The sequence below is a fragment of the Quercus lobata genome, chromosome 2 (genome assembly GCF_001633185.2).
Source record: "Quercus lobata isolate SW786 chromosome 2, ValleyOak3.0 Primary Assembly, whole genome shotgun sequence".
Classification (NCBI taxonomy): domain Eukaryota; kingdom Viridiplantae; phylum Streptophyta; class Magnoliopsida; order Fagales; family Fagaceae; genus Quercus; species Quercus lobata.
In genome coordinates this window covers 9,418,857-9,490,288 of record NC_044905.1, presented here as the reverse complement: position 1 = coordinate 9,490,288, position 71,432 = coordinate 9,418,857, and the positions used below count along the sequence as shown (strand labels likewise).

Here is a 71,432-nt window from a genome sequence, read left to right as displayed (position 1 = left end):
TTTGATAAAACATTAATGAATGTTACTGCCTATGTTGTATCTTTCTAGATCACATACGTAGTGTATATATGTCACAAACTCACAATGTTTGGCTATTGCTGCTTGTTTATGCATGATTATGTGACTTATAATTACACCTTTGTTATCCTTTTTGACTTGTTCAAAATCTTCTTTGGTTCCAATCACAATCGAGTCCCTTAGCCTTTGAATTGATTAGATGGTATCTCTTATTAAGCTACTACTTCTGAAGTCATCTTCATCATAGTCTTTTGCTCTGGGGAATCAGTTATTGGTCTTTAAAATGAGCGGTTTATTTAGCATTCTTCTCCATATACCTCTAGAATGGCCTTACTATCTTAGTATTGTTGCATCTGGTGCTATTTACTGTGATCGTTGCAATTGGGTACAAAATATCTCTCTTTCCCTCTTACTTTACTGCACCTCACGTTAATTACTTGTCGATGATTTATAGCATATATAATATTTATTCACTATAAGGCTTCATGATATATATTTGCATGTGCATTTCAATGCAATGGTGCTATTTCACATACATTTGCAATTGTGAGCATGTTTGTTGCTTGCAAAATAGAGTTAACACCATGCTTGCTGAAGGATGATGTTGTTGTGGCTTGTGAGAAGATGTGCATATGGGAATCCTTTAGATCCAGTATCCACAGAGAATAATAAGAAAGAGTATGCAGGCTTTGTCATGATTGCTTCTGTCACTCAATGCTTGTAGGAGTTTAACTATAAATCTTGGTTGGGGAGACACTTTTATTGTTAAAAAGTGCTTTTGATCTTGATATTCAACTTCTCCACAAGCATCTTGATTTCAATGTCTGCTGAAGTAGCATTGATTTTGTTAGGGATTGGTGAGACTAGTTGTTCTCAATTTTCTGGTAAATGGCATATTATTAATGTAATTTTGGACATTTTAAACTTCTTTTGAATAATTAATTTTCCTTGTTGATGGATCTTGTGGGATTTGTACAACCTTGTGCTTGCAGTTGAAACCCCAATATGTTGTGCCTGGTTGAGAAAGGAAAGGATTGGTGGCTGGAGTTTGATATTACACTGAAATAGTTAAAAGTTTATTAAAAATATATATATGCATACTTTTTTTTTTTTTTTCTTGTGTGGTGATTATGAATTGTGGATTTAAGTTAGCTGCATGTTAGTAAAAAATGACATGTTGATTATGGAGGTGGCAAACAGGTAAAACCTCCTAAGAAACTGTACCTAATGTTGTTTGTATTAAAGAGTATCACTTCAAAAGCTATTTGGAAGTTTTTCCCTTAGTAGAGAGTATGATTTTGGATAGGGTAGAATGATACAAAAGAATTCATGTGGTTGATCTCGATTGGTTTGTTGAGGATTTATACTCGATCCCATAAGTTTTGAGATTAAGACTTTATTGTTGTTGTAAATCAAAAGGAAGGTTGATATGGTTTAGTTTAGATTGGTTTGTATGTTTTTGTTTTTTAATCTTGTATACATGTTGCTTTGATTGAGTTGGATCCTTGTGTTAGTGAATGTTTGTGTTCACCCTTCCTTGTTCCCATATGTCACATAATGATTTCTCATTACAATCAGATCAAGATACCAATGGGTCTCTTTTAGGTGGAATTATATCCCAAAATTCTTTATTTGATGACAAGACTTTATTAGTTTAGTTAATTGGAACTTACAATTTTGTTGTCTTGTTGGTAGTTGGGTTGTTTCAATTCCTTACTAACTTTATTAGTTTAGTTAATTGGAACCTACCATTTCGTTGTCTTGTTGGTAGTTGGGTTGTTTGGATTCCTTATTAACTATTCTAGCTTCCTTTATGAAATCTTTCAGAGGTCATCCAGCAGATATTAGGCTGTTACTGAAAAGAAGCTTTTCCATGTTGTTGAGATTGGTGATGATGACATCAAACCAAAAACAGGGGAATTTGATAGGAACTCAAGCTATAAGATTTTTTCTATTCATACCAACTGTAGCAAGATTGAAACTAACCAGATTCGAGAGATATTGCAATGAGATGTGATAAGGCTGCAATAAGGAGTTTGTGGAAGCCATAAATGCTGACTTAGATAGTGAAGCCAAGGTAGAGATAGAGACGGAAATGGAATAGAGCTTCAATATTCTCCTCCAAAACCCAATGTGTTGTTAGCTTTATAACTTGAACGGGAGTTACACCACTACTGCACTACAGGCATGTTGCTCAGCAATTCTACAAACTTTGTGAGTACTAAATAGACTTAATATTATTCGAGTTATTTTTTATATGATCCTATTGCTGCGTTATATATAGTCCAAAATTTCTATATTACCATTATTAACATCTTACATTCTTAGGTTTATTTTTGGGCCATTGTTGAATAATTTATGACACCCCGTAAATTGTTTGTGTGTGTGTGAGAGAGAGGCATTTTAGAATTGGACCCAACAAAACCCTTCTTGTCCGCTCTCCACGTAATTCTTGGCACCTTAATAAAATAAAATTAGCCCGAACAAAAAAAAAAAAAAAAGGAAAAAGAAAAAAGAAAAAGGAAACAAACAAACAAAATCCCCTTATATCAAAGGAAAAAGTTTACCTTCAATTCACTTGGATAAAACCATTCATTTGTAAGTACACATTACATATTTATTGGGTCATGCGACTTATTTAAATAATACACATTGATGGTTTTTCTCAAATCAGTTAAGAAAACTGTCCTATATCAAATATCTATTGATTTATTAAAAAAAAAAGAAAAAAAAAAGACTATAGTAGTTGAATAGATGAGTTGTTAGAGGATTTGATCCACTAGCCTATTACTTGATGATCTCCTCGGCTTCGCTTTTTCATCCGGTTGTCTACCATTGGAGTTCCAACGGTCCAAGCTCTCAACTCAACCATGAGCCGCCATGGTTTTCCAATGTCAGGCACTAGTGATGACCAACGGTCTAAGGTTCATTCCATGTTGACATTGCCTCACCGTCCAATCCACTCCACTCCACTCCATGACAGCATGCTTCAACGTCGTTCTGGTATGTCTTAGACTCTCAGCATCTCTCCTTTTCTTAGACCTGACTTGATTTTCTTTGACTCCTCTCTCTTAGATTGCATCTCTTTATCTCTTTATGTTAATATATATATATATATATATATATATATATGTTTTGATGACGGGAACCTCTTCAAGGCAAACCCTTTGGACTCACCCTTGTCGAGTAAACCTCGAATGCACAATGCCACCTGCAAAAACTGTTCCTAAGGTATCTCAAGACTCAATTTCGGGACTTTGAGGGAGCACACCCAAGGCCTACCAATCGAGCTAACCTTGTGTGGGCAACCCACTTTTATATATTCATCTCTCTTTAGTATTTATTTTGTATCAAATCTAATTATTTTTTCTTTTTTAACTCTATAATTTACTCCTGTTAATATGAATAATGAATTATTTACTCTTTTCCAACATATTCATACCAACATATTCATAAACATACATAGTAACATGAATATAATCCTTATAACTTAAGACGTGTACTTTGATTTATGGGAAAATGGGTCACCTATGTTTCCTACAATAGTTTATAGGATTGAGAGGAAATACAACTTCTAAAATTTATCTGTAAATGGTAAATATTTAAAGTTTAGTATACTACGTACATATAACTAAAAACTAACTCACCTAACCCATCAATCCATCGAATCAAGAAAGATCAAAATTTCGACCAACTTGTTGGTTTTGGAGGTTGGTGAGTCAACAACGATTTGAAACTTTTCCAACTGCCAATGGTGGTTTGATTGAAATTTTTTCCCTTAATTTGCCTGCTTCGAACTATGCATATAGTTCTAATTGAATTTGATTCTAAAAGATTTTTGTGCCTCTCAAAAATCTAGAGTTGGGCTCAATAGATAACTCTATTGCATGCTCCCTAAGTTGATGATTTAATTCCTTTAATTATGAATCTAGACTATTGTAGCATAAAAAAAAATATTTACTCGATAATGATGCTTGTAAAGTCATATTGTTAATGATGATCTTGAGTTTGTCTCTCACATAATGAGCATTCATATTTGAAATATTTATGTTACGTGCCCCACAAAATGATTGTAAGTCATCTTGTCCATCATCTTAGAATTTTTGTTTAAGCATTTTAGTAGATGAATCAAGATGCATGACATTAAAAATTTCTTGAGACTGAAAATTGTACAAATTGATAAAGTAAATCAATGATCCCTATATTGTCTTTCATGAAATGCAAAACGAAACAAATTCAAACAAAGTCAATGACTCATAAGTTGAGTATACTTCTCGCTGTTATCAAGGAGTAGTTTCTTCATCAATGATTTTGCATAAAATTACACATTTTGCACTAAACATCTTTATTAGGCTAAAAAGTAAAAACCGATCTAAAATGTGAACTCATGAGTATCTCTAGCTTGTTGTAAAGGGCCAACTTAATTAAGTCTCAATTCTAGTCTTGAGCTCATCAAAGTAAATTATATGTACAACTTCTATTGTTTTGAAAGCTTTCAATTGCAAGTCATGCTTACATGAAGCAACAATATTGATAAATTGAAATTAATTTAGTAAAGCAAAATAATGAATGAAGATAACTTATTTTGACGTTGCTACTAATTTTAATTTCTAATGATGTGCAAAATAATGTATGTAGTAAGCATATGAAAAATCATTTGAAATAAAAGCTTGTAATCTAATTCTTTTACCTTGCATATTAGTTGCACTATCATATCCTTATTCTCAAATATTTTGAATATCTAAACTACGATGATAGAGTTTAGATATACTAAAGAATATATATACACACACCATTTTTTAGGGTTGTGCCACTGTGCCAATGAAATGAATAAGCCGCCCCCCCCCCCCACCCCAAAAAAAAAAAAAAAAAAAAACGTTTTCACGCAACCATTTTTATTAATAAATCTTAAAATTATAGCCATTTTCTCTTTCATTTACTTATCACAAGATTCATCGTTAAGAAATTAGTGATGCAAAGTTTTGCATAGTTTTTGATGAAACTTGTGATGACTTGATCAATGGCGACTATGGTTTTAAGATTTGTAGACAAAGGCTTTGTGTGAGGATGCTTTTTGGGATTTTTCATGTTGCTAATATTATGTCTCATAGTTTATATGTTCAAAAGTATAAGGATACAGCGGTACAAGCAATATGCAAGATAAATGGAATGGATTAAAAACTTTAATTTTGAAAAATAGCATAATATTATTATCCCCATTATCAATTTTTTTTACTAGACTGACTTTAATTGTCATATTCTTGATGCTTTATGCAAGCCTAATGATCAATTGAAAGTTTTCAAAGCTGCTGAAATTGCACATATTATTGACATTGATGATCTCAAGACTGATAGGGGGATTTAATCATATTGGCCTTTACAAAGACATGGAAATACTCATTGGAGTTCCCATTATATATAGGTTTCTAGATTGATAAAGATGTGTAGTGCAATATGTGTAGTTTTACTCAAAATCATTGATAAAAGAATTAGCCCTTCATAGCGAGGAGAAATAAACATAGCTTAAAAGGCATTGAAAAAAAAAATGATCTTTGGGATTCAAAAGAATGTTGTATTCCATTTTGGCATATAATTGTATAATAGTGTGCAAGAAAAAGCAATTATTTTGTATACTTTCTTTTGCGGATGTTAGTTGGAATTTTCATGTTTTGGCCCCCTAACTTGAAATCGTAGTCCCGTTCACTATAGTGATTGATGATTTGACAAAAGGAAATGACTTTTTATTCTTGTTTTTGGTTCATTTGAAATAATTTGAAATTTTAGGTATTACCAACGCGGCAAATGTTTCAGTGGTTAGGTCTTAAGCCAACAAGACTTTGATTTTGGGTTCGAGTCCTCTTGATCCCCACTATAATGAGCAGCACGTTAGTGCCCATTCTTTCACCTAAAACAAAATTCCAGTCTTATCACCGGGTTTAATAAGAGAACAGTTGAGGCTATAAACTTTTACAAGGCCGTCAAGGGTAAACATTTGTCATTTACAAGGCCGCCATTGTTATCAATATCTCTTTACTAATTTTTATATTGTACCAATGTATAATAAAAAAAGTTACGCACGTGTAAAAGAATCCTTATAATCTTTTTTTTTTTTTTGAGAAGGAAATCCTTATAATCTGATTAAACATTACTTTAGAAACATATAAAGATAACCAAAAAAAAAAAAAAAAAAACCATCTCTGCTGGTAGCTCTTGGTTTAACATTTAATACCGTCTACAATCGTGTCTAGCAAGAGTAAACCTTAGCGATGAACTATTTGTGTTTAACTTATTTCAATCTTCACTTGATTTATACCACTTCATCTGGATATATGTGGTATTGCCTCTCATTGGCTTTGGGAGTGTTACGGTGCTGTACTCCATTGCTCTTTAGAAACAAGTATCATGAATATTATTCAATGTTACTTGTGTTTAGTATAGGAATTGATCGCTATGAAGCCACAATTTCCAGATATCTAATAAAAACACCACAGTTTGAAGTGCCATTTCTCTTTAACCGATCTTGCCAGACAATTGAGAAGAAATCAACGCTTTGGGAATGCTCAATTAAGACGCGAAAATTTTGACAAAACTACAGTTACGTTGCGAACAATTTGAGAGATGGATTCTATGGAGCTTCCGCAAATAGAACAACTTAGAGAGGGAGTGATGAAACCACTTGAACCTATAACTTACTTCATGGATTTGCTTCCATTAAGGCGCGGTCACAGAAAAATTTGCACTAATTAGGGAAGGCATGAGCCTTCCAAATCCACTTGAATAGGTTAGTTTCCATGTTCAAAGGTTTAATCCTTTAGCAGAAATATAAGTTTTTTTAGAGAGAACTCTCCATTAGATATCTAGGCCCAAGCTATTATATCCTCATTCAAAGAGAATAGATTTATTAGATGGATAGCTTTTAGAGTTTGATAGACATGAGAAGTCAGGAACATTGAAAGACAGTCGAAAATTTCAACTCCTTTCGGAAGTGAGAACTTGGCTAATTAGTCTAACCATAAGCTTGTTTTCATTTCTATTCAAAGGACTATGCATAAGGAATTTGAGAGCCCCAAGCATTGACTATTTATCTCCCCAGAAGTGCACTGAATTCACACTATTGACAATCCATCTTAACCCTTTAATAGAAAATTGCACCCCCAGTTTTATTGACTGTCCAAGTCTTTGAACATTGGTTTACTCTAGCACACTTGATATTCTTATTCTGGTTACTCAAATGGTTAGATTTGATCACACAAGCCCACATAGAGCTTTCAACTGTAACCAGTCTCCAGTTTAGCTTTGACAGTCCATTTAAATTTCTTGGATGAGCTAAAGAGAGATAACTGGATATTATGTACATACCATTAATTTAGGCCTCATGCTTAGCGTGCGCATAATCCAGACTGGTTGCAATGGACTGGTTGAAATGGACTGGGCAATCCCTGTTGCTTGAGTTGATAACTGGATAGCCGCAAACCCACATGATGTATAAGAAAATGTAATATAATTATTTTATAAGAATATAATGTAAAATTTGTAAGTTTAATTTAGTAGTGCATGTGTTATTTAAAAGTATTTTATATTTTTATAAGTTTTATGTAATCAAACATATAATGTATTTTACATTTAATACCAATACATAGTGATATATGTATATATATATATGTGTGTGTGAGAGAGAAATGTAATTAAATAAAAATATTTAAATTCTCAAAAAAAAAAATATTTAAATTAAATAATTAAAAAAATATACACCTCATTCCTTGGAACAAAAGTAACATGTTACATTAAGTTTAAATTATTATATAAGTTTATAATGGTAGCATTTTTCTTTCTTTCTAAATATAACTATATTGTCTATATCAGGGACGGACCCAGGTGGGGGCCTAAGGGGGCCCAAGCCCCCCGGGTCCAAATTTTCTTTTTTTAAATTTTTATATATATATATATATATAGTTATAATATATTTCATTTATGTAATTGGGCCCCCTTTCAAAACCTTAGACGCTCTTTCTCCTCAAAAAGTCTAACTAGTCTCACCCAACTAGCAATTATTCAACTCAAAAACTTAACAAAAACAATAAAAATATTCACAATAGTGATTGTATTTTAGCAAAAAGAAACTATTTTACTACAAAAGAACCAAAAGATTATAGAGGTAATTACATATAACCCACTTATGGTTTGGGCAAAAATCACTTTATTTGCCAGTGGTTTGAAAAGTGTCACTTAATCCACCTATGGTATGTTTCCGTCAATCTCCGTAACCCACCTCAAGCCCAACCGTTACAAAAACACCTCTTAACCCCAAAATACAACATAACGCAAATTAAAACACCCAAAACTCAGAAATTTTTCGAGAGAGAGACATGTGGTGAGATCAACGTGTTCTTCGTGGTTTGGAGTGTCTGGAGGGGGAGAAAACACAAGTTTTGCAACATCGAAGCTAGGGAAGGTATGTGTGACTGCTGTTGATCTACATTTGGGTTCTTGATGGCATTTTTTTTATTGCGACCCACCCACGTAGTTAAGGTTTGTAAAATTTTCTCAAAATTGGTGTATGTTAAATGTGCATTTTGTTATTTATATGTAGAATCGCTTAGGCTGTAGCTAATGTATTGCTATGGTTGTTTATATAATGTGTATACCTGAAAGAATCAAGTTTATTTGTCAATAATTACATTTGTTTGTGAACTGTGGGTAGTGTGGTCCCTATGAATTTGTTGGGAATCTAGTTTTGCATGTGCTATATGTAGTCCTTTGTCTATGTGTTTTCTCTCAACAACAAAACAAATTTTATATGAAAACAAAACATCACTATGTTTGGCTTGTTGTCTCTTTTGGCTTGTTGTCGTTTTCTGCATGTCAGTATGTAAACAAACTACTTATTTTAATTGCAGATGGTTGACTTCATATTTAATATTGAAATTCATGTTGGGGGATGTTTTGTGGAGGACCTAACCCTACGATATGTGGGTGGGTTTGTACATACATTGACAGAGATTGACCCTGATAAGTTGAGTTTCTTTGAAATTCGAGATTTATGCCATCTAGTTGGTGTACCTAAAGAACACAGTAGATATAGGTATTTACTTCTTGAAGGTGATCTAGAGCATGATTTAAGGGTCATAGAAACAGATTCAGATGTGGTGAACATGACTACCTTTCATAGGGTATGGCCAGCGGACAAAATCATAATCTATACTAACATAGATGTGGAGCCAATAGCAGTTGAGCATCCTGATAGATGGGGAGTGGCAGATGATGGTGTAGGTGGTGATGGAGGGGGAGTGGCAGAAATAGGTAGTGATATAGGTGGTGTAGGTGGTGATGGAGGGGTGGATGAAATAGATTTGGAGAGCGATTATGATGAAGTTGTATTGGAGGAAGAAGAAGATGTTGAGAATATTGAGGATGTTGAGGTTGGTGCAAGAGTTGAAGAACAAGATGTTGAGGTTGGTGCAAGGGTTGAAGAACAGAATGTTGAAAGAGATGATAATGATGATTGGCTATATGAAGGCTTAGAGGGGGAGGACTTTGGTGATGACATATTTGCTACTCCAAATTCAGTTCCACAAGGTTTTGCTCTAGAATCAAGTGATGCTCCCGATATAGCCCCAGAATTAAGCAATGCACCCCACGCAGCCCTTGAATCAAGTAATGTACCTCATGCAGCCCCTGAGTGGGCTGAGCCAGCTCTTGAGGATGACCTAGTAAGCATGGATGAGTCTGATGATGAGTAGGTACATGAGCAGCCAGAGTTTAATGTTAAGAGTGACATGAGAAATGTTGTATTGAAGAAGGAGATAAAGTTTCCTAATGCAAAGGTGTTCAAAGTTGTTTTGAGGGAGTATGCAATTAAAAAACCCGTTGACATAAAATTCAAGCCAAATGAGAGGATCAAGATATCAGTTCACTACAAGAATGAGTGTGGGTAGAGATATTATGCATCTCAGATAAGTGGAGAGCTAACATTTCAGATTAAGACCTTGGCTGATAAGTGTACTTGCCCCAAGTCTTTTAAAAATAACCAAGCAAAATTAGCTTATGTTGCTAAGAGGTTCATTGAGGATTTTAGCAAAAATTCAAATTCGGAGGTGAGTGGTATACACAACCATGTGATGCAAAATTTATCTGTTGATCTAAGTGTAAACTAAGGGCACGTTTGGTAGACTGTAATAGATACTGTAATGTAATAGTTATTCTTATAGCATAACTATTCGGTTGTTTGGTTATGTTTTTATTATAATGAATAGTTATTCCTTATGAATAGCTATTCTTCAAAATAAGGAATAACTATTTCTTATTAAAAGTACTGAATATCTATTTCTCCACCTTATGTAATAACTTTTTAAAAAAATTTCCTAAAAAGTCATTAGTTGTCACATCTTCAAAAGGAAAGAAAAGAAATTTTCCTTATTGTTAATTATTAACTCTATTTTGAACACTCTAAAATAAGTGTATTTTAGAAAATTTGACTTAAAAATGATTTAATTACACATTCTTTTTATACTCTACTAAATTGTAGCATATTTAAAATTCTATTCCTAAATGGTCACCAAACTAATAAATAGTAATACTTATTACATTCCAACTTAATATATTCATTGTAATACTTATTCCTATTCCCATGTAATAATCACTACAGTATACCAAACATGCCCTAAGTGTATAGGTCAAAGAGAAAGACAAAGGATTTGATCAATGGAGATGAGCAATTGTAATATGATGTCCTTAGGGACTATGCACAAATGATAAACACTGTAGATAAGGGGAGTAGGGTTATACTGCAAACAGAAATGACTGATGAGACTTCCCAGCCAAAATTTAAGAGGATGTATGTTAGGTTCAATGCCCAGAATGTAAGATTTTTAAGTGGATGCAAGTCATTTATAGGTTTAGATGGTTGTCACATAAAGCACAGATTTGGTAGGTAAATCTTATCTGTCACTACCAAGGATGCAAATGACAACATTTTTCCAGTAACTATGGTTGTTGTGGAATAAGAAAACAAGGAGTCTTGAATATGGTTTTTGGAAATATTTGTTGATGATATAGGGAGGCCAGAGGAGCTTCGGTTGGTCTTCATTTCTGATAGACAGAAGGTATGAAAGTTTTGTTTAGTTATACTTGAATGGTTTACTTTGTTTGCTGAACTAACATGTTTTATTTGTTTGTTTGGTTATTTACAGGAGCTTATACCTGCAATAGAGATACTATTCCCTGTTGTGGAACAAGAAAACAAGGGGTCTTGGATATGGTTTTTGGAAATATTTGTTGATGATATAGGGAGGCCAGATGAGCTTCGGTTGGTCTTCATTTCTAATAAGCAGAAGGTATGAAAGTTTTGTTCCGTTATACTTGAATGGTTTACTTTGTTTGTTGAACTAACATGTTTTGTTTGTTTGTTTGGTTATTTGCAGGGGCTTATACCTGTAATAGAGATATTGTTCCCTACTGTGGAGTATAGATACTGTGTGAAACACATTTATAACAATTTCAAAGTTGATCACAAGGGATTGGAGCTAAAGGATGCACTGTGGAGGTATGCTGCTGCCACAACAGTAAGGGAGTTTGAGAGAGGCATGCAGTACATAAAGGATTTGGATGAAAAGACATATCAGTATCTTGCAAACATTGCACCTGTACAGTGGACAAGATCACACTTCACTCCTAGGGCCTTAATAAATTGTTTGGTAAATAACTTGAGAGAGTCTTTTAACTCAATGATATTGAAGTCTAGGGACAAGCCTATCTTGGTAATGTTGGAGTGGATTAGGGTTAGACTTATGACTAGGCTTTACACAAAAAGGAAAGGGATAAAGAAGTGTGCTGCAAAGTTGTGTCCAAGCATACAAGATGAGTTGGAGAAATTGAAGCTTGAAAGTAAGCCATTTAGTGCTACCCCAATTGACAGTTTCCTTTATGAGGTAGCTAGTCAGTATGAGAGGCATGTAGTTGATTTTATCAAGAAGACATGTAACTGTAGATCTTGGGATTTAAATGACATTCCATGCAAACATGCCATAACAGCCATTTATACAAACATTGAGACACCAAAAGACTACACCCACCCATGCTACCACAAAGAAACTTACATAGAGATATACAAGGAGGTACTTCCTCCCATGCTTGGCCAGTCAGAATGGGCTGAGATTGGACAATTTGCTCCCCTAGCATCTCACATATACAAACCACCAGGCAGGCCACCCAAGCAAAGAAAGAGGGCTCTTGATGAGCCTCGGAACCCTTACAAAGCAAGTAGGCTGAACAGACTTGTAAGGTGTGGGAAATGCAAAAAGGAAGGGCATAACTCAAGAGGGTGCAAGGCTGGGATCACTGGGGAGACACCATAGCAAAGGAGATAGAGGCTTCAAAGAGAAAAAGCTGTAAGTAATTGGGATTTAAATGGCAAAAAAAAAAAAAAACTTGTTTTTAAACTTACAAAGGTATTCATGTATTGAAACTGGGTTTTGTTGTAGGCAAGGGAAGGGGTGCCTGCACCTGGTACCAGATCTGGATCTGCACCTTAGTCTGCACCCTAGCCACCATCCCACCAGCCTACCGAGACATACAACATGAGGTTTGCCACTCAGCTTTCATCCTCACAGCAAGGAAATCAAGCTTCACAGCAAGGAAATCAATTTAGGCCATCTCACAAGAGAGTAAGATGGTTCTCTTCCTCACAGCCAGAGTTTCACACACCTAGGGAGACCTGGGATACCTTACCAAGTTCTTCACAAGCAACTTAGTTGAGTTGCTTCTTTCTTGAATGGTTGTGTAGACTGAGATATTTTTTAACAAGTGGATCTATTTTTTATTTTGTAGCCTTCATATGCAAATAGGAGCACTGGTGGTGCAAGGACTAGAGGACAACTTGCTATACAAAGGCCACCAAAAATGAATTCAGTGAGTGGAAAGAGTAAGGGCAAGAAATGTAGCTAGTGGGTATGCATGCCAACATTGGGAGTAAAGGCAAGGGCAAGAGAACATGTGGGCCTGCAGCTAGTGTTTTTTGTGAATACCACTGTTGGCTTTTTGTAATTATCAATTAGTGTAAAAAACAATCACCTTGTTTTGAGCAATTATATGTATGTGTATATATATATATATATATATATATATATATGTAGCTGACCTTGGAATGTGCTTTTTTGTAATTTGCTAGAAGTTAAGGTACAATACACTCCAAGTTGTTATTATGGATTGAAATTGTGTGGTATTATATGGAAGTTGTGGTTTTATGGTATGGAACTTGTGGTATTTATTCAATTCCGTTTGTATGGAACATTATTTGTCCAAACCAGATTATATGGAAGTTTATATATTGCTGCTACAAATTGTGTCCAAGTAGATTTTTCCAATATAGAGTGTATGGAAGTTGTTACTGTGGAATGGTTGTTATGGTATGCGCAGGTCATTGATAATTGACCAATACTTCTTTCATTATATGCCCAAAGACTAATGGCATAACCAATACTTCTTTCATTGAATGGTTGTTATGGTATGCACAAAATACTCAGTAATTGACCAATTCTTCGTTCATTGACACATCAGAACATTACATTAGTAGGCTAGTGCTATTACAATGCAAATTCATTAACATCATTGCCATAACTATCTCTACTAACCAATTAACTACTTCAGGGCAACAACCTCGGTCTCTTCACTCCAGAGAACTCAATTGATCCAAAACACAATAACATAACAATAACAAAAAAGATCCATGACAAAATGTATGCAAACTTCCACATTCTCTATTTCTCTTTAGCAAACATGGTCTTTTCCTTAGCTTTTGCACAAACAGCTTGAGCCTTTCTCTCCCTCTCCTTGGCTTTAGCTTCCTCTTCAAGAGCCTTTTCTACCATTTTCCTAGCTTCTTCTGCTATCTGCCTTGCTGCATTCGTCATTTCCAGAGCTGTCCTTTCCCTCTCATTAGCAAGTTGGAGAGTACTCTGAAGCCTAAACATCCTCTCTAGAGCCAAAGATGCAGTTTCATTCCCACAAGGACAGGTTGGGTTATCAAGCCAAACAAAGAAATGACACTTAGGATCAACCTTATAACAGCTACAACCTAAGAACCTCCTCCCAAAATTATACAAACTCAAACTTGTTCTCAAAACACAAGTTTGCTCATTGCACATATGCCCACATGAACTCGAGAAATTACCACTTGATGAAAACATATCAACAAAACAAGATTCCTAGGAAGTACAAATTTAGAGTTTCATACAGTAGGTTGGCACTTGAACAAAATCTGAAACCGTAAATCGAGAACAAACACAAATACCTTGATTTTCTTTACCGAAACTACCTTCTCTAGCATCGATGTTGTGAAACTTGTGTTTTCTCCCCCTCCAGACACTCCAAACCACGAAGAACACGTTGATCTCACCACAAGTCTCTCTCTCAAAAAGTTTCTGAGTTTTGGATGTTTTGATTCGCGTTATTTTGTGTTTTGGGGTTAAGAGGTGTTTTTGTAACGGTTGGGCTTGAGGTGGGTTACGGAGATTGATGGGAATATACCACGGGTGGGTTAAGTAACACTTTTCAAACCACAGGTAGGCAAAGTGATTTTTAGCCCAACCACAGGTGGGTTATGTATAATTACCCCAAAATTATATGTTATTAGAGAAGTTAAAGCTAAATTTTTTGCAATTAAAGTAAATTGATATAAATACCAGTTGATTGTAGAAAGTTGTTAAAAATAAAATAAAACATTTTATTAAGATTATATCTCTTCCTTTAATTAAAAAACTCAAATTCTCTTGCTTCCTTTATTATTTTAATGAGTTGTTTATATTATTTTAAATGAAGTAATAAAAAAAAAACATTTGATATTGGGTGTATTGTAAAATGATGTGATAAAAACTAAAATTTTTAGTACCACCACTGTGAATGCTCTAATTTTTTTATTAAAAAAAAAAAATCCTAGCCAGCCTAGTATTAAAAAAAAAAACATTATTTTGTTTTTGTTTTTGTCTTTGTTGGTAAATGATTGTATCTTAATGTATTTAGAAACAACGAATTTGAGTATTTATAATTTTTTAATATTATATGGATGTTTATTTGGAGTTTTTTCTTTTCTTTATTCTCCGACCCCGCTAGCCTAAAATCCTAAGTCCATCCTTAGTCTATATTATTAAAACTTGAATTTAAGGTAATTTTTTGAATATTTATAATTTTTATTGCTCTTTTTGGGTTCATATCTCTAATTTTTAACATCTATTTTGTTTGTATTTTTTAGTCCAAATGGAATAAAATTTCATACTTTTCAACCCAAAAATTAAGAGGGGGAAAATGAATAGAAAGGCAACCTACAAAAATAATTAATTTATGACCTAATTAGTCTAAACAGACCGAATGCACCAAAGTGGACTGAAATGGACTGAATAGACCGAAGTGGACCGAATGAGATTGAATGGATCGAATCAACTAAAATGGAGTAAAATGTTGTACTAATAATGTGGTTCAAAAGAAGCGTAGTAATAATAAATATTACACTTCAAGTTTTAGATATTATATATAGATAGTCGTACATACAATATGAAACATTTGAATATTAATTCATCTCGAACATTCAAAGATTTTATTGGTTCTTACTCTTTCATTTCAATTAGTGAAATACAAAATAAAAACAAAAGAATAATAGCGCACATATGGTTTAAATTATTTTGACCAAGTTGATAACAAGATTGATTTAATCAGTTTCATTACACAATTAAAGATTGGTAACCACATGGAAATAAAATTGTAAAGCCAAAAACTAAAAGTGACTTTGATTATATTTCAAACAGATAATACTTTTTAAAAAATTGAGAAAATTTTTGTTGTAATTTTTAAAGTGTCGTTTAATCAATTATTCAATAATCCATTTCCAAATTGTCATAAACAATGAAAATATGTAAACCACACATAACTTAAGAATGCGAGATAATATTATAACTGGATTTACAAACACAATTTGAATTCACCATTTTTTTCTTACATATATATATGTACATAAGGTAATATATAGGAGTGAACTTAATTAAATTGTACTTCAAGCACAGCAAAGAAAGAACTAGAGACCACAGAACAAGGAAGCAACTTGACACCATTAAAGAACTTGACCATGCAGAAGAGCAACTGAAACTCAATTTACACTTTTTTAATGGACATTCCAATTATAATGGTTCTGAAATGATTCTTCTCACCAGCCCCACTTCAACCAACAATCTTTATGGTCCAACTTCAACACAGTGACTCAGTGGTTGACTCGGACACAATTTCCCTAATCTCAATGGCCTGGTCACCTGAATGATTTGACTTGCTGTCGAGGTTTTCCTCCTATTAGATATTTTTGGAATATTCTTCTGAATTGATTAGACATTGCATTTTCATAAATCTCTAATTTCGGATGTCTGTTTCACATTTCTGACATAATTTATACTTATCGTTTGATTCGATGCATGGTAAATTGAAATTTTTTTTTTTTTTAAAAGTCTATTATTTGGTAATTAGTTGTACTTTAAATAGTAACATTAATTTACCACTTTAAATCTTCTCCCAAAAAAAAAAAAAAAAATCACCACTTCAAAAATGAATACAGAACAACTAAAACTAACCTAAAAAGTTAGTACATGATTAATAAAAAATTAATTACATTAATAAGTACAATCAAAATAAGAATAAATTAGAAAAAATAAAAATAATAATAATTATCAACTAAACTTACAAAAAGGCTGGGAAAAATGAATTGGCACCCATACTGGTGCAATGTCACAAGTGACATTGATGGCTTCAATCTCAATGTTAGAGAGACAATAAGGGTCGGTTTCAATCTCAATACCGGTACAAGAAGGGATGTTAGGTACGGTTTTTTTTTTTTTTTTTTTTTTTTTTTGTTCTTACTAGGTAGGGTTTTTATTGGATTATAAAATGGTCGGGTATATGGTTACTTTTTCATCACACATTTAAATAAATAGTTAATAACCATTACAGCATTACTCACCCATCCTATTTATCCTAGGTGGGACCTAACTACTCATTTACCTAATTACACATTCATATGTGTAATTACAAACACTTTAAAACTCCAAAGGGATGCTTGAAAGTTATTTTCGTGACACTTTTAAAATTTTAGGGGTGATTCTAAACTTTTGAGGATATTGTGGTCATTTTGGAAGCTTTAGGAACTTTTTTCGTCATTTTGATTATTTGAGGGAGTATTTTTGTCATTTGGTGCTTTTAGATTTAGTGGATACTTCAATCATATGGTAAGTTGTGAAGGTATTTTAGTCATTTAGGATTTTTCAAGGTTATTTTTGGTATTTTGTAGGTTTGAGAGTGTTTCAATTATTTTGAGAGTATTTTGGTCCTTTTGAAAATTTTAGGAGTTTTTTTTTAGCATTTAGAGAGTATTGGTCATTTTTGGAGAGTTAGGACTTAGGAGTAGTTCCATTATTTTGGATGTTTCTTTTCTCTTGAGGCTAAAATGAGCGTAAAATATGTATGGCCTCATTAGGGTGTTTTTCTTGTTTTACTAGAAAATGATTTTAGTTTAATCAAGCTTTTCAGCCACCCCAAACTTCCGAAAATGAGGATTTTTTTTTTTTTCAAAAAATGTTTTACACTGAAACAAACGGGAGTACTCCTAAGTCGTCCATTAAGCAAAGCCATTTAATTTTAGCACACTACTCTTTTAAATACTAATTAATGATAAAATCAGCTTATTTTTTAACTAAACACAAAATAAAGCAAAATATAATTTCACTAGCTACAAGTGCATTAGTCATCATTAGCAAAATTAAATCGCTTATAGTTCCATAGAGAGGTGGGCATGAATAAAAGATAAAGCCCTGTTAGTAAGCTTGTAACCCGATTGGCACCTATCCTAGTCCTAGTCATGTCATGGGATTGACTTGCCTTCCCATCCTCTCAAAAAAGTAGAGCTAAGAGCAAAAAGAAAGATAAAAGCCCTCTTTAAACCCAAAAAAGAGAAAAAAAAAAAAAAAAGAGATAAAAGATAAAAGATAATATCTCATCCCATACATAATATGACATATATGTCTTTTGTTCTTTTGGGAGAACGTTGTCTACACAATTGATTCATCTGGTCTGTTCTAATAAGGCAATCGAAATGCATCAATCCAAAGAGCATATTAATCTCCACCATGTCCATAAAACTTAAAGACCTTGTTGGACATGACTAGGGATAGTGGATGCAAAAGCCTCAAGATCAGAGGGGTAGATGCATGAAACTATATAATCAAAGAGCTAGCAATATCTATGCAAGCCCAACAGATTATAGCTAGGAAGATGATGGAGTTGCAAAGAATAAGGTAAAATATATTTGTGGTTCAGTACTAGTGGGAATGGAAAGCAAAGAAGAGCATGGCCCCCTGGTTTTGGATTTCATGCTCGTAAGCTTGAGAAAGCATATATTCTCCTGTTTCGATGTTTTGTCTTCTTCTTAAAACTACTTTAAATCCTGTTGCTTTAGACCTCCTTTTGAGGGCTTTCCCAAATATTTGACTTAAAAAGTAAAGCACATACTATATTCATGTTAAAAGGCATTACCAAATAATGAAAATAATTATTGGAAAGATGAAAGGAAAGCTTGTGTATTGTGAGTAAACAAATTGTCAAAGCAACGCAAGCACTTTATCAAGAGATTTTTGTTTGAAACACTTTTGTCCCTCCAAGCAAGGAGTGAGAGAGAGAGAGAGAGAGAGAGTAGCATAAATTTTAAAAGTATCATCATGTTGGAGTTTTCAAGCTAATCTTTTCAGGAAAAAAAAGAAGAAGATATATATACCAACTATCTTGATTAGAAATATAAAATGCACCTTATCTATGTCATAAAGATAAAAGATTGATGGTGATCACTATCCAGGTCTTAAGAAATGTATGGTTGATTGCAATTAGAAAAAGGTGGTCTTCTTCATCTTTTTTTTTTTTTTTTTTTTTTTTTTTTTTTCAAACCGTCTTAATATGTTAATGGAATTGCTTAAGTAGCACCAAAGTAAAAAAGGAGAAAAAATAGGAGGAAAGAAAGATCACTTGTTAGATAGTAATGGCCTATTGGGTACAATATATTCGATCAGCCTATTAAAAAGAAAAAGATAGTCTTTGGTACAGTTACTCAAACCCTAGAGCTAAAGGCAGACCTTAGAATCTCTGCTAGATAGGAAATAAATTATAAAAAAGAGACAAGCAAAAGTTCTTGGCAATATAGTTTCTTTTGTAGGACACAGCTGAGTCACGTTTAGTAAATTGGGATTTGATTGGTAATGTGAAATTGTGAAGTACTACTGGGCTAAGATCGAACCTTCTACATCACTCCATAAACAAGACAAAAAGAAAAATAAATTAACTTAAAAAATATACGGGTTTATCAAAGTAAATTAATTTGATAGTTAATACTATTATTTTTTAGAAAGGTAAAGTTTGGGGTGGGTGGATAAGAATGGTAAAGTTGATTAATATTGTAAATGTCACAAACGTAGTGTACTTTTGACCCGACGTTGAAAGGCTAGGACCTGCAAAAAGGTGGTGCTTTCTTTGCGATGATGGTGATAGACCCTTAAAGTCATCAATGATAACAATTTTGCTTTTAGGGTATTATTGGACACTTTGTTTCTAATAAGAAAATTAGGGCAATAATTTTTTTTGTACAATTTATATTTAAGGATTCAAAGACTCTGAGTGGCTGTTTGTTTATAGTTGATCCGTGGAAGTACTATTTCAAAACAAGTGCTTTCTTTTTGATAACTCGATAGTGGTTAGAGAATGATTTGAATCCTGATGTTTCCATTAAAAATACCAAAAAGTACCTACTAATTAAGCTACCAAGTAAATAGGTGTTTTTAGTTGAGATAAAAAAAACATTTGGGTTAAAAAGTTCCAACACACTATTCAAGTCTATTATTTTCAGTCCATTATATATATATATATATATATATACATATACATATATAATGCTTTAAAAAAAAGGAATATTTTCTCAAAAAAGAAAAGAAAAAAGAATGTATATAGGAAATCACGTGCAGCCTCATCTCTCTGTAAAATTCTTCAGTTGAAAACATATTTTGTTCATAATATATCTTTTCAACGACTCATCAATCACATCCAAATAATCTGATCAAGCCAAGTGCAAAACCTGGTTTGACATGTGAGAACATGAAAACAGCGAATAAAACCAGCAGCTCTTTGTTCATTCTCTTCTCCAGCACAAATGTGACAAAATTTCTTTAAAAGCTTGTTGGACAAGCAGTGCAAGGCGGGTGGTAAAAAACACAGTAGAGGTCTTCTATGTATGTTCAAGATACTCACAAGCTATAGCTAGTGAGATAAATTTGGGGTTTTCTCTGACAGGATTTTGAGTACTACAAGTCTACAACAACATCGAGTTAAAGACTTAAAAGTATTCATAGTGGAGATAGCTATATTGGTTTCACTCCTAGATATTTATTATTTTACTTTTTTATTTATTTATAGTGAACTTAAGTTTTGAGTATAAATTTAAGAATTTTAATATCTATTTTATTATAAGATTAAATTCTATAAGGATGTGGTGTAAAACTAATGTTTTACCCCTCCAATTCCAACATATTATGTCATTTTATCACATATTTAAGAACAAACACAACCACACTCAATCAATTCTAATACTTACATATAAATCCAATCAAATTTGGAGTTTAATGAGATGTTATTAGGTGTGGTAGAATATATTGAATCTTAAGTAAAATACTGATATGACAATCTTTTATTAGATGGTGTAAAACATGAGTTTTACATCCAATCTTCATCAAATTTGGACTTTTTATTATAGTAGATTTTTTAGATTTACTAAGCTAGTATTTTTTTTTTCTCTCTACACTAGATGATTTTTTACTTAAATTTGGCGTGCATGTTTTTGTCTTGCTGTTTTTCTTGGCACTTGGGTGTAGGGACGGAGGGAGACTTGGACTAGGGGTGGCAATGCCCCCCTAATTTAAAAAAAAAAAAAAAAAATTAATATATACATAGGCACCAATTTTGTTCTATAAAATCACACTTTGCCCCCCTTAATATTATCATTGATTCTTTTAAGAATACTACTCTAACCACAAACTTTTTTATAACATTTTTACAAATTGTTGTGGTAGTAAATTTTTATTGGTTTGCATCTAGGCCATCACTTACATCACATTTTTACTTACTAATAACCACTCACCACATTAATAATTTGTAAAAAAGTTTGTAATTCTAGCATTTTCCTCCTTTTAAATGCCAAATCTAAAATCTAAAACAAAATAAACAAGTTCAAAAAAATTATTCAACAACAAAAATTACCAATTGTAAAGCTAAAAACAATTAAACTCAACCAATCAATTTTATCCAAAACAATCAACTTGATCCTTTAAAATTTTTTAAACAAAATAATTTTGTCCATACCTGAATGCACACATAAAAAAAAAAAAAAAAAAAAAAAAAAAAAAAAAAAAAACCATTAGCTGATAAGCAACCGAGCAAGAAACTAGAGCTGTTGCATGCAACCAACAGCAAAACTACCTCCCTAACTTCAAGTCCTGACTCTGTCCCTGCTTGGGTGGATTAATTTTTTTTTTTTTTCCTGCTACTTAGAGTTATTTATTTTAATTTAGACATAGAGCTCTGTAGAAAAAACACAACAATTTGTTCATCAGTAATATATTATCCACCCGGTATGTTTAAACTTCTGTATATTTCATTGTGTTTGCCTATTTACATCAAAACTGATGAGAAATAAGTTTATATAGATTACTTGTTTGGGAGAAAAAAAGAAAAAAGAAAAGCCTTTTGCACTTCTAGCAATCTTTATAGAATGTCAATGGCTTGGAAAATTTATAACTTTATGGGCTCCAACTCCAAGCAAAAAGCCAGAAAAAAAAGTTTTTTTTTTTTTTTTTTTTTGAGAATGAGAAAAGTTTCTTTGAGACACTGTGATTAACCTTAATTTATAAATATAAAAAAAGTATAATATAGTTTTTTTTAAAGAAAAAAGTATAATATAGTAGTTATTCACAAAATAAAATTTATTTTAAATCTAATCACATGATATATTTCTTTGTTAAAATGTTTACGAGGTATATTCATATTCTTAGAAAATAAAATTTTAGTATCATATTTAAATAGTTATAATAAATAATTAAAATTTATGCATATCCCTTCAACTTTGTCTATTTTCTAATCACGTCTCATTCATTTTATTATTGGTTTAACTAGAATTGTGTGACCAAGGATTGCTTAATTATACCACTTTTATCTACTGCCCTTGGAATATCTTTATTGAAATTCACTATACTTATATAAACCAATAAAAGCATGTGATGTAAGCTTGTGTGTGTGTTCGCAAATCACATATCATGTGTCTAATAATTTATAAACCATGTGAATATTATATAAAACACTTTTTTTAACAATTTGTTAACAGCATATTAAAAGAAGATTGTGATCAAATTAATCCAAATTGTAGAAAAGTGATCAAAACAATTGAAAACTATGGTATGATAAAAAATGAATCAAAGTTTGAGAGGTATTATTACATTTTACAGAAAATCACTTATACTAATTGTAGGGATAAGGGGCCCAAGAGCATATGTTGGGCCTTGGGCCTTATCTAAGGACACTTTGTGGTCCGAGGACAGATAAGCAGTAGTGAATATGTAAGACTCAGGACTCCATGAGCGAGTTGCGAGTGAGAATGCTGGGGAAGGTAAGCCGAGGAGGAGTATCTCCTTGGGCAAGCAAAGCAAAGGTCAGAAAGAGTGTCCTGTCATCCAAGGTGACATTCCAGGAAATTCTATTGATAAAGATATACATTATGAACGTATAGGACAACTAGGAGGTGGGAAATATCTAAAAGAAAGCTACTATCACCACATTGAATGCTTTACAGCTAACCCTTTGGTTGCATTAATGAGGAAGTGATACCTAAATAGTAGTTTTCAGCCTTACAGCTACTCTCCAAAGACTTCAGGAAGGTGTTGATGTGACAGGAATCAAGACCAACAATCTAATCTACATGTGGAGGGCAAAGATGAAAGCAAAGGGATAGTATAAAATAAGAAGAAGGCCATGAGGGAAGGGGATCGAAAATAAAAGAAAAAAAAACTATAGCACTAAGAGCATCTCCAACAGCTAATGTAAAACCAAATTTGGACCACCAAACAGCACTGTTCACACTCCAGCAGCTGCTCCAAACGCACAGGTTCTCTAAATATTTTTTTGAAGTTGCTACAGTAATTCTCTTAATTTAGAGAATATTGTAGCAACTCTATTCCCTTATTATATATTAAAAAATTAAACAGTGGCATTTAATTTACAATTCTTTCTCTCTCCCAAACGTTTTTCCTTCTTCTCTATTGTTTGGTTTCTCTTCATCAGAAAGCTCCCTCTCTTCAAAAACGCCACTCTCACGAAATCAACCCTCGTCGCTGCTCTCTCTCACAAAAATCTCGCACCGTGTCTTTCACAAAAGAACTCGCACTGTGCCTTTCAATCGAAGTTCGCTCAACCACCTGTGACGAAGAATTAGGGGTGTGCAGAAAACCCACCGACCCACCAAACCCGACCCAACCCAACCCGACCCACCGGGTTGGGTCGGTTTTTAAGGCTTGGTGGGTTGGGTTGGGTTACAAAAAAAATTTTTATGGCGGGTCGGGTTGGGTTTGGGTCATAAAATTACAAACCCGCCAAACCCAACCCGACCCACCCATATTTAATATATATTTAAAATATATTTTATATTTAATAATTTTTTTAAATCAATTGTATATATTTAATAAATATATATATATATATATTATATTTAATAATTTAAAAAAAAAATTGTAGAGCAGCATTTCCTCAGTTCTTTCTACTAATACTAATTTAATATATATATATATATATATATAATATATTATATAATTAATAAAATTTGTAAATAGCTAATTCTTCCTATCCTATATAAAAGCCAATTAGTTTACACAAATCCTAATAAATTACTATTATTGTTTAGTCATTAGTGTTGTTTGCCTTTAAGGAATTACATTGATACTAATCTTTAGGATTTTTTAATATATTAGTGTATATACATTTTTTTCTACTCAATTTAATAATAATAATCATAAAAATTTGTCAAACCCATGGGTTCAACCCGACCCAACCCGACCCATGTGGGTTGGGTTGGGTTGGGTTGAACTTATATGACGGGTTGGGTTGGGTTGAAATATTTTTGACCCACCATGGTGGGTTGGGTCAAAAAATCCCCTCAACCCCCCATGCTCTACGAAGAATAGAGTTCTGAAGCTCAACCTTGAATATCGGTACACAATTTTGATTTAATAGGGTTTTTGTCATTTTTGAATTTATTAGTTTATCGTACGAGTTCTGAAGCTCACCTTTTCTATTGTTCTTCACCGTTATGTGGGTTTAGATTTTGGGTTTTTGGTTCTTTTGTCTCTGTCTTTCACTCTGTTCTTGATCTTTTTTCTATTTTTTCTATTGATTAATCTTATTAGAGTCAATAAATTAATCTCAACCTGAATATCGGTACCCAAACCAAGAAAAACAAAAAACCCCAAACAAAAACATTGAGAATCTGAATATCGGTACCCAAACTTTAATCTTATTATGTCTCTGTTTTTTTTTTTTTTTTTTTTTTTTTTTTTTTTTTTTTTTTTTTTGGTGTGGAAATATTGAGAATCTAAATTCTGGGTTTTTTTGTAGCTGAAATTGTGATGGCAATGATGTTTGATCGATGAATTCATATTGGGTTTTGCATGTTTGTCATTTTTGCTTGGTGGGTTTTTGATATCTATGTGGTTGGAATGGTTTTTGGAAAATGTTTTCTGGGAAATGCGTGTGTAAACAATTCTATGAATGAAAATGTAAGTGACTAATCTAATGGTTCATGTTGCATTGAGTTGTGTAGTTCTAGAATGTGGTAATTTCTGTTGCTTGGTTCCATGAGATTTTGTGAAAATTGTTTTTGAATGTATAATCTTAATTGTGAGATCTCTTGTGCTGTTAATATTTTGGGTTAAGAATGAAAAATTTATAGACAGCTTTGAGGTTGAGTTTTTTAGAATGTGGCGATCATTGTAGTTTTGTTCCTTATGGTTTCTGTGTAATTGAGATAAATTATTGTTAATTGCTTGAAACTGTGATAGAATTGGGAGTTTGATGCCAATAAACCATGAACTGAATGTAAGGGATTCCTTACACATTATAGAATTATTGTTTCTGTGTAACTTAATGTAAATTATTGTTTTTGTTTTTGTTACTAGGAATGGATTCGAGTATTCCAAGGGACACATCTTTCACTAATCTTTTAGAAGATAGTTATGATGAATATATGTTAGGATCTTCACGTATAAGTGAAGATAGTGTTCCACAAGCTCAAGCATTTAGCCAAATGTCTCCACCCCAAGTTGAATCCACGGCTAAGAAACTACAACGTGGCAGCAACTTCACCATACAAGAAGACGTGCTTCTTGTGTCCGCATTTCTCAATGTCAACCAAGATGCAGTGCAAAGCACTAACCAAAAATGCACAACATATTGGTCAAGAATTTGGGAGTATTACCACCAATGGAAGACCTTCACTTCTGAGCGTACAGTGAGTTCTCTAACGAACCGATGGTCAACGATTCAACTTTGCACCAATAAGTTTTGTGGGTGTTTGGCACAAATTGAATCAAAGAATGAAAGTGGTAAGACTAATGAAGACAAGGTACATCTTATAAAGAAATTTGTATTAATTTGCTAATTTGTTCCAACTATTTCAAGATAGTAACTATAAACTATTTGTTAATTTTTCAGCTTAATGCAGCAAAAGAGCTCTATCAAGTATTGCAGCATACCAAATTTCAATATGAACATTGTTGGAATTTATTAAAGCACTCACCAAAATGGTTGGCTATTGGTAACAGTCAGCAACCAAAAAAAAGAGGGAGATCTGAGCCATCTTCACGTTCTAATCTAGAGTCAATAAGTTTAGAGGATGATGATATTCCACAAGTTCCAATTGTAAGCTTGGAGAGACCACTAGGGGTGAAGGCCCAAAAAGAAAGATTGAAGAAACAAAAGTCCAGAGAAGGCACGACTTCACATATAGAAGACATATTGAATGTCATGATGGAAGAAAGAAGAAAAATGAGTGAGATGAAAATGGCGTGTATTGAGAAAGGACGTCTTGTAGACCAGGAGCATGATATGGCACGAATTCAACTTAAGGATAAAAAACTTGAAATAGCAAGAATGAAGGAGGAAAATGAAATGGAGAAATTGAGAATGGAAAAGCTGAAGGAAGAAAAAGAGCTAATGATGATGGATGTAAGTATGTTGTCTCCACTGCAGCAAGAATATATTCGTCAATGCCAAATGGAAATCCTTGAAAAACGAAGGTCTTGTTCTTAGACTATTATCATTATCAATGCTCTTATTTTGTATATGATTAAAAGAGCTCTTTAAACTTGTTTTGTATATTGGGTCACTCATTTTTGTTTTGCTACAATATGATATTGTTGCACTATTCATTTTGTTTTGCTACAATGTGATCCTATTGCACTATATACAATGTGATCTTGTTGCATTATATATGTATATCTGTTTTCCCCTTCTATTTTTCTGATGGTAATCTCCCCCCCTCGCTTGAGGCAATTTGTAAGGGAGATGCCTTTGCTTGTAATCCTTCTTAGTCTTTTAATGAAATTGCAGTTCATCAAAAAAAAAAAAGGTGGTGTTCAACCTTATTGTATTAAAGCTTTGATTGTGCTGTTGTGTGTGTGTGCGCTGCTCTGTGTGTGTGTGTGTACTCTGCTCATATACAGGGGCTGTGTGTGTATGTGTGCTGCTGTGTGTGTCTGTGCAGGGGTTGTGTGTGTGTGTGCTGCTCTGTGTGTGTGTGTGTGCTGGTGCTGTTGTGTGTGTGTGCGTTGCTCTGTGTGTGTGTGTGTACTTTGCTCATATACAGGGGCTGTGCAGGGGCTGTGTGTGTGTGTGTGCTACTGTGTGTGTTTGTGCAGGGGCTGTGTGTGTGTGCTGCTCTGTGTGTGTGTGTGCTGGTGCTGCTGTGTGTGTGTGTGTGTGCGCGTGTTGCTACTACTGCTGTGTGTGTGTGTGCGTTGCTGTGTGTGTGTCCCTTTAACAGGGGCTGTGTGTGTGTGTGTTGGTTGCTGCTGCTGCTGTGTGTGTGTGTGTGTGTTGCTGCTACTACTGCTGTGTGTGCTGCTGCGTGTGTGTGTGTTGTTGCTGCTGCTCTGTGTGTGTGTGTGTGCTACTGCGTGTGTGTGTGTGTTGCTGGTACTGCTATGTGTGTGTGTGTGCTGCTGCGTGTGTGTGTGTGTGTGTGCCTGCTGCTGCCGCTGCTGTGCATGTGTGTGCGTTGTTGTGTGTGTCTGTGTGTGTGTGTGCTGTCGCTGTGTGTGTCCGTGTGTGTGTGCTGCCCAGCTGTGTGTGTGTGTGCGTTGCTGTGTGTGTGTTTCCTTCAACAAGGGCTGTGTGTGTGTGCTGCTGCTGTGTGTGTCTGTGTGTGTGTGCTGCTCAGCTGTGTGTGTGTTTCCTTCAACAGGGGCTGTGTGTGTGTGCTGCTGCTGTGTGTGTGTGTGTGTGCTGCCCATATACAGGGGCTGTGTTGTGTTGGAAATTTGAAAAATATAGCTGTTGGGAATGAATAGAGAAAGAATAAAAAAAATATTAAAAAAAGAATAAAGAAAGGTTAAAGAAATAATGAAGAAATAATATTTAAATGAGATATAGAATGGAATAGAGAATCTGTTGGAAAGTGGATTTGAAAAAGTTGGTAGTTAAATGTAAAAGTTACTGTAGATTCTCCAAATAGTACAAAAATTTGGGAATCTGCTGGAGATGCTCTAAGGAATTGTACTTATAATCAAATTCAAGAAATATATACAGGAACTGATCTTCTCAAACTATACCAATGACTATTTTTCTTCAGTAAAAACCAGACTATCTCTACCTTATTGTTATTTGGATCCATTACAATTGCTACCCAACTCATTATAGCCCAGTTTTTCAACTCACTCTCTACAAATTCATTGTATTAGACTCTTTGGGGCTAGGTCATTTTCACTTTTGGGCCCAGGATTCAAATCATGACCTTACACTAATTAACATATTATATTTTTCTATTCCTATATATATATATATATGTATGTATTATCATCACTAAACATATATTTTGAGGGGATTGTAACTTAATTTAATTGGGTATTGTATATAAATATGCTTACATTAACAAAAATATCAACATTTAAAACCAAATGAGGGACCAAAGGCCCAAATGCAATTTTTTCTAAAGATTACCTGTAAATATTGTAAGTATATAAATACAAAGAATAACAATTTTTCAAAAGAATATTTTTGGGGGGGAGGGGAGGATTTTGGTTTCCATGTGGCTTCGCCACTTATTCCAAGGGTTCCTACTTTTCCACAACAAACAAAAATAACTAATAAGCTTTTTTATTATTGATAATTTGATAATTAGGGAGGATATTTTTGAACTCTAGAATTTTTTATTTATTTTTTATTTACTGAAAATACTAAAAAGTACCAATTGAGTTACAAAGTTCTTTTCAAAAAATACATAAACAAACTAAATCTCAATTCCAAATTTTTTGGTTTTGCTATGATTATCGATAGAGAAATTAGAGTCAGGCATATATATATATATATATATATATATTCTATTTTATCCAAAATCATACTTTTTGTTACCTTCATAACATATTTTTTCACATGTTCTCCCTCTTTGCATTTGAGTAAAATTCTTAGAGAGCAGCCTCATGTTTCATCTCTCATAACATCCCTTAGGCTTGCTTTGCCTCTTGGCAAATATTATGGTTTAATCTATGATTGGCTAGGTGTGGCATTTGATATCGTGAGTTTCAGTTAGCTTAACTGGTAAAATTTCTGATGGTTGTACAAAATATCTGAGATTCAATCTCCACCTACACTAAAAAACTGAATGGTGTCTTGATCTAACGATAAAGAGCTATCATCAGGAGCAAACTCCATAAGTTGAAACTCTTAAAAAAAAAAAAAAAGTGTTGCATCTGATATGGCTACAAGTATTTGTAAGTGTGCTGTAAATGCATGGGATTAATTATTAGCAATAAATAATCACCTAAATGTGCATTATTAATTTATTATTATTTCTTTTCTTCTTTTTTTGGTAAAATTCTTTGATAATTCATGGAAGTGAGAGTAATAATTGAAAAAACTACTGTAAATCTCATGTAGAAGCAGCTTTACTGAAATGAATTGTGGAAGAAAGCGAGTCTAGGAAATATTGAAAAGGTGACAAAGCAAGGAAAAAAAACAAAGCTTTCAATAAAGAAGACTAACTTTGAAGATGAGAAAAAAATAGTTGAGTAGAATTTTAAAAAATAAATAAATAGACGTTGGGCATGCTGGAAGGGTAAAAGGAGAAAGATCTAAAAGAAAAGTGAAGCTTGCCCATACTCTGATTTCACATTCTCCCATCAACTTTTTTTGTGGGGCTGGTCAAATTATATATTATAGACCTTATTCTTTGATTGAGAAAGACAGCTTATTCAGACTTAATCTGTCTCTTAGGCCTTTCTCTCACACACAAACAAACAATAACATTAAAGAATGATACATCTGTGACTGAGCACTATTATGGTCAATGAGGATTTTCTAGATTTAAAAAGAGTCACTTTGCTGTATATAGCATTAATAATTAGGGATTTAGGGCATGCAAGTTATATTTTATTTTTATCTGCAGTATAAGATACTGAAAATGATACTTTAAAGTTTATTGGTCGTAATATTCACTTTATTATTAATTCCTTTAACTCTAAAATATTACGTGAGTTCTAATTAGCTTAATTAGCAAAAGTCACGGGCACCATTATGTGCTGGTGGTACCCACAAGCGATATATCTGTGGGGTGTGGTCGGTTGTGATAACACACGCGAGCCACCCTTTTCGACTCTCAAAAAAAAAAAAAAAAAGCAAAATATTTTATTGTCAAATAAGAAATTTGTGGTGTGATCTCTACTTACATAAAAAATTGATTGGTATCTTAGTAAATGATAAAAAACAATCATTATGGAGCAAATGCTCTCTCTCTCTCTCTCTCTCTCTCTCTCTCTCTCTCTCTCATATAATGGCTTTAAAGTTTGCTTGTTTAATATTTGATAACCAAAGTTAGAAGTTTGTCCAAACGGGTCAGGTTGGGTTAATCGGGTTCGAGTAAAAAACTTGTTATCCTAAATAGCTTGCGAATGGGTTGAATTGATCAAGTTATGAGTCAACTCGTAATTTTTCACACAAATAAATAAATAAATAGAAAAAAAACATTAAATGTCAAAATTAACAAAACACTCAAAAATAAAAGTTAAATAATATATAGATTATTATTTAGGTAGCTTTGTTCATTAATGATATTATCATCATAAAAGTAAAATTTAGGTAGCTTTGTTTTTGTTTATTGTTACATTAAAAAAAATCCAATAAAATTTAAAAATATATTAAGAAAAAATCAATTTATATCTTTTTTTTGTTTGTTTATATTATGTTAATACTAAATAGATGCTAGTTTTATATTTTGTATATTAATTTAATTTTTAATTTTTTTAATGGTCAATTGTTATTATTATTATTATGTTTTGGCCTCCAATGAAACAATTCATTCCGTCCCATGTTGCCATTGGCTCATTTGTTCCCTTTATTATTATTATTATTATTTTTTTTTTTTTTAAGGAAAGATCACTCTGTAGATAATAGGATGCTCTAATAGCTACTAGCTAGGGAGATCTTCCTTCTTTTTTCCTATTTTACTTTGTCTTTATATATCAATATCCTCAAATTCTCAATCATTATCACGATGTGGTCATATTTTCTTAAAACGTGTAATTCTCACATGCATGTTTTGATGACAAAATTTGACACATATTACCAAGCCTGTAGAGTATGATTTTCATGCACGAATCAAATTATTATCACAAGTAAATAATGTGTAATTTCCTCCCAGCAATGACATACCCAAGCACTTGATTTGTAAACATCATTTAGCAAGGATCTACATTGTAGTGCTTTACAGTTTACACTAACAGATACGGCTCCAAATTCCCACATACACAAACCAAAGAGAGAAAATATTTGATTTATGAATGTTAAATATTAGCATTGATACACCATGTTGAATATGCTAGTATAGATGCGGAAGCGAAAGCATAAAGTATAAAACACAATAACACACGAGAGTTACGTGGTTTAGTCTAATGGCCTACATCCACGGAGGAAACCCTAAAGGGCTACATCAATAATATATTATAGTGTAATACAAATTCTGTGTTACAATGAATCATAACATGTGTATATATAGTAGACTAAACCCTAGACTAACAGACTTCTAGTACAAGTAGGAGACTTGGCTTGCACACAAAGTAAAATTAGGCTTGGGCCTATGCTAATGGGCTAATATATCTCTAACAATGAACAGTAAGTTAAGTTAACTCAATTGATAAAGTTTTTGATCATCCAATAATAGATTTGGAATTTCAAATCTCATCTATACAAAAAAAAATCAATTGATATCTTAATATGATGATAAATAATATAATGTAGACTATATAAATTGAAATTAATTTTTATCAAAACTCTCCAAAAAAATTATATACATCCTAGATTACATTTTTTATTTTGGGCATTGCTTATTGGTGCAAATACACACCATCCGAATACACTAATAACGTGATTTTAAGTTACGTTTGCAAAGTTAAAAGCATCTCTTAAAAACCACATTTTCAATGTATTTTATGGTATGTATTATTCCCTTTTATTTTATGTTTGTGCTTGTTGTAACCCTGTTTTTATCTTCTTTACTATATGTACCCTTAAAAAGAAGCATATGTTACAATACTGACAGGTACGGACACGCACGCACACTGAATAGAGAGAAGGGGTGACTGGTTAGTGAGTCAAGACCGAAACAGAAGATTTGAAAATATCATCAGTGACAAGATGTAAAGGTGTGTAGGTCACAATATATAATTTGGTGCACATAATGGCTACTGGCTACAGGCTACTGCCTACTGCTTCTAGGTTTATTAGGGCGTTTTTGTTTGCACCCAGAGCCTAGATGATATCGTGGAGATTTTATTTATTTGTTTGTTTTTTTCTTTCAAGAATCATAACGAGTGTTTTGAATCAAAAATAGGTGGAGAAACCATTTTAGTCACTATTAATTTGATTTTTATATTTTAATAACAGTTAATTTGATTCTTATTATTTTGAATTTGTAATCAAATTTCTGTTACTAAGTTGACAGTAATAACCACGTTTATTTATTTATTTTTTTTATGGGAACAGTAATAATCAAATTGATTATAAGTTAAAAATAATAATGATTAAATTGATTACTATTAAAATATTTGGATCAAATTAATAGTAACTCCAAAATGTATATATAGGCCAAAATTGTATTTTCACCCCAAAAATATTGATATGTAACACCTTTAAGGCTCTTTGTTATAATGAGAATATGGGATAACAAATTAAGTAGGATGTAACAATCACGTTACAAAGTAATGTTGGGTTAGCTAATGGGAAAAATTGCCATGATCAATCTATAACAATATATGGCCCAGAATAAGCCTAAAAGGTGCTTGTAAAGCTTGGCAGGGCTTTGTGGCATGTAACTATTGCTTGTAATATACGCATAGTTTTGAAAAGGTTCATTGGTTACAATGTTTACAAACACAGTTTTTTTTTTTCACAATTATCATGGGATTCGTTTATTTAATTATTTGGTATGTGCAAGTCGAAAGATCACATACACACCAAAAAAAAAAAAAAAATAGTAAAATTGATGTTTGAAAAGTTATATATACTCTCGTTGAGAGAAAGAAAACCTAATGTGTTCTACTATGATTAATTAATAATAAAAATGGACTAGTAATGGATTCATATAAAAATAATGTCCTACAATCACAATTTACCACCTTAACAAATTATAAAAGAGGCCGGGAAAAAAAAGTTGTCTGGTACCAGCACCATGGGTTATGTCCTCAAAATGGGGGGGGGGGAAATGCTACTTGAACATTTACTACGTACAGTTACAACATTCCCATTTTCATGTGAAAATATCACCCAGCATGATTTAGAATGGGCCATAACTTTTTTTTTTTTGAGGGGGAGAATGGGCCATAACTTTTGGCAAAGTGATTCCAACTAATTTATACACTATTTTTTAATTGAATGAATTACCTACACCAATTCGCATGTAGTAATTAATATCAGAGTGGTTTTGACTTTGAGTATTCTAAATTTGGATAGAAATTCAGTACAGTAAAATTCTCGGGCATGTCGGTAAAAGTTTTCATGCTGCTCAAGTTGGGACAGCATGACACAGAGATACAGAAGCGCTGAACTATAAGGAGACAAGCCAATTCACATCCAACCGTCCTAGAGAGAGAGAGAGAGATATGATTTTATTTTTATTGGGGTGAGGTCTGGTGACAATTTAGGGTATAGTCACATTGTGCAATATTTCACATTAGGATTTTTCAATTGCTGAGAGTTTGTGAAAATCTTTTGTTACCAAATTTTCCGAGAATTATAAATTCCCCTAAGCATACAAGTTCTTGTAAAACATAAGGATTTTAACTAGCTCCCACCTTCCAGTTAAGAAATCTCACTATATTCTTGTACATCTTGTATTTATATATGAATTACTAATTGACATTAAAATTCAACTTTTTCAAAGAAAAAATAACTAATAATTAAAATTTTTAGAAAAACATGTTAACATGTCACCCATAATTATTTTTTATCAACATTCAGAAACATTCTTGCCATTTAGAAATTTCCATAATGGTCAAACTATAAATTGTATAGTTAAGAAATGAGCATATCAGTACAATAATAATATTAATTTTCGGAAATTTTAATTTTTATGAATTTTAGCTTTCAAGATTAGTAAATCCTAAGTAATTGAAATTTCTAGCAACTAACTAGGTCCTAATTAAGAGTAATTATTGAATAAACAATATTAAAATTTGATGATGAATTATCTGTTACAGCTAAAATAACGATGATGAGCTCAAAAAAATACCTCTAAATATCTTTAAAAAAAGAAGAAAGATGACTTGTGTGGTATCATGTGGCACTGGTTTAAGCGGTCCAATACTTAAGTTAATAATCTTTTTAAGAAAGATTCTAAAGGGTGTAAGATAATAGTAGTTATCTCATACCTCATTTTGGTGAAGAGAGTGTGAATTTATATGCTTGATGTTGACACATGGTGCTTATTAAATTGAGCGATTATCTTAGTTATGGCCAAAATGAGAATTGATGTTACCATCATCGGCGAGACTAGAGAATTACCTTGATCATAGCAAGGATCTCGGCCTCTGGCAGTCAATTCCCTATGAATATAGCTCATGTGTCTCAAATGTCACTCTTCCCTTTTAGGAAACATATTTGACAAGCTTGTTTGATAGTTAAATTATCTCCTTGATGTCTCTCAAGTCGCTACAATCAGACAGTATTCCTGTGTTTCTGATTGGGGAGGACATTCATGCAAGTGAGTTCATCTAACCAAACCATTTTAGTGAATGGACTAAGGGTTTTTTTTTTTTTTTTAATATATATATAACTTGGTTAGAAACTATACAAATATCCCCCGGGACCCAAACCGAGTCTCACCCATGGCCATCCCTAGACCCATGCACTTAGTGGATAGACTAGTTAGACTTAGACAATCTCCTGCCCATCACAATTTTACAATTTTAGAAGCCAAGTGTGATATTTGATGATTTAAATACAGTTCATAAGTGCCATCTCACAGCGATTAGTGGTAAGTGGTAACTGTACAAGACATGTGCACAAGGTTAGTGCCCATCATTTTAAGGTTGCAAATGTAATGAATTGTGAGCATTCACTAGGCAGAATTGGAGACAAAACACTGCAGAAAAATGCGGATTGCTGATTCATTTAGATACTGACCCCAATTGCTCTATATAAGAGCTTTAGACATGTGGGGATGAGAAAAGGTAAGAGTATGGTTGCTATCATTTCTCTTCTCACACCTTTGTTGAAAGCCTTGGGATCGAAGGCAGGGGTATTAATCATGGCGTAGGAGAAGTATAATCATCTCCCTGTAATTGCAGAGAGTGCTTATATAAAAGCATATAAGAGAGAGAGAGAGAGAGAGAGAGAGAGAGAGAAGAAACTAAATAATTAAAGTCAGAGAGAGGGGTGTGGAGATTAAAAACTCACGCTCTCTCTTTCTTTCTTTTCAAGTCTACTTTAATAAGCTGTAAACTTGAAAGAGTAAAGAAGAAACTGAGAAAAGTGGCCACGAAAAGCAAGCAGGTATGTGGGTGTCACCTGAACTGTCTTTCTTTGAATAGAGTGAGAGATTCCTAGCAAAGCTAGCTACTTAGTTTACTTTAATTACTACTATCATCTTGGGATTTTCAAGCCCTTTTAAAATAAGATTATCATCATGGAGTCTGCAAATCTCCATCACCAACATCAGCTCCCAGACCAGCTTGTTGGGTCTTCTTCTTTAGCCAACCCAACCTACTATGGAGTTGGAAGCAACCATGCTGCTTGGACCCCAAATGTCACTTTGTAAGTTTTGCTTCAACCTCTCTCTCTCTCTCTCTCTCTCTGCTTCTATAATGAATTTTTGCCTATTCAAAGTACTATCATAAATGAACTTTCGAGTTTGGTATCTTTTTCCTTTTCTCTTTTTTCTTTTGTGATTTGATGTTCATCAAGCAGAAAGTTCCCAGAAGTTTAAATTTAGTTGTTAGTTTGTTTTTTCAATTTATAAAATTTTTTACAAAAGGTTCAGCCATTCTTTCTCTTTGATTGGATTTGGAATAAATGACTCCGACTTCTTATACCACAGTATTCACTTACACCGGTGGAAAACATCATGTGACAGTGATACTGATACCAAAACTGATATGCAGTTAATGCTTTGTCCTAAAATTTTCTTGTTACTTTGATTTCCATCTACCTCACAAGGACTAGTTACTTTCCTTTGAACTAACCCTTTTCATGATAAAGCTTTCAGATTAATCTTTAAATAGTTATGTCAACTATTTGTAGGAACAATAACTTCAATTCAAACTTCGATGGAGTTTTCTCAAACCCAAGGGAATCTAAGCAGGATAATGACATTCTAGCACCTTGTCTCAACAATTCCATGGTCCAAGACTTAGGCTTTTACTGGCTTAGTAATGCAGGGAGTTCCAATAGTCAGTCTGCCCATGACCTAAAAATCAAGGAAGAGCATTCAGAATCTTTCCGCAAATACACTGAACTGTTACACAGTTCCTCAGAAGATTACCATTTTACTCCAACAAGTCACATAAAGAATGAGAGAAACGATCTTAGTGAGAAGCTATTGCTCAAGACCATTTCTACCAAGGGGCTTTATTCTAATGCCCAGAACTGTCCTAGTTTTGGAGGTGTGGCAATGCCAAGCAGAGGGAACTTCAGCCAGATTTATCCTAGTATAAATATTTCCAACTTGAATCAATCGGCATCATCATCAGAAATTTCAAGCTCATTGGACATGAACTTGCAGGCCTTGAATCTATTGACCCCAGAAAGATACAGTGGAAGTTTTAGCCAACCTTCACATGATAGTCTTGGATTATTTAAAGCGAGCCCTTCTTTTGGTCTTGATCATATGCATATGCAGCAATTAACTCACAGGCCATCATTTAGCCCTAATAATGTAAGTACTCTTCTCTTCTCCTTCTTCTTCTTCTTCTTCAACAGTTACTGTTACTATATAGGGACATCATGACTTGAATAAAACCATTAGCAATAATAATAACAACGAAAAAATTTTAGTCCTAGAATTTAAAGGTCGCTACTATATATAGCAAATAGTTGTTTTCCATGAGCAAATAGTTGTTTCTGTTGATGACTTGATGTGCTTAGGTTTTGAGGTATTATGATTCACAACATAAGCAAATCTACTATATCTTCATGGTACATAATAACTTCAAAATTTGTTGCTAGATTAAAAAAAAAATTAACATCTAAACATATATTTTTTGATAAACAACATCTAAACATATATATTGCTATGCAAATGGGTATTTTGCATTAACTGAATCCAATTTGAATGATGTTATTTGGAAAAGCTGAGACCCTTTATTATAAATGTTTTTAACAACTTGTGGCACCGAAAGAGTAGCCTTTCTTTTTGCTAAGATAGGGGTACCTACAGCTTTATACAATATGTGCAAGTGCAAGTATGTTCTCTTCTCTTTTTTCTTTTTTCTTTTCTTGGGGGGTTTTAAAGACTGACTTTCGATTATTGCTCAACTGAGCTTTACTCTTTTCATCTTAAAGATATCATCACCATTCACAAATAGAATAACAGAAGAAAAGAGACCCAGCAGTTTGATGGAGGCAAAGACAGCTCAAGCTGCATCCAAGAAATCGCGATTGGAGCCACGCGCTTCATGTCCACCATTTAAGGTGCCAAAAGATAAATAAGATGTAAATATTTCGCAATATAATTGGGCTAATTAATTATTAATTGTGTACATTTCGTGGCTTGGTATTGAACCAGGTTAGGAAGGAAAAATTAGGAGATAGAATTGCAGCTCTTCAGCAATTGGTGGCTCCCTTTGGCAAGGTAATGTTTCAATGGCTCATCAACACCACCATCTTAATGGACATACTGATTTTGTGAGTTAGTGCAAGAGAGTTTTTCATGGATTTGATTTAGGTCAAGAACTTTGGTATATCAAAGCGAATATCACACATGTCTAAAAATCATTACATATAAGTCTCATATCTCATCCAATGTATAAGAATACTGTACTAAAGTCTAGGCCATTTTATATTAAGAACCCAAGTTCTCTATGAATCCAAAAAAAAAACATCTTGGCCATGATAGTTTGAAAAATTACAATTATTTATTTTTTTATTTTTTATTTTTTTGGAGAGAATTTGAGAAATTACAGTATGACTTAAGTTGAATAGAGGTTATTATTTTCGTTCAAAAAAAAAAAAAGTGCGGTAGAGATTTATCATTTATGTAATTGTGTGTGATTTTGCTAATGCAAAATGACGTCAATTTTGCATGTGGGTGGAGAATCTGGCAGACAGACACAGCATCGGTACTAATGGAGGCTATCGGGTACATCAAATTCCTTCACAACCAAATCGAGGTATTTTTAAACTTCCCAACATTCTTCTTGATTCTCGGTTTTCTTATCTTAACAATCTGGCCCATATCCTTAAGGAATACTAATAATTCTTTAAGTCTAAGAAACTTAAGTTTTTTAAAGATGAGACCGCCGGTCAAATTAGGGTATATAATATATATAGATAGCGAACAGGCTTCTATGAGGAAAAAGCATATATTGTTATTTATGTGAGTGCTAGGGTTATTGTACCATTGGCTCCTTCAATTCCTACATCTTATATTTTTATAATCTGAAAACTTGAACCGTCCATTATGTCCAGAAGCACATGAGTTTCACATCAAACCTATGGAATATTCTCCTACACTTTCTAGTCTTTCTTAGAGTATACTTTTTTTTTTTTTTTTTTTTTTTTTTTTTTGTTGAGGAACTTTAAGTATACTTAGTAGGGTATAGCCCCCTTTTTCATGGCCTATACCTCTGGTTCCATTGCATGATATATTGCAGTATAAAGATTATTATATCTGTGCAATTTAAGCAGAAGACAGATGTTACAACTTAGATTTACATCTACTCCCAAAAACTCATGAGGCAGATGAATATTTCAATTCAAAATGAATTGAGAAAAATAACAAAGAAAACCAATTTCTTTCTTAAAAAAATTGCATTATGGTGATATAATTGTGTATTATCAGCTTACTATGAAGTCAAAAAATGTAAGCATTTTTAATCATTTCCAACTTATTTCGATCGGTAGTACTACTTTCACTAAAAATATGTCCCAAAAAAAAAGGAGAGACATTTATTTTGGTCCACCCTGATCTATTGGCAACTCAGTCTTCTCTAAAAGTAGCCATAATAAAAAAAACTAAAAATACAATAAACAACACCAAGATAATGGAATTATATATATATAACACCCTCCTTTTGACTCCATAAATGATGCATGTGAGAGTAGAGAAAAGGAAAGTATGCGATTGATTCAAAGTTCTAACTGCACTTCAATTATATCTACGAGACTAGATATCTAGAATATCGGATAAGAGAAAATAAATGAACTGAATTTTTGTTTAATAAACATAAAGTCTAAGCACCACATATTTGTTGGGATATTATTCAATCTTCCTGTTAAACCATACATATAGAACTCCCAACCAATAAAAACAAATATTGTGATCAAGTACCACGCCACTCTTAATATTAAGACTTTATCGGGTTACAAAACAAGATTGTTTGTACTAATTGATTGGGAAGACCATAAGGATATCCTCGTTAGACGGAAAAAAAATCTCCAAAATAGGCTTCTCAATAGATTTTCCATTCAAGGTTTATCTCCCATCGTACTAGTCAAGTAGTATTTCTTTTCTTAAAGATCATGAGTATGCAATTAGGCTGTCTCCTGTTTTCAACTCCAAAAGTTCATAAAACTTGTTCCACATCAAACCAAATCATTATGATTCTAACTATATTATAAGCCAATTTGATTGTTGTTGTGGAAACAGATTTGTCGTAGAAGTCTAGCTAGGAGTCGAGCTTAACTCTCTTCAATGTTAATCTGTAGACTAATGCAGTGGATTGTCACAAATAACACGTCAGTATCAAGAATGAAACCATTGAATCCATGAAAGAGTTCCTTAATTTCACAAGTAGAATTTTTGAATCCATCAAAAAAAAAAAAAAAAAAACTCTGAAATTTTTTAATCAATAATTAATTCATGAAAAATTCCTCCCACATTAAACCAGATCATTAATTTTTATTCAAACTATATACCAAGACAATTTGATTGTTGTCATGGAAACAGGTTTGCAGTAGCAGCCTGGCTAGGAGTCAAGCTTAACTCTCTTAATTTACTGCTAATCTATAGACAATCATCATCTATTAAACTAATGCAGCAAGTCATCACAAGAAATAGAACACGTGTATCTCAAGAATAAAACCATTAAATCCATGGAGTTTCTTGAATTTGCAAGGAGAATTTCGGAATCCATTAGAGAAAGAAGAATGGAAAACGTCTCTGAATTTTATTTATTTATTTATTTTTAATCAATCACCTGGATGTCTAAGAGACTACAATCACTAGTTTATAGCAAAGAAATCATGGGGCAGAAAGAACACCTTAGAAAATTAGATTATAAAATAGGAAAAATCATAAAAACAAATTGAGAAAATTACATAATCAAATATTATTGGCTGTACATTTTAATCTTGACCAATCCTTATTGTAACTTTTAATTTGAAAATCATTACAAAATAGAAAATTACCATATATAAATTGATTAAAAATTTAGCTCAAAAAGAAGTGTAGATCAAGACCATCAGAGGTGAGTTTTGATCCTTATAATGATTCCCTAAGTCGCCAAATTTCCCGTGATTCCATTTTTAGCACTAATTAGTTTTATTAGTGATGTTATTTTCAAATTTCTTCCCATTTGATTTTTTAAGGAGTCTTTGTTGTATGTTTTGTCACAAACAAATGCAATTAACTTGATATAGTTCCTTATACCTCCTCCCAAACCCCCCTCCCCTCCCCCCTCCCCCCCACCAAAAAAAACAGAATATATAATCAATGGGTGTTGCAATTTCCAATCCCAAGCTATAATAAAAATAAAATAGGAACTCTTTATACAAATCGAAGATAGAAGTGAAATTAATTTTTATTGCATACAATATTTGTACCTGAGTACTAAGTTTTGAGATTTTTTTCTGCAGACACTGAGCGTTCCATACATGAAGTCATCACGAAACAAGGCTTGTAGAACAATGCAAGCGGTAAGAACTAAGAACTGGATTTCACCAACGTATAGCAGGACACAATTAGGGTTAAACCAACCATTATACTTAAAAAATGACGTATCAAGCTACAAAAATAAATATTTTCTCAAAAAAAAAAGCTACAAAAATAAATAAATAAATTTTACAAACCAACCCTCAAAACTCTACCACACCATGAGATGGTACGTAGTTGAAAGAGCAAGAAAGACTTAATTTGTTTCTGATTATATCATTGCATATTATCCATCACCTGTTTCAGAATTTCAGCTCATTCATAAAATTACACTGTTTTGATTTCAGGGTTCAGTGGATGATGGAAACGAAGAACGAAAGCGAGACCTCAGAAGCCGAGGGCTGTCTCTCGTGCCATTATCATGCATGTCTTATGTCACAGGTGATAGTGGTGGTGGAGGCATTTGGCCCCAACCTAATTACGGTGGTGGAGGAACTTAGAATATATGTATCTTAAAGACAAGTTTTTAACTTCTGAGCGAGACAAATTGTTTGTTTCCATGCATTAAACCCGTATTTGTTGAGAGCTTTAGGGTATATCTAGAATGGATGAAGATGAGATGAGAAGGACCAAGATATAAGGTTTAGGTTTCACTCTATTTCCCATCCATCCAAACATAGGATTAGGTTTCAGTTTCACTCTACTTCTTTTAGTGGAGCAAATTTGGTCAACCTGTGTAAAAGAACATGAATCCCAGGATGGACCAAATTTGATCCATTAACAGTTCACTTATCATTTATATATGTATTGAAGACTTTTTTTCACATTGTGTATGTACCTTAATTTTTATTTTTCTGTACTTCACGAAATGAGCCTCATGACCAAGCTGCTATAATTTATAGTTTTTTTTTTTTTTTTCCCAATTTTTGGTTGGTAAAATAGATTACCTTTCTTACAAGGTAAACTAAACCAGAGCTCCTTTTTATCACCTTTTTTTCTTTTGGAGAGAAACATACGTGCCTAACTGGTAACCTAATTTACAGTATTGATTGCAACATAATAGAGTTTGCATAAACGGCAACTATGCACGTTGACAGTTTAAAGTATATTTGATTTTTGATATCATTGGTTCCTCCGGACTGAGATCGCGCGCAATAATTTAATCCAATAGTTGAGATTAAAATTAACATTCTAACTTTTAATCTAAACCCTTAAAGCTATTGCATCCCTTACAATACCCTAGATTCAAGGTCATAATCATGTTCCTCCAATGCTACAAGTTTGGTTTCTTGTGAAAAAGAATGGTTAATGTTACCCAAAAATAAAAATAGTAATTAACGTTACGTACACAACTTGTCACTTCAAGAACTTATGCAAGAAAATTTTTTTTGAGATGATTTGCCAGTTCTGGGCTTTTATTTTTTACCCTTTTTTGTTCCTTTGTTCAGAGATGTGTGGAAGTCTGAAGCTTTGTTTGTACTTCCTCCTTCAGCCCACAGATTTCAATGGTTAATCACTTAATTGAAATGAAATTTCCCAAGTAGCAACCCATGTAGAACAGGCTGGGCCGTGTTAAACAGAGTACATAGCCAACGATCCTCCTTGAAATGAAAAATCAGAAGAATTGAGTTTTCGTGTATAAATTTTTTTTTTTCCAACTCCGATTCTAAAATGGTTTCTCTTTGATATTTTTTTCAACATTTTATCAATTCAGCTGACTTTTTATTCTTGGTAGGTTAAATCATCCATGAATCAAACAACAATTCAGAATATTTATTGGGCCGGACTTCAACCATCATATTGATGAATGTATGCCACTTTTTTTTAGTACAACTTTGCTTTGTTATTTGTCAAATTTAAAGCTCATTGTTATTATTCTAAAATAAACTGTATTTTTTGTATAAGCTGATGTGCATACTTGAGGTAATTGAATTTTTGATCATCCGATGCTCTTTTTAAGTGAGAACATTGCTTTGATATGGGGTTTGGTCAACTTGTTTGGGTGATGTTTGGAGATGCCCCTCCGAGCTAGCATACTCTTGCCTTGCTTCAGTCATATTTGATCGGGTTATAATGCTGATTTGGTCAGGATGGGCTTGGTCCTCACATATGGTTTGTTCTATTTACACTTAATTAGAAAGTTTAGTGAAACATGCTTCACACAAACGGACACTTTTAACATTGAGTTTTTTTTATTTAAACCATGCGTCAATACATGTTAATTAATAATAAGGTTAGAAGGAAGCATTTGTTTTTTCATATATTTAATGTTGCTACTATTAATTTAAGTTGTTGCCTTTGGAAGTAAGTTAGCTATACTTTAATAGTTAATGCCTTGTTGCCTTTGGAATAGCATCAATTTTATACAGTTGTACTTAGTGTTTAAGGCTCATGTTTGTTAATTTGTTTCTGTTTGCCAATGAAATTCACTTTGGAAACGCGGAATTAACATCTTATAATAAGGATGTGTGACGTAAAATGCACGCTTCTGTGACTAAATTTCCACAACAAAAAAATTAAGATAAGATCATTCTAATGACTGTTGCTACCATTCTTGAAGTTGCTCTTACCCTATTTTTTTAAAGCAGGAAATGTCTTTATTGGTCACACCAAGTACCAACAAACAAACAAAAAATCAAACAAGATTATCTCTCAAAATTATGTGGACGAGTGTAAGTTCTCAAATAATTACAAGACAAGTCAAACAAGCCATAACAAAAACCGGCAGTAATTTTTCCTAGTTGTTAAATTTAATTGCGAATTGTAATTTTTTACACTTTATGTTTCGAAGTTTATAGAAGAAATGAATGGGATTGAAAGAAAATTAAAAGAATGCAAAGAAACAAAATATTTATCTTTTTCTTATTTGCATGTTTAAAAGTAATGAAATGGGAATGGAGAATAACATTGTTTAAGAGTTTGAATGAAAATTAATGATTTTATAATATCGTAACTATTAGGTCAAAATTTTAAAATAAAAAGAGGATATAGACATTTAATAAAAAATAAAGAGTAAACTACGCATTTGATTCTTATCTTATACACTATATTTTAATTTGATTTTTAACTTTGCAATTATGTCAATTTAGTCTCTAATCTTTTAATGCCTTATCAATTTAATCACTGCCGTTATTTTTTTATGAAAATTGATAATGTGTCTAATGGCCAAAATAAAAATTAGTTTATGTGACAATAAATTTAAATTTTATTTTAGCCGTTTGCCATGCCAGCAATTTTTATCTAAAATATAACGGTAGAAACTAAATTAATACGATATTAAAATATTAGAGACCAAATTAACATAATTGAAATATTATAGACTAAATTGAAATATGGTATAAAAATTAAAGATCAAATATGTAATTTACCCAAAAATAAATAAAGGCTATATACTATTATCTCTCATTCCTATCAATTTTGAAGATTGAACATTGAAAATTTGGGGTTAAGAGAAATGAGTGAAACCATGTTTTATTCCTAACTTTCCTATTAAACTTCCAAATAAGGAGAATAAAAAAATATATTCAAAGTGGTTGTACACCCATTAGCTTTTAAAGTGGTTTTACAATGTACACCCATTTATTTGCTTGCAATTTTGTATTCAAGCTCGGAAGTAAAATCCAAAAAGTACAAAAATTAATAAGTATTCAACTTAAAGCTCCGAAAGTAGAAAAATAGAATCTTAAAACTGATGTGTTAATGTTGTTTGTATTTTTTAGAAATATATATATATATATATAAATAAATGTTAGTATACTTATAATATTATTTTAAAAACTGAATACATTGTACCTAACAGCCCAGATATTTCGAGCGAAAAAAAACAGAAATATGATATTTTGAGACGAGACTGGACAGCCTTATCCAAATTTTCGAAGCAAATAGCTGCACACGTGTCGCTCATACGAGGAATCTTGGTAACATCGGCCGCCGGAACACTGTTCTGTCAGACTCAGATACATAGCCAGTGATGATGTACCATAACCATTTTGGTTTGGGGTCAGACTTATATTATCCGTTTAGAGTGAAAAGTCATATCTACCCTTCTAACCAGAACCATTATTACAAAAAGGTTTTGTCCCTTTTTTGACATGTGGATCAGAATTTATGGGCGTCCAATGATTTTTTTTTATTTTTGATAAGTTGATATTTTCTTTTTTGTAGTTTTAACTTTATATATTTGTCTTTAGTAATTATTTTTTATTATCAGGCTAATATACTTATCAGTTTTTTTTGTAAGTAGGAGATAGAACACCAAATATGTTTTTCAATAGCAAAAGATTTTATCAATTGAATTAACTAAAATCTATAATTCAATGATCATATATATATATATATATATATTGAAGAAAACAATTATCATACCTAGATCATTGGTTTTTAAGGCTAAAAAAATGAAAGAAAATAAACAAGGAAAGCCTTCATAACTTTTGCATGATTTATATGCTTTCCGTATACAATACTGCTAGTTTTAATGCGTGCTGTGAAATGGTTATATAATAAGATTTTGTTTTGGTGTCAATTTTCAAGTATCATTAAATTGTCATGCAATTTTGTGGTAATCAAATTTGGTCCCTGGTTTACAGTATGATTTGTTGAGCATACATCTAACATTACTATATAAAAAAATTAAGTTAAGAAGTAAGAGAATATTTTGTTCCCAAAATAAAATAATTAAGAATGAACAATTCACACGCTACCAGATAATACCCTCACAATAATTTTTTTAAGAGTTAACAAAAACATAAAAATGATAATCATTAGTATTCAACTTAGGAAATAATTTTAATATATATCTAATTATGTTTATTTTTAAATGCATTTATCTGTATGCATGAGATTACAAGTTAGTTTTCTATCATTCATATCACATAGTACAAAACCTTTGACTCAATTTGTTTATATTTTCATATCCAAAATCATATGTATTTTTATTGGTCATTACCCAAAATTATACTATTAAATATCCATCTACCTTTTTTTTTATCCCTTAACTTAAATCAAACGATTTTTATTCATTGGCACATTAATTATTCATAATTAAACATAATCAAACAATCTTAAATGACTTTCTTTCCCTTTTTTTTTTCAATTAGAATTACCCATTTACCCCTATCATTCTTATTATATAGTGAAAATCTTATTTCAATACCCATCTACCTTTTTTTTCATTCCCTTAGAAACATTTATTGTTACAAACCTTAACTAATTTCTACAATTTTTTTTTTTTTTTCCGAAGGTTGTGACATGTCACTAAAAGGAATGCATGACTCTACAAAGTAGTGTGACTTTTAGTCCCTAAATACTTTTTTTTTTGTTTAGAAATAAACACACACACAAGGAAGATGGAGTGAAGTTTTAAAGTCCATAAATACTTAATTAGGTGTAAATATTAATGGTTCCCAAAAATTATCGAACGAAGTGAGTTGTAATCAGCTCAGCTCATAAGAGATATAGATTTTTTTTTTTTTTTTTAATAATGGAAATAAGAGATATAGATTTGATTACTACTTACACCAAAATCTATTGATGTTTGAATAGATTTTGATCAAATAAGAACAATCATTCTAGAATAGTTATCGTCACTTCAAATACTTCGGGCTTGTTTAGTAATGTTGTTTACTAATCAAACCTTAATTCAATCCACATTGGGCTTATTAAAAAAAACAGAGAAAAAAGAGAAATTATACTTATACCATTAGTGAACCAATAGGGCCATAACAGTAATTGGACCAAGAAATGATTGATTAATGTTGTGCCTCTTCAAACTTGAAAGTCTTTAATAATCTGAGACTCTCTCTACAAAAGATTCTCTTATCTTATCGCAAGTCTCTCATTTTTGTTATCCAATCCTTATATTGTCGGTCTGGTCGGTTCTAATCCCAACCCAACAAACAGTTTGCTCCATCTCTTCTCATCTCACTAAAAATCTGACCACTTCCCACCTTAAATTTTCCCGATTTCTGGTTTTCCTCGATTCGGATCTTTTAACAATTTGAACATATTAATACTCTCACGTACCGGTCGTCTTACGTTTTCTTTGGATTTTACTTTCCCAGGAAATTTCAGTTTACCGGAATCCTTAAAATCTCGGGAGAAACTGAAAAGCAAAGCAAAAAAGTCTCTGTTTGTAGCTGTGATCGGCGATTAAGAGGTATTGATCGTTGCTGATCTTAGGCCCTCAGGTGTGATTAATTATGGGTTTTGATTTATTTCTTTCTATTCTAACTCACTGATAGAAATTTACAACTAAGCAAATTCCAGAGAGAGAGAAAGAAACACGCTGCCACTCCAAAACGTTTGTCTCTGTTTGGTTCCCGAGAAAGTTGAAAAGAAAAAAAGAATATGAAACCTTTTGTTATAAGCTGTTTATTTATTAAATTCTTAATAAGGCAACCTGATCTACATGAGTCAGTTGGTGTTTAGTGTATATTTGGCTGGTTTCGTTGATTTTCTTTTTGGGGGGTCCCATAAAAAAAAATCCAAATCATGAAAAATCTAAAATTTAAATTTAATATATGTTTGTAAGAGGATCCCTTGTATATGTTAAAGCTGCGAACTTTAATTCATTGAGCTGGTTCTTTATGTTTATATTCCTATTGCTTTGTCAGTCATAACATTTGTTTTGAACCCTTCAAATTTTTAGTAGGTATTGAAATATGGTGTCTCTGCAAGGACCAGTGATTTGTCCCTCTGTTCGTGTAAAACAAGTGGGATTTTACACTCTGCCAACTATTGGTCCTTTCATGAAGGCTAGGCTTCTTAGAAGTGAATTCTTGGGATTGAAAGGGATCAAATGTAGCAAGACTAAAGTTGGGATTTTGCCTCACCAATTACACTTGCAAAAATGCAAGACAGTGCATTGTAGTTACAGCTCACCGTCCGATGGGAATGGAAGCATGGCAGAGAACTTCAACATAAATGATGAAGATTATGTTAACTCTAGTGTGATTGAAGCTGGTAAGTTAAGCCAGTGGCTAGCTCATGTCTTTGCGCGTAATTCTCATATAATTGTGGATTGTTTGAAACTCATTTTGTTTCTTATTGCTCATATATATGTATATGTAGTAATTTATTTCAGCAGAGATGATTTTGGGTCTAAAAATTCTATTGAAAAATGATAGTATGGATCACTTACCTCTTAATAATATTACCACAGATTTTCATATGCTGTGATGATCAGCTTTTCATTAATTGATATTTCCATTTGTTTTTTGATATAGTTGAGGTGAAGAGTGGAATAGATGGTTTCATGATCAAAATGAGGGATGGTAGGAATCTAAGATGTGTCCACAACAACCCTCAGGGTGGGCATCTGCCAGATTACGCTCCACATCCTGCAATTGTATTGAAAATGGAAGATGGGACTGGTCTTCTTCTTCCCATAATTGTTTGTATGTATATCTTGCTTCCAATTCTCTCCTCCATTACTTGTCCCAAAAACAAAATTCTTGCTTCTGATTCTTACTAGAAGATCTTCATTTCTAAAGTATATATCAGATACTGCATTAATTTCTGTCATTTTGAAATTTGTGTTTGCCTTTATTTTCAGTGGAAATGCCAAGTGTTTTGCTCATGGCAGCAGTGCGCAATGTTCCAATTGTACGCGTCAATTCTCCCTGCTCCTTCTTCCTTCCTTATTGAATTAGAATTTTTATACGTGGGATATTTCACTATCAAAATCTGACTTAGGAAAACTTGGTTTTACGTCCAATAGCTTTGCTGAAGATTACTATGTGGTTATTTTTGTCAGGCTAGACCCACTCTCTATCAAGTGGTTAAGGAGATGATTGATAAGATGGGCTATGAAGTATGTTTGTGTCTGTTTATTCCTCTCTTACAATCAGATTGTGCCACTTGAACTTGCTTTCTTCATGATTTTGAATATGATACTTATTTTCTGTTAATGCAGGTCAGAATTGTTAGAGTTACTAAGAGAGTGCATGAAGCATATTTTGCACAGTTATACCTCACCAAGGCATATAAACTATACCCTTGTACTTTAGTTCTCCTTTATCTTTATCTTTTTTTTCTTTTCTTTTTTTTTTTGGGGGGGGGGGGGGGTGGAATGTGTGAAAATGTACAACCATACATTGTTGTGACCGGTTGGACTGTTCAATGTCATGACAGGTGGGTAATGAGACAGAGTGTGTCAGTTTTGACCTTCGACCTTCAGATGCCATCAACATTGCAGTAAGATGCAAGGTATTCTATGTGTGTTGTTGTTCATGAACCTTTTTGATATGGTTTTCTCAGTCATGGAACTCACCATTATCTTAAAAGGGATTTACAATGGCATAAAGTGGTTCTTGAAACATTATAAAGGTAATATCAACAGAAACTTGAATGTGGATAGATTAAGGTTTGCTATGACAGGGAAGATGGATGATAAGCCTGATCAATTTAATTAGTGCTAGAGGATAAGAATGTTACATTTCAACCAAGCATGCCCATGATTATCTTTGCTTGTGCCCTGGCTATTATGATAGCCATTTTTTGATACATGGAATTAAATGTATGAAGCTGGAGATATTGATACTCATTTGGTTGGTATGATGAATTGCATTGCTTGTCTTGGAACCTGATCAAGATTGAGGATTGGAGGAAAGGATAGTGAATGTATGGTATTTTGGCTACTTCAAATAGGGCCAAATGTGGAGCTTACAATTGTGTGCTTTGCATTTCTGAAAAAGGTTGTGGTGGTCATTGTATTTGGAATCTTATTAATATGCATGTAGGTGAAGTACTTTTACTTGTCTAGCCAAGATTTAGGTAGTTCTTTATATTGGATATTTATATATTTACCTATATATCTGGTGCCTTGTGCTTAATATGTTATATGTAATGCCTGATTGTCTATTCACTCCAGCTATATCAGATTCAACAATGCATAATGCTGTGTTAGACATGTATTTGAATATGCTATTTAATATCTTTGGAGTTTTGATTATTCGATTTTGCCTCTTTTTTTAAAAAATTTATTATAAATAAATATAAAAAAATTATTGCAGTTTGTTTCTTTCTTTTTTCTTTCTTTTAGAAGTAATAAAATTATAGTCTTCACAGGACACCTAATTGATTTCCTTAGTATAGGAACTCCTTTTGATGCCATGATTTGCAATAGATAAATGCTAATTATGTAGTTCATCCTTTTAATGTAAAGTATGAATGGTGGTGGTAGGCCTACTTCTGACACAAGGTATTGTAGCTATGGTATTCTCTAAGGTTGACTTTTGTAAGCTTTATAAATTTGCCATATTGCATGCTTTGAAATATGAAGGCTTTAAATGCTTGTTATTAAATTACCGATCAACTGACCATTTGTGTTTAATGGGCAGGTGCCAATTCAAGTGAACAAGTACTTGGCATATAGTGACGGAATGAGAGTCATTGAATCTGGGAAGCTGTTTACACAAAACCCTGCTTCAGATGGCTTATTATTTACTGAAATGGATCGGTAACTCTTGTGATCACTGGAGCCTTTTTTTTCCCCAGGTTTCCTTCACTAGGAGCAAATTAATGTGTTGTATGTCCCCACAAGTTGTATTCTGGGTGTTTTGTTTGAATAGATAAGTTTTTCTATAATAAAAATTATGTATATCTTTCCATCCAGCAAACCTGACTTGTCTACAATCTGATAATTTGACTGTTATCTGTTATCTATTATGATTGTTTGCCGTGGCTTAAGAGGTTCACAGTGACCCACTCTGTTGGCTGTAGATTTTGGAAGTTAATAAATGAGAAATTTGAAAGTAGTGGCTATCTGTTTATTTTATGACCCAGTATTTGGTGAAAGAGAGGTGCTTATGAAGATGTTTTGGTTTCAGGCCAACTGGTCAACCATGCATTGAAACAAAGGAGTTTGATCTTGTGCGCAACATGCTGATTGCTGCTGTTGAAGAACGCTATAGGGATGCTGGTATACTTTTGTCCTCTTCTTAGAATTTCAACATTATTTTTAATGGTTGATAAAAAATGCAAAGTAGATGATATTGAATTCACAAATGGCAATTTACTGCAATTTTGAACAATAGCCTTAGATATTGATATGACATTGTGCTTTCTGCTAGAAAGTCGATTCAGGGCCATCAGGCTATGAGTCTTGTTTGTAAGAACTTGATTTTCTGACCATTAGGTGTCATCACTGGGAAGAGAACTAGTCATATTGTGTATGGTATTCTTCAATTAATCAAAATATTCAGTTATTTTATCCTCTGATTATTTTTTTTTTCAAATGAAGATAGTGATTTTCTCTTAATCATTTCAAGGCACCATCCATTTTCTAACTGGGGTCATTATGGAAAATCAAATAATAACAAGATGTTAATGCTTTATAAGAATGATGCATTGATGCTACTATGGATCCCATCATGGGAGGTCTGGTTGTTTTGGTTTTTTGAAAATAACCTAGTACCCCTAATGAACTATAATAAAATGGAATGCTAGCACCTTTGCATCCCCTTCCTTCCACAAAAATAATAATAATAATAATAATAATAGTAAAAGAGAACAAAATGGTTGATTTTTCCTCCATGTTAGAGCGTAGGAATTCTCATGTTTTTTGATGCTCTACTTACAGCTCAGTGGAGGGACAAACTCAGTCAACTCCGGGCTAAAAGGAACTTAAATAACAGGTATGGAGCTCATCGTTACTCCCAATTCTCATGTTAATGCAACTGACATAGTTAAGTGACAAGTTTTTCATTTTCTTTTTCAGCTCTTGGACAATTTAAACTGTACATAAAAACATTGTTCAAAGTGGATGAGATTGGCGACATATCATTGATAACTCTCCTCCCTTCTACCTATATATATGTGTAGCAAGCTTGTGAATATATGTAAATACAAACTCTAATGCAAATGTACTTTTTGAGCATGTGCTCTTGGTTTCTTCATAATATTCTGTTGCCAGTTCCCATGCTTATGGGCTGTTCTGTGTCACCAGTGTATTGTCGGGCTGTGCTTCACTGTTAGGCAAGCAGCTCTATGGGATGTTTGGTTGCAGTGCATTGTCTATTTATTTGATGATGATGATGTTTCACTTGTACCTTCTATCTTCTATTATATTTGCTGAGGTCTTGTATATGGATTTAGTGAACTTTAGTGACTAGCGCACCATCCTCAGGAATTTGGGGTTTAAGTGCCTTGACTCCTTTTTCTTGCGTCACCTCTGGCTTTGCTATGATTGTCCTTGATCAACGGTGGATTTATATATGAGTATTATTTTTTTATTTTTTTATTGATAAGTTATACACGCATCTAATGAGGTCTTGATTTCTTGAAGCCACAACCTTCCCTCCTCCTAAAACTTATAAAGGGGGAGGTGCAGTTGAGTTAGAACTCATTGAATTATGTGGTTTTAGTTTGATATAATTTAAACCTTTTTGAAGAAAGAGAAAAAGAGAAGGGAGAGGGGGGGCTAGTAAGCACTCTTAATTGCCCATTTGTATTATCAACTAGGATTAAAGTGCCTAATAGCAGTTTTTGTCACTGATTGTGGTTAATGGAAGCTTTTACTCCTATAAGATGTCTTCGTGGGCAACTGGGTGTCACCTTTCCACAGAGAGGGGAAAGAGAGACAAAGAAGAGTGAACATGAAGAGGAGAGAAAAGGAGTGGGAAAGTGGAAGGAAACTAGTTTAGGATTTTCTTTTTATTTGGATTGAAATGGATGAGAGACTGTTTACCGGATAAGATGTAGTTTTGACAAAGTAGGTGGTTTTTTTTTTTGGATTGGTTACACGTTATAAATGATTTATATAAATAACAAAATATTAACGAGTGTTATTGAATTTTCGGTAATAAAAAAATTAGTGATTGTTAAGTGTAAACTAAGTGGGTTCTTTTTAAATTATTTCGAATGGGAAAGTTCTTGGAATTTTGGAGGAAACAAAAATAGTGATTGAAAACCGCGTGATTTCTTGTATAATTAATAAGGATTTTTTTTTTTTTTTTTTTTTTTGGGGGGAGAAACTTATAATTATTAATACTTCAATCTACAGCATTGTTATCAAATTGGATTGAACATCTGACGCTTTGGTGAGGAGGGGCTGTCACCACGCGGAAGACTTTATTTGGAAGAGACCCTATTTAATTTATTTTGCGCATTTTCTCCCTGAATCTGTGATATCGGTTTTCTTTTTTTCTTGGGGGGTAAAATGGGAAATTGCATTAAACTAAACAACAAGAAAAGGTTAAGGGCAAATCATGTTAGATTACAATCCATAGTAATCAACCTCAAAAACAATAACTATGTCACAATAACTAGGTCCACATGCGGACTATTATACAAAAACAAAATTCAAATCTTAAAGAGATCATATTCTGATTAGGCTATCAGTACTCTTGTTAGCTTCTCGAAAGCAATGATTAATATAAGTTTGGAGAATCTGGGAAGCCAATTGCCTACAATCATTTACAAGGAGACAATGGAATTAGAATAGGCACTCTTGTTAGCTTCTCGAAAGCAGTGGTTAATATAAGTTTGGGGAATCTGGGAAGTCAATTGCCTACAATCATTCACAAGGAAACAATGGAATTAGAATGGGAAGTGTGAGTGCCAAAAACCACTCTTCCTCGAGGATGATATATGAGTCCTTGGGAAGAAGTTTGATTGACTAACAATTTACTTATAAAAGAAGAAAAATAGAAAAAAACACCCTACAATGGGAAACTCAAACAATTGATTTCATATAGTATTGCTCATTCAAAGTAAAACTCATGTGTTACAAGAGAAAATTTGATTTCCCATGGTGTTACACAACATCAATTCTTAATGTTTCACTTTCTCTCTTTTTTCAGCCCCTTCCTATCTTTTCTTGTCCTCCTCCTTATATAAGTATTTTTTTGTTCTTATCTCTACAACTGTCCTGTTGCCAGCTGAGTTTTCAATGATTTTTTTTTTTCCTTTATCAATTTCTTCCTTTCCCTTATCCTGGAATTTTAACTTTTGAGGGTGTTTGTACTGTTCAAGTTGTCTCTTAGAGCATTAGCATTGAAGAATGCTAATGCCATATCTAAGGTCTTTTTGGCATTTCATAGCTAAAAAACATTTGCATCAAAAAATGGTATATCTCACTATTGCAAAATTTTTTGCAATAGTGCTATAGTACAATTCTAAACTTAGAATTATACTATAGCACTATGCTAAAAATATATATATATATATATATATATATATATTTTATTCCATCCCTTAGCTGAAAAAAAGTGATGATGTGAAAGAAATAATAAAGAAAGATTAAAAAAATAATATTTTAATTAAAAAGTAAAATAATAAAGTTTTTGGATGTAGGGTGTATTGTAAAATGGTATGGTATAATTGATAAAGTAGCTTTTTAAGATGGTAAAATAGGATAGAGTAGAATTCTTCAATGCTGATTTATACATTAAATGCGGTAGAGGTTAGGTGGAAACCCTTTCATTAATGCGGAGATGAAGATCTTCGACCTTCTTGCGTGTTCTGAGAGTCTCTTGAGGTTCCAGGTATCTTCGGGAAATTTGATATGGATTATCCATGCACCTTGCCTCGGGTAAGGCTAAGCTCTCTTTTTAGCTGATTGCCTTCTTCATGGAAACTATCTACCAAAGTTGCTCTCCTCCTCTTGGATGCTTAGGATGGCCATATTGCCTTTCCTTCATACCCTTAGCCCATTGGGCATTCCTACAAGCATACATGTTTGGCCCAATTCATTCCACGGGCCCCAATTGTTACTTGGGCTTTAGGCCTGGATGGAGACTCTTCCACTCCCCACAAGAAGGATTAGCAAGAGCATTTACTATAGCTTTTGTATCCAAGGGTTTTTACATGTGTTGGAGTTGTCCAATGTGGCGTTTAATTGTACTACTCTACTATTAATACTCATTTGGTTGTGGGATTTTTTATTTTATCTTTTATTTAGAATATATATACGATAGATTTGGAATTTACTAGATCTTGTAAGTTGAGAGTTCAAAGAGTGTATAAAACACCCTTGAATGTTTAGACCCCCAAATACAAAATAACCAATTCAAGTTTTATGACAAACAACAAGTGTGCGGAAAATGAACATAAGCTACAAACAGAATTGGAAATCAATCTAAGCCAATTATAAATCACATCTACAGCAGAAAATAAAAGGCAAAGATAAAGGGAAGAGAGATACAAATACAAGGACAACACACGATGTGTTATCGAAAAAGAAACCGAAGCCCTCGGCGTAAAACCTCTCCGCCGCCCTCCAAACGGTCAATAATCTACTAGAAAATGTAGTTGGGATACATGAATAGTAATAGACCCTCCAAACCTAATCTACCCGATGTACCTAAGTCCTTCAAGCTTCTTGCTCCAACGAGATTGCGCCGAACCTTTTTTCTTTTCTAATTTACCGGATTCCGCTATAATCCATAGCATTCGCCATCCTTGACATCTTCCAATGCTTCCCAAAACCCAAAAAACACTCAACACTCTAAATGAGTGTGGGTAATGTTTGGATAGAAATCTCCTCTCAATAGGTATGACAATGAGAGAGGGAATGAGAAGAGACTACAAAGATTTCTCTCTAAGAATGAGTAGCTCTCTCTAATTGGGTGGGTGTTTTGAAGAAACCTCTCTTAGGGTTTTTCTTTCTGAATGGCCACCCCTATTTTGTGGGAAAGAAGGGTATTTATACTGGTGTGAGAATGGAATGCAAAGAGTCTATTTTTCCAAAACAGGGTTGGCTGGTGACTTGACCTCGCGACTTGACTGAGTCACGAGTTCAAGCCGCGAGCTAACTTAATGGCCAGTCTGGATTTTTGTCCTGTAGTGCTCCAGGTGGCATGACTGTTCAGCTCCACTGCATACTTTGCGCGTGTGCAACTTTTGGCGGCTTGCAAGCCGCGAGCCTCACGCGAGATCTAGCCGCGAGTCCCTGCTTCACTGCACAGTCTTGAGCATTTCTTCACACTCTCTCACACACTACCCTTACGTGATTCCCACCTAAATACAGGGTTTCTAAGTGCTGTATTACAAGCAAATTTGTCACGGAATAAAGCCAACACATGGTTGATTAAATTCAACCTTACATAAGTATTTTTGTTTAAGTACCTTTTGTATCATAAAAGAATTGAATTGAACATTTTATCTAGGTCACATTACCTATCAGCATAAGGTCATTTCCATTTGAAATAATTAGGCTTAATTAATATTACAATTATAAAGGTGTATCTAGTTTCATGTCACGTGCAATTTTGTACATTTTAAGATCTAAGAATTTAAATGAATTCTCTCTAGTGTTGTTTACTTCTAGCTAATGCATAGGAGTGTTGGAGGTGACACAAACATAACATATGTCTTAAACAAGTCACTTGTTAACCTAGTGTTTAGTTTAATACATAAAAGCATTGGATGGAAGCTTAACTCGACTCTCTCCATTTCAACTCGATAAAAAAAAAATATTGAATATTATGATATTATGAAAGATATTTACTAACAATTAATTTTATGTCTTTATTTGTTTTTGGCATGAAAACCATTATTATTATTATTGTTACTTTTAATTCGAAATAACTTTAACAAAGCGAAGAACAATCAAATTATTGGTATTCAGTATTCTATACGACAATTAAAAGTTAGAACAAATCTGGGCCAGCAATGATGTTTATTTTCCTCCTAAAATGTAGTAAAAACCAAGAGAATTGCTATCTTCCTCAAGAACCATGAAGTTCTATCTTTCTCTTTGAAAACTTTTATCATGAACATTTTCTCAAACTTATGTAGCATTCTGGTAGAAGGTAGAATATCAAGGTTAGGTGGGGCTGGTGATTTTATTGATTTTGGCGGCGTCACAGAAGGCATGCCAGGTCTGGGCCCCATTGCATCCCAGTGGTCTGGTCTCTAATAACGACCTGTATAAGGTATAGAAGGAGTCACTGGTGGTTGGCTGTAATGGTCCTCATTAGAACTCCTCTCTTATTCCATAGGTGTCTCTGTTTTCTTCCCACTTGTGAATCACATGTAGAATGTTCTCTTATTTAAAATTATCTATATTCTTTTTTCTTTTTTCAATATGAGTAAAACTTATCATTAAAAAGGAAAATAAATCGAAAGAAGATGTCGGCCGAATTGGATTCATCTCTCTCTTACATGATCCCGGCAAAAATCAAGGATAGAAAAGATGAGAATCTTTCTTGTGCAGTTACCCAAAATGGCCCACTTAGCTAAATTGTGGACAACAAAATTTGCATCTCAAAAGGCTAAAAGTTTGAATTAACCCTATGTCTGTTTTGACAATAATATTTTTTAGAAAATGAGTTATTTTTAAAATAATATTTTTCATAAAACTATTTTATTTTCTTTTCTTTAGTAGTAATCTTAAATGAGTTAAACAATAATATTCTAACTTCTCTTATTTAATTTATGGTGAGACAAAATTGTTTTCCAAAAAAAATTAGTAAAAAACAATTTCTAAAAATAAGTCATATTTTTTATGTTGATAAAAAATAATTTTCCTTTTGACTTTTTTTTTTTTATGCTACCAAACATTAAAAAACATTGAAAACTATCTTTATATAAGGTTTTCCATTGAAACAAACAATATTGTACATTCTAATCAACAAAGTATTTTAGAGTAGAATTAATTTGTATCTAAAAAATCTAATTAGACTAGCACAAATCTTAGGAAACTACTGGTTTTTTTTTTTTTTTTTAATTTATTGATGATTAAATCATGACTGGATTTGGAGGTTGGTGCAAGAGAAAGGAAAGGATTACCCACTTATTATGTAGTCCACAAACAAATGTAGTAATAAAGCTTTCCATGAATTAACCAAAAATAAACGAATAGAGATAAAGCAATGGTGTGCAATAGATATCTGACACTTTACCTGTCATTAAATGGTCAACTGGTGATATAATTATAATCCATAAATTGGGCATGCCGCAATCTAAATATTCAATTGGCCGTTTTACGTCATTTAAGAAAACTAATGAGTGCAATCGTACATTTTAGCTGACGAGCAGAATGCATTTAACTTGAGAATGGAAGTGGCTTTACTTTTATTTATTTGAGAAATGCTAATTAGTGTCCTAAGGTATTAGTTAATAATTTATTTAAAGAAATTTTTTATGAAAAATGAAAAAAAAATAATTAATATTTTGACAGCTTTTTTCATTTCCTATAAAAATGGTATCAAAACTTTTTTAAAATAAATTATTAATGAATGCCCTAAGGGCACTCGTTAGCATGACCCTTATTATTTTAATTAATTCTCGAAATTTTATTTTTTTAATTACTCAAAAAGTTCTCATCTATAATGTCATCATTATCAAAACGTCAAAGGTTTTTGCTGAATTTTATACGGCATGTAACTTATGCAAAAATACATAAATGTATTTAAAATAAAAAATACAATTTTTATTATAAAAATATAAATAATTAGTTAAATACTTAAAAAAAATAACATGTAACACATGCATACGTATAGATACATCTAAAATTAAATAAAATTTTTATCATAAAAATAAATAATTAGTCAAATAAATTTTTTTTTAAAAGTAAATGTAATTAGTTATATATTAAAATTCTTAATTTAATTTAATACTAATTATGATAATTTTTTTCTAATTTTTAATAAAATAGAACATGTAGTGATCTTTGTTCTGTGGTGATTTTTATTGAGTATATGTGATTGGTTTTTTTTTAATTTAAATTTTATAGTTCATTATTATTAGATTCTTAATAATTTGCACTCATTAACTCATTTGGCACAAAGATTAAAAACTTTAAGTGGACACATGGCACAAACTTAAGTAGATAATTATGGTGTGGTCTCCACATAAATTTAGACACAAAATCCAAAATTGGATTTTAATTTCAAATTCTAATTGAACTTTTTCTAAACTTTACTTATTAATATATATATATATACATATATATATATAACAACAATCATAACAACAAGGTTTAGAAAAGACTAATTGAATATGCTTATCATTTTTTTAAAAGTTAGGACTAGAAGAAAATTATTCAAATTTGAGGAGCTAGAATAAACAATCCCATTATAGATCCTTTTGTTTTGATATTCAAAATTTGTTGGCTTCTTATTCTAACTTCTAAGTTTCTTGATGAATTCTTAGGCATGCAAACTTTGCTGTGCACACCTTAGCTAAATGGTCTCTTAATTGTAAAGTCTTTGGTTCTTTTGTGTTATGTAGTTATCTTTCTTGTTTTGTTGATTGATGTTATCATGAAGAAAGCATGTTGTATTGTGTAATTGTTGTTTAATAAAGTCTTGATTCATTAAAAAAATAAATAAAAATAAAAATCCCATGAATTATTTAAAAAAAATAAAAACATATTTTAAAAAATGGTATCATTCTTTCTTGCAACATTGCCAAAAATGATAAACCTAATAATGCTACCGTGCAATAACACAATAATTAATACACAAGTCAAAAGAGCATCTTTTTTTTTTTTAATATAATTTATTTATAAAAAAAAAAAGAAAAAGTAAAAAAAGAGAGCAACGATCTTTTCTTTTTTACTAACCACCGACGACAAATTCCCGCCAATGTTACTTAAGCAATCACGCCACATGATTTGTTGCCACGTGGCACCTCTCCAAAACCCGCCCAGTAAAAGCCGGCGCGTATATAGCGTATTACATCTACTGTTTGTAGTAGTTCAAACTTTCACCGTGTGACAACGTCTCGTTTTCTTCGTCCGAGTATTAACTTACAAATTCCATTTCATTAATATTAGTATCTCTCTCTCTCTCTCTCTCTCTCTCTCTCTGAGTTTCTGTTTCCTTTTCATTACTTCGAATTTCAAATTCAACTACACGCATCCAACGAACACCAAAACCTTACTAAACACGTCGTCTCGTATTCTTTTGCTCCGACCAGCAACCGATTCGATTCAGTTTTGATCAAAACAAACATGCTCTCTGGTTTTTGACTTCGATTTCTTTATTATATATATATATATATTTTGATCCGATAAACGTTGTAAATTCAACATGTCGGGTCCACTAGATCGCTTCGCAAGGCCTTGTGAGTATTCATATTCATGTTCTTTCATTTGATATCTCTTTTCCTCAAAAATACTTGTTTTGATTTTTTTGATTTGTTCATGTAATTCTTCAATTCTTTTTGATTGTTTGTAATTAACTAGTTTTTGTGGATTCTAGGGTTTTCAATTCATTTTTTTTTTTTTTTTTGTTGAATATTTTTAATTAACTAGTTCTTTTTGTGGCTCAGAATGGTCAATATATTTTGTCTATTTGATAACGTAAATATAGATGTTCGAATCTTTTTAAATTTGATTCCAATTAGAACTTTGTCTAGTTTTTATTCTTGACCATATCTTGATGACATATCAATTTTCAGTTGTCTTATTGATAACCAGGAATCTTTAGTTTACTTATCAAAAAACGAATTCAAAACCTTTGACAATTAGGATTTTGCAATGAATTTCATATTAGTCAGCCTATTATAGGGATTGATTAAAGAATTTATTTATTTTTTTAAATGTTTGTTTAGGCTTTGAGGGGTTTTCTGGGGGCCATGACGAAAGAAAAGAACGGAAATCCGATTTTGAAAACTCTGAGGATGACAAGAGGACTAGAATTGCGAGTCTAAAGAAGAAAGCAATCAATGCATCCAGCAAATTCAGACACTCTCTTAAGAAGAAGAGGAGCCGGAAGAAGAGTGGCGTGTCGATTGAGGATGTTCGGGACGCTGGGGAGCTGCAGGTTGTAGATGCATTTCGACAGGCACTTATCTTGGAGGAATTGCTTCCTCCAAGATACGATGATTACCACATGTTGTTGAGGTGATCTCTCTTTCTATTCTTATATAAATTCTGTTTCTGTACTTGTTTCTGCCTTGAAGTTTTTGTAAGGACTGCTTTATGGGACTTGTTGGGTTTGCCATTAGAAATTTAGAATATGCCCTTGTTTAAGCTTATTGAGAAGCCATTTGTAAAATCCTGCCACTTGATTTGTTACCACAACATAATGGTGGCCTTTTGTGATGCCCCAGATTGTCTAGATTGAATAGAATGTGGGTTGTGTGGGTGTGTACTAAGTTCCACATCAAGCATGTACTAGGTCAAACTAGGCTATATAAATGATTACGAGGAGCTCTAATTGCAACTTTACTAGTTTTTTTGAAGAATTGTGCAGTTGCGGTTAGTGTTTTCCTCCATCTTTCTCAATTAGGCTGTATTTGCTGGGACTGACATTATCTAGCCGTGGCCTTCATCAGTTCTCTGCCTTCTAGTCAAAGCTCCTGAGTGCCAGCTTTAACTACTATAAATTGGTGTTTAATCATGCCTTGTCCTTTTATCTTCAAATTGCTATATTATCTATTAAAAGACTCTTTCAATAATTTTCTCTGCATGCAGTCACATGTAACTCAATATGTAACCTGAACTACCAGGCATTGGTGTTTGATCATGGCCTGTCTTTTTTTTTTTTGAATTTCTATATACTCTGTATATCATATCAAGTTCTTTTTTTTAATTGATGATAGTCTTGTGCATATTGGTGTTTGTACTTTTAATCAATTTATATATATTTGGCCTCTTGAAAGACGAGATATAGCAGGTTCAGCTTATACCATACATCTGTACAGTTTTCATTGTTGGGCTTTATGGTTGCAGATTCTTGAAAGCAAGGAGGTTTGACATTGAGAAAGCAAAGCAAATGTGGGCTAACATGATTCAATGGAGGAAAGATTTTGGTACGGACACAATTTTGGAGGTAAATGATTTTCCTGCATTTTGAGGCAATGTTTTTGAGTTGTGACCCTCTCTTTGGGTTTTGCAGTAAATACTGAAATATTTCTGCTTTGACATGATGTTTTTTGTTTTTTGCTTTTTTTCCTTCAGGATTTTGAGTTTACTGAGTTAAATGAAGTTCTACAACACTACCCTCAGGGTTATCACGGTGTGGATAAGGAGGGAAGACCCATATACATTGAGAGATTGGGAAAAATTGATCCTAACAAGCTTATGCAAGTGACTACTTTGGAACGGTATTTGAGATACCATGTGCAGGGTTTTGAACGATGTTTTATAATTAAGTTTCCAGCTTGCTCGATAGCTGCAAAGAGACACATTGATTCAAGTACAACAATATTAGATGCTCAAGGCATTGTATGTTTGTTATTTTATTTTAGTATCTAAAGTTTTCTTGGCACCTTATTTGGTTTTGCATGGTGACATTCCTGTCTTATTTGTATGACTTATTACATTTCAGGGTTTTAAAAACCTAACCAAGACTGCACGAGAACTCATCATGCGGCTGCAGAAGATTGATAATGACAACTATCCTGAAGTACGTCATATTTGTTTTTCCTACCCTTAAATTAGCTTCTGATATTAAGGAGATCTGTAGTAATATACATTCATACCTTTTGTTCTAACATGTAAACCACATCTCTGCAGACACTTTACCGGATGTTTATAATTAATGCTGGCCCTGGTTTTAAGCTTTTATGGAATACGGTGAAAACTTTTCTTGATCCCAGAACAACTACAAAGATTCATGTATGTTCAAGGATATGTTAAATTTTTGCCGTTTTATATCCAATGAAGCATTTACTTTTTAAAGTGTTCAGAAATTACCTACAGGATTAACCGATATTGGAATTTTCTCTTAGGTCCTTGGGAACAAGTACCAGAGCAAATTACTTGAAATAATTGATTCAAGGTAATTGGATTTGGCTTTGAGGTTGTGGATATGATGGTTCTGTTTTATTTTATAATATATATTACACATTTTTTTTCATCATGACTAAAAGTTTATATATAATGGGTCTTGTACAGTGAGTTGCCAGATTTTCTGGGTGGTAGCTGTACCTGTGCTGATCAGGGAGGTTGCATGAGGTCAGATAAAGGGCCATGGCAAGATCCAGACATATTAAAGGTCTGGTGCTTATCTTGATGTTGTTGATGTGTTCAGTTATTTAGCTTTTGTTTCACTACTTTTCTTATTTATCTCCTTGGCAACTGTAGTTCACATATGGCTCAAACAAAATGATTGTATGTGTGTAGATGGTTCTTAATGGTGAAGCCCTCTGTTCTAGACAAATAGTAACAGTTTCAACCAATGAGGGAGGGGTAGTTGCTAGTGACAAGCCACATTATCCAATGGTTGGTCTGCACTGTGGAAGCTGAGCTTTATGATTACAATCAGAAATCAAGTCTCTAATGTTGTTTTTATCATGTTGTTGATTCAGAGAAGATATAGTGACACGTCTACTGCAGATTCAGGATCTGAAGTAGAAGAAATTACTTCTCCCAAAGCAAATAGGGGTTATTTACAACCAAGGTTGACTCCTGTCCGTGAAGAAGTAAGTTTTTGTAATTGATAATCGTGTTTTATTTAAGAATGATTGGTCTGAGACACATCCTGATTAGCAAATCCAGCTTTACTTGCAAGTTTCTTAAATATGTTAGATGTTCCCAATAAAAAAGGCTTCTAGCCAGTTTGCCTCAGATTGTAAACTTGGTTATCATTCACTTTAGGTGAGAAGAGCCTTACCATCAATACAACAAGGAATTTCCTATGTAGGCCGTTCTTGCATCCTTTTGGACACACGGATTAATATGCTTCTTTGTAGATATTAACATGGTCATAGATAGATCACAGAAAATACTTTTTTAGATGTCTTTGCCTCTGTAAATAATACCGTTTTAAAAAGCATATGTATCATCCTATTGTTTTGCCAGTTAGATTCTTAGGTAGCATGTTAATCATTTATCGTTGTGCTTTTTTATTTGATTGTACATTGGATAACAAATGGTGCTTTCATTCATATATATATATATATATATAATTTTAAATTAGAGGGACTTGTGTATATATTTTAAGTTAAAAGAACTTATTTATTGTGAGTTTCAGTTAGCTCAACTGGTAAAATCTCTAATGGTTAAATAAGAGATCTGAGGTTCATTCCCCGTTTATACCAAAAACTGATTAGTGTCTTGGTCTGATGATAAAAGCTATCATCAGGAGCGGATGCCATTAGTTAAAACTTGAAACTCTCTCAAAAAAATAAAGAACTTATTTATTTACACACACTAATATATCTGTGGGTAACAGTAAGGAATACTTTCAAATAAATTGGAGAAATCTATATTGGCAAAGTTACTCATTGTATGACTGATTATTATTTATTTCCTAATTTCCTAATCTACCCGGGTTATGATGTGTTGTGATGACTAAGACTAATACTTGACACACACACTTTTATAAGCATTGACATTCTAAAAACTATTAGTACTCATGTATGCTTTGTTAATTGCATTGAATTATTAGTCGATATTGGCCAACTCAAAATTTCTGAGTCTCATGTATGCTTCGTTAATAGCATTGAAATTAATAGTAGATACTGGCTAACTCAAAATTTCTGAGTTTAAAAAAATAAAAATAAAAACCAGAGATCTATGATAGCATGATACATGAGTATAGCTTTGGGTGCTTCAGTCCTAACACTCAAACAAAAGGGGAAAATAAATGAATTGCTAAAGTAAAATTACAAAATCAATGCTTCAGTATTTCATTGACATCTTTACGCGGGAAATTCCTTTAAACGTTATTATGAGGTCATCAAACTTCAGAGTTGATATGCTTTGATGTTTATTTAGGCTAGGGTCGCTGGTAAGGGGCGTATTGCTGGTGGCTTCTTGGAGTATGATGAATACGTTCCCATGATTGACAAGGCTGTGGATGTGGGATGTGAGAAACAAGTCTCGCGTGCAGAGCCATATGCTTCCAGAGGTCAGAATCTAATTGCTCCTTCTTGAACCTTTTTTGTATAGCCTGGTCTTCATATGCAGCATGGGGGAGAGGGAGGGGGGTGGAATGGCTCGCCGAAAGGTTTGGAAAATAAGTATATACAGTTTAGTGTGGTAAGAGGCTTTCAAAGAGTGTACTTGTGTAGGATCCAATCCGAATTAAAAATATTTTACAAATTACCTATAAAAAATTACACCAACCTCCCTTGGGGTTTCACAAAATGACACTCCTTCCCCCCCCCCCCCCCCCCCCCCTCCCCCAAAACATTTCAAGAAATGACACTCCCCCCTTGAGATTTAATAAAATACAATAGACAAATCTATCCCTTCTCAATTGTTACTTTCCTTACTTAATATTCTATTTGATGGGAGTATCAACGTGAGAGGGGATAGACTTATCCGTTGAATTTATAAAACCTTTAGGGTGGGAGTGTCATTTCTTAGGGGAAATTGGTATAACGTACCCTATTTCTTTTTTAAGAGTACAACTATTTTTATGGGGTCCAAAATCAATCACTTTCATTCTGCTAAAGACACCATCCTATCATCATGAAGCTATTATACCAATTACTATATTGATTCATCATTGATATAATTACTATGTCCAACTTATCATTTAGGTGGAAAAGAACAAACTATTTAAGCATTGGCTGTACTGCTCGTCTCTACTTTAAGACTTGTGATGAGATACATCATACAAGTGCTTCAATTCAAGCTCTTTGCTAAATTATCAAAAGTACTTTTTCCATTTTTTTTTCTATTTTATATTGTATCAAACTTTGCTTTGAATTTGTATGTTTGATTATGTTTATCATAATTTTTGTGGTGTCATAAATAGTATTATACATGAATGCAAAAAAAATAAAAATATATTTGATCATCATAATTTTAGTTTCTTCTCCCCTCCCCACCCCTTCCTCCCAATAAAAGAAGAAGAAAATTATTGGCTTTTGGCACTGTTCATATGCTATCATTATATTTTCTAATCTACGTTATATATTTCATGCTACTAAATAATCTTGGAGAGAAACAAGGAATTCCTGTCATCACCTATTGAATACAATTGCAGGGACACCCTCTCTGCCAAGTATGGAAAAGAGCCCAGAAGGAATTTTCACTCGCTTCTGGGCTGCACTGGTGGTCTTCTTTGTTACCCTCTTTACTCTAGTACATTCCAAGGCATTTCAGGTGACTAAGAGACTTCCTGACACTGTGCCTGATAATTCCTGCAACATTCCTGATTTGACTGTTCAATCAAATCCCAAGGAGGATTACCGCCCCCCTTCGCCTGCTCCAGGGTTTACAGAGGCAGAACTCCTCTCATCTGCTTTGAAAAAGTTGGGTGAGCTTGAGGAGAAAGTAGACATGCTACAGGCAAAGCCATTTGAGATGCCTTATGAGAAAGCGGAGTTGTTGAACGCTGCTGTTTGCCGTGTGGATGCATTGGAAGCAGAGTTAATTGCAACAAAAAAGGTGACTACCTTGTTTGATAATTTCAAGCCAACCTAGTGACGGTAGTATTGTGATATGGTGATTTGTGGTATACATGTATTTTTTTTTAAAAAAAGGCTAGCGGCATATTAAAATCATAATATGGTGACTTGATGTGGAGCTATAACTTCCGTTACTTGTGAGTCTAAATTCTAGCTTGTATGTGAATAAATAGTATGATTTGTTTGTTCATGTTCTTTACTTTGAAAGTCATGCACTGTGCTCCATAGCTCAAAATACTTGCCACTACTCTGAGTCTGTATTTCCAATCCCTAGGGCAATAGATATCTGAATATGAAACTGAATTAGACTAGTTTAGATTAAGTGTTTATTCCTGTAACAATTGTCTATGCTGACCAAGTAATTACATGTAGCAGATTGCTACTTGAGTTAAACAGTTAAAGCTTTAGAACTGGCTATCTGCTGACATTTAGACAACATCCTTGGATCTGCTAGCCAATTTTTTACTTGGTCTCATATTTTAAATATTTGGCATCGGCCTATATTAGCAATGAGTACATGTTTAATATGTGTGGTTCATCTTTGTTCTCATTTTGTGCATTTTCAGTTACTGCCTATTTGTTAGTGATCTTATATGCTTCTTCTTGAGCAGGCTTTGCATGAAGCTTTAATGAGGCAGGAAGAACTTCTAGCATACATAGACAGACAGGAAGAAGCCAAGTTAAGGGTAAGTTTTAAGATTTTGTTTCTATCTACACTAGAAATCTTTCTTCACACCTCTTGTAGTCTTGTGCTAACTGATGATTGTGTTCATGTTTGTCGCGCAGAAAAAGAAATTTCTTTGCTGATGAATAAGAGATTCGTGCAGTGTGGTGGTATGTTGGTACTACTTGATTTGTATGCTTGTATATTCACACAATAGTTTGTCTTCCTGAGTGATGTTTACATAAATAAAGAATTTTGTAATTAAAAATAGCCACTATCACCTTTTGAGCTTTTCTCGCATATGTTCAAGTTATGTTTCTGGTGTGCGTGTGTATGCACATGCACATGCACATGCACGTCAAGCAATCACTTTGATTGATCTAATCCTGAGTTGTGTAACCTTATGTTGAGTGGGGAAGTGAGGAAAAAGAACTGGTCTGTGGCTTTAAATTAAGTAATTATATTGTAGCAGAATATACATATAAGTTATTTGAATGAAGACGTTTCCTTTGTCTTGCTTGTGATGGGGATCAAATCTTTATTTTTCTTTTTATAGTGAAGCATCAGGATTCATGATTTTAATGAACCCTGACATGGGCGCGATTCAGCACAAACCCAGACCAAAAAAATTAACAAGAAATTCAACTCTAAAACAAATTCGGAGGGAGTTAAATGCTTGATAGGGTTGCCTTCCAAAATTCAATATCAACTCAATTTTGCTAAAGAGATTTGTAGCTCAACCAGCAATTTCTTGTATTTCCAACAAAAATATCCAAGTTTCAACTCCCCTTCCCTTATTGTAATTATCAAAAAAAAATTAGTTCAATTTGTTTTTAAGAAAAAACTTCAGGAATTTGGAAGATTAAATTAAATGTACGTTACACCTTTTATGTTTGTTAACTCTAGTTCACTATTGCCAAGAATCTTTTGTCACAATTGGTATTTTAAGGTGTTTCTAACGAAGATTTCTAGAATTAAAAATCTTCATCTCTTATATAATATATATATATATATATTTATATTTGCATCACCATCTCCAATAATTGTATTATTGAATCATAAAAAACAACTTGTTACACCAATCACATCTTCAGTTGTGGAAAAAAAAAATGTCTACGAAGAAGTTATGTCCCAAACATTGCAAAAATGATCAGCTTAAAACAAAATTAGCATTTTAACAAAAAATTGGGCAAAGAGTTGGCTGGTCTTGGTCTTGAAGAAAAAGAACATGCAGCTCCCACAGGGAAGTCGTTATTTTAAAATTAAATTGGTTAAATAAATAAAAGCATTCATTAAAAGAAGAACAAGAAGAAGAAGAAGAAGAACAACGTAACAATAACAATTAGCATAACATTTCTGTCTAAATGAAATTGATTACATTTCTTGCGTTAACAATCTTCAATTTTTCATCATATATCAGAAGAATCCATTTCTGACTAAAAAAAACACCATTTTCCTTAGCTAAACTAAATGGCCAATCTGTAACCCTCAGTATCATACATCGAACTAAAATCTACGAAAAGAGTGAAAAAAAAAATCAAGAAAACAAAAAGGTCCATTTTGCTTGATTGAAAGGAGACTGATAGACACTACGTACAACTCTCTTGAGCTAGCTACACTTCCCTTACTCTTATTGAACAAGAAACCTTACCATTGAGTTCTGCACCTTTTTGCTTCCCAGTTGCTTCTTCTGACTCTCAGGGTCTGTAGGAGCTGCATGTTTTTCTTCTTCAACATCCTCCTGAATTGATCAATTTCCGCTCTTGCTCCCACATTGAGGGCGAACGTGATCTTGTTCCATTATCTATAACGCTTTAATTATGTTGGAACATCTAAGTTGCTTCTTTTGACTCTTAAGCTTGTGGGAGCTGCATGTTCTTCTTCTTCAAAATCAAGACCTCCAATAGGAACGTCCTTCTGAATTGACCAATTTTTGCTCTTGCTCCCCCATTGAGGGCGAACGTAATCTTGTTCCCTTTCTGTAATGCTTTAATTCTGTTGGAATGTTTAAGTTGCTCTTCTGACTCTCGACGTTTGTGGGAACTGCATGTTCTTCTTCTGCAAGATCAAGACCTCCAATAGGAACGTGCTCTTGAATCGACCAATTTTCGCTCTTGCTCCCCCATTAAGGGTGAACATGATCTTGTTCCCTTATCTGTAACACTTTAATTCTGTTGGAATATCTAAGTTGCTTTTTCTGACTCTCAGTGTTTGTGGGAGCTGCATATTCTTCTGCTTCAAGATCAAGACCTCCAATAGGAACGTCCTCCTGAGTTGACCAATTTTCGCTCTTGCTCCCCCATTGAGGGTGAACCTGATCTTGTTCCCTTATCTGTAACGCTTTAATTCTATTGGAACGTCTAAGTTGCTTCTTCTGACTTTTAGCGTCTGTGGGAGCTGCTGCATATTCTTCGTCTTCAAGATCAAGACCTCCAATAGGAATGTCCTCCTGAGTAAACCAATTTTCGCTCTTGCTCCCCCATTGAGGGTGAACGTGATCTTGTTCCCTTATCTGTAACGCTTTAATTCTGTTGGAATGTCTAAGTTGTTTCTTCTGACTCTCAACGTTTGTGGGAGCTGCATATTCTTCTTCTTCAAGATCAAGACCTCCAATAGGAACGTCCTCCTGAGTAAACCAATTTTCACTCTTGCTCCCCCATTGAGGGTGAACGTGATCTTGTTCCCTTATCTGTAACGTTTTAATTCTGTTGATGTCTAAGTTGTTTCTTCTGACTCTCAGCGTCTGTGGGAGCTGCATATTCTTCTTCTTCAAGATCAAGACCTCTAATAGGAACGTCCTCTTGAGTAAACCAATATTCGCTCTTGCTCCCCCATTGAGGGTGAACGTGATCTTGTTCCTTTATCTGTAACGCTTTAATTCTGTTGGAATGTCTAAGTTGTTTCTTCTAACTCTCAGTGTCTGTGGGAGTTACATATTCTTCTTCTTCAAGATCAAGACCTCCAATAGGAACGTCCTCCTGAGTAAACCAATTTTCGCTCTTGCTCCCCCATTGAGGGCGAACATGATCTTGTTCCCTTATTTGTAACGCTTTAATTCTGTTGGAACGTCTAAGTTGTTTCTTCTGACTCTCAGTGTCTGTGGGAGCTGCATATTCTTCCTCTTCAAGATCAAGACCTCCAATAGGAACGTCCTCCTGAGTAAACCAATTTTTGCTCCTGCTCCCCCGTTGAGGGCGAACATGATCTTGTTCCCTTACTGTAACGCTTTAATTCTGTTGGAATGTCTAAGTTGCTTCTTCTAACTCTTAGCATTTGTGGGAGCTGCATGTTCTTCTTCTTCAAGATCAAGACCACCAATAGGAACGCCCCCCTAAATATTTGACTAATTTCTGAATATTTCACAACACAAGTTTCTTAATCTTTCATTCCTGGTTCGATTTCCCAACTTTAGGAGTTCAGGTCCAAGAATTTGGACCCCATTTGGTTTCCATGTCAAAGTTACAGTTAGTTGTCCGAGAACAATTTCGTATTTGGAAGTCTTCGATATACAATATTGCGCTTCCCTCTAATAAAATACTAACACGTTGTCAATGATAGGAGCGTCAGATGAATGAGTAGTCTTTGACACGACATTTTCAGACAGAGTAGTAGTTTTAAACACAAAGCCGTTTATCTTCTTCAAGATTCGGCCAAGAAAACCCTCACCCGCCATTATTTTCTGTTTTGCTTTCTTTTATGGAAGTATACTATCTGTTGTGTGAGTGCAATGATTGATATATATATATATATATATATATAATATGTAGGAGAAATTATTGTGTAGTAGTCGGGACTACAAGGTCAACATGCTAATCTTGTAGTCCCAGCCAATAAGAGACTGCCAGCTCAGCATAATAAGTGATCTGGTAGTTCTAAATGTGAAAAAGCCTTTTATGTTCAATTTATCAACATGAACAGTTGATTCTGAAAATGGTTAAGAAATGTTTATTTGATCAAAGCTCAAAAGGCATATAATAGGGCTTTGCAAGTGTTCTAATGTGATGTGCATGCCAAAATATGTTGAACCTCTTTTTCAAGCGTAGTGCGTACTCATGCATAGTACTTGCAATTGCAAATAAGCTCTACAAATTGAGATAGAAACAAAGATTAACGGTAAAAATTTAATTAAAATCTATTTAACCCATTATCAGAACAAATTTAAAGTTCTCACTTATCGATGTCCACCCTAACGCTTTCATGAGTGTGAGTGTGAATGTGTAACAGAGAATTTCTAAGAGTATTAAGTTGCAAGAATTGAAATTTCCAAGAGTTGACATTTATTATGTTCAAATATACTCAAAATTTGAATTGATAACATATTATAGACAACACTAAATATTAATATATATATATATATATTTATATATAAATTTAATGGTTTAGGATAATCTTTTATCAACTTATTTGGTAACTAAAGAAATTATAATTTTTCATTTCACTTATCTAAAAAGAGAAGAAATTATGATTTGACCATTACACATGGTTTTTAAACATCTTATTTGGACCCAAAAAAAAAAAAAAATTATCTTATATAACTAGTTTTAATAAAGAGGAGAAAAGGAGGATTTTTTTTTTATTTAAATTTTTTGTGAATAGAAT

The 71,432-nt window shown here is 33.1% G+C and overlaps 6 protein-coding genes across 15 annotated transcripts in view; all 6 read left to right on the top strand.

Annotated features, from left to right (window-relative positions):
- Window positions 1-2,519, top strand: part of LOC115974382 (cyclin-T1-3-like) — a 9,916-nt gene extending 7,397 nt beyond the window's left edge. For 4 of the 5 annotated variants that reach the window (XR_004087912.1, XR_004087911.1, XR_004087910.1 and 1 more), the window contains one exon: window positions 1,846-2,519. The gene's annotated coding sequence lies outside the window, so the exon portion shown is untranslated. Of the gene's footprint in view, window positions 1-1,010; window positions 1,283-1,845 lie in introns of those variants that run through there. The other variant, XR_004087909.1, reaches the window with a different exon arrangement.
- Window positions 2,520-9,794: 7,275 nt separating this feature from the next.
- LOC115958893 lies at window positions 9,795-12,371 on the top strand. Its single transcript, XM_031077155.1, has 4 exons — window positions 9,795-9,945; window positions 11,074-11,120; window positions 11,208-11,351; window positions 11,439-12,371. Exons 1-4 carry the CDS (start codon window positions 9,795-9,797, stop codon window positions 12,369-12,371), a joined length of 1,275 nt encoding a protein of 424 aa, XP_030933015.1.
- A 12,926-nt stretch (window positions 12,372-25,297) lies between these two features.
- On the top strand, window positions 25,298-26,427 carry LOC115958883 (glutathione S-transferase T3-like). Its single transcript, XM_031077146.1, has 2 exons — window positions 25,298-25,741; window positions 25,831-26,427. The coding sequence occupies exons 1-2, from the start codon at window positions 25,298-25,300 to the stop codon at window positions 26,425-26,427; spliced, it is 1,041 nt and encodes a 346-aa protein (XP_030933006.1).
- An 8,544-nt stretch (window positions 26,428-34,971) lies between these two features.
- LOC115974381 (transcription factor bHLH110) lies at window positions 34,972-41,763 on the top strand. 2 transcript variants are annotated; one of them, XM_031094716.1, is made up of 7 exons: window positions 34,972-35,637; window positions 36,124-36,757; window positions 37,384-37,512; window positions 37,607-37,672; window positions 38,145-38,210; window positions 40,897-40,956; window positions 41,260-41,763. In XM_031094716.1, exons 1-7 carry the CDS (start codon window positions 35,510-35,512, stop codon window positions 41,410-41,412), a joined length of 1,236 nt encoding a protein of 411 aa, XP_030950576.1. In that variant the 5' UTR covers window positions 34,972-35,509; the 3' UTR covers window positions 41,413-41,763. The 2 variants fall into 2 exon arrangements, with proteins under 2 accessions (XP_030950576.1, XP_030950577.1); XM_031094717.1 differs by having other exon boundaries at window positions 35,493-35,637; window positions 36,105-36,757.
- A 4,892-nt stretch (window positions 41,764-46,655) lies between these two features.
- Window positions 46,656-52,052, top strand: LOC115974380 (bifunctional nuclease 2-like). Of its 4 annotated transcripts, XM_031094715.1 has the most exons (12): window positions 46,675-46,878; window positions 46,972-47,066; window positions 47,559-47,872; window positions 48,136-48,306; window positions 48,465-48,514; window positions 48,666-48,722; window positions 48,825-48,890; window positions 49,043-49,117; window positions 50,251-50,369; window positions 50,740-50,831; window positions 51,492-51,546; window positions 51,630-52,052. In XM_031094715.1, the coding sequence occupies exons 3-12, from the start codon at window positions 47,572-47,574 to the stop codon at window positions 51,643-51,645; spliced, it is 1,002 nt and encodes a 333-aa protein (XP_030950575.1). In that variant the 5' UTR covers window positions 46,675-46,878; window positions 46,972-47,066; window positions 47,559-47,571; the 3' UTR covers window positions 51,646-52,052. The 4 variants fall into 4 exon arrangements, with proteins under 4 accessions (XP_030950571.1, XP_030950573.1, XP_030950572.1 ...); XM_031094711.1 differs by having other exon boundaries at window positions 46,656-47,066; window positions 47,562-47,872; XM_031094713.1 differs by having other exon boundaries at window positions 46,674-47,097; window positions 47,562-47,872.
- A 7,516-nt stretch (window positions 52,053-59,568) lies between these two features.
- LOC115974379 (phosphatidylinositol/phosphatidylcholine transfer protein SFH8-like) lies at window positions 59,569-67,352 on the top strand. 2 transcript variants are annotated; one of them, XM_031094709.1, is made up of 14 exons: window positions 59,570-59,923; window positions 60,413-60,704; window positions 61,536-61,635; window positions 61,764-62,030; window positions 62,134-62,211; window positions 62,322-62,423; window positions 62,537-62,586; window positions 62,703-62,802; window positions 62,931-63,029; window positions 63,116-63,229; window positions 64,527-64,659; window positions 65,746-66,149; window positions 66,781-66,855; window positions 66,956-67,352. In XM_031094709.1, the coding sequence occupies exons 1-14, from the start codon at window positions 59,890-59,892 to the stop codon at window positions 66,974-66,976; spliced, it is 1,869 nt and encodes a 622-aa protein (XP_030950569.1). In that variant the 5' UTR covers window positions 59,570-59,889; the 3' UTR covers window positions 66,977-67,352. The 2 variants fall into 2 exon arrangements, with proteins under 2 accessions (XP_030950570.1, XP_030950569.1); XM_031094710.1 differs by lacking the exon at window positions 62,931-63,029 and having other exon boundaries at window positions 59,569-59,923.
- Window positions 67,353-71,432: the final 4,080 nt, after the last annotated feature.

Bases quoted from the DNA above. Each gene is read 5' to 3' on its own strand.
- LOC115974379 (XM_031094709.1), top strand. From the start codon at position 59,890: ATGTCGGGTCCACTAGATCGCTTCGCAAGGCCTT. The intron at 61,636-61,763 runs GTAAATGATTTT...TTTTTCCTTCAG, and splicing joins GTACGGACACAATTTTGGAG to GATTTTGAGTTTACTGAGTT. The intron at 62,031-62,133 runs GTATGTTTGTTA...ATTACATTTCAG, and splicing joins TATTAGATGCTCAAGGCATT to GGTTTTAAAAACCTAACCAA.
- LOC115958883 (XM_031077146.1), top strand. From the start codon at position 25,298: ATGGATTCGAGTATTCCAAGGGACACATCTTTCACTAATCTTTTAGAA. The intron at 25,742-25,830 runs GTACATCTTATA...TTAATTTTTCAG, and splicing joins GTAAGACTAATGAAGACAAG to CTTAATGCAGCAAAAGAGCT.
- LOC115974381 (XM_031094716.1), top strand. From the start codon at position 35,510: ATGGAGTCTGCAAATCTCCATCACCAACATCAGCTCCCAGACCAGCTT. The intron at 35,638-36,123 runs GTAAGTTTTGCT...AACTATTTGTAG, and splicing joins TGGACCCCAAATGTCACTTT to GAACAATAACTTCAATTCAA. The intron at 36,758-37,383 runs GTAAGTACTCTT...TTCATCTTAAAG, and splicing joins CATCATTTAGCCCTAATAAT to ATATCATCACCATTCACAAA.
- LOC115974380 (XM_031094711.1), top strand. From the start codon at position 47,572: ATGGTGTCTCTGCAAGGACCAGTGATTTGTCCCTCTGTTCGTGTAAAA. The intron at 47,873-48,135 runs GTAAGTTAAGCC...TTTTTGATATAG, and splicing joins CTCTAGTGTGATTGAAGCTG to TTGAGGTGAAGAGTGGAATA. The intron at 50,832-51,491 runs GTATACTTTTGT...CTCTACTTACAG, and splicing joins AGAACGCTATAGGGATGCTG to CTCAGTGGAGGGACAAACTC.
- LOC115958893 (XM_031077155.1), top strand. From the start codon at position 9,795: ATGAGAAATGTTGTATTGAAGAAGGAGATAAAGTTTCCTAATGCAAAG. The intron at 11,121-11,207 runs GTATGAAAGTTT...GGTTATTTACAG, and splicing joins TCATTTCTGATAGACAGAAG to GAGCTTATACCTGCAATAGA. The intron at 11,352-11,438 runs GTATGAAAGTTT...GGTTATTTGCAG, and splicing joins TCATTTCTAATAAGCAGAAG to GGGCTTATACCTGTAATAGA.